We start from the raw sequence: 72,089 nt of genomic DNA on the forward strand, positions 1-72,089 counted from the left end.
TCTCTAGTTTTCTTTTTCTTTTCGTCCTTTCTCCTTCACTGTGCCACCCTTATCAACCTCTGCTATGCCGCCCTTCCCTCCTTTGTGAAGTGCCGATTTTCATCATCTTTCTCTTATTTTTGCTATCGATTTTATGTTTTTATTTTTTGGGGTTTTCATCTTATTTTTTCTGTTCAAATCATCCCTACTCAACCCTTAAACATTTCCTTTAAATCGCCCCAAAGTAGCCCTAGAGCCACTGCCATTGGTGGTGTTTACCGCAGTTAAATCCCCTTAGTTGGATGCCATTTTTGAGCCTTTAATTGCTATTTTGTGCTGTTGTTTCCAACCTTCTTTTCCTTTATTTTTCAAGCCTAAAAATATCCTAACCAGCCATTAAATTCCCCTTTTGGTGCCATACAAAAACAACCCTTTGTTGTGCCAATTATGGTTGTGTGCCGTCCCTTGAGTCACCATTAGGGGGTTGTTGTTTCTCTGCTTTTTGTTGCCTATCTCCAACAAGGTTAAATTCAGTATTCCTCTATTCTAATTAGCCTTTAATCTTATCTATCATAGGTGTAATACCCCACCTAGCGAAATCCTTGAAATCGAGTAGGGTCCAAAGAAGAAAGAGTTAGAGAATATTCTCTAAGTAAAGTGTTGTCATTGACTACGAAATTAGTATGTGAGTATTTCCTTTTGGCGAACCCTTCGTTGCATGAACAAGTCGGGAGAAAAATGAAGTGATGTGGTTCTACTCTCCCAATAGTGCCTATGGCAAAATCGTAAGGAAAACAGACGCGGGAGTAATAAAAGATAATGCTTTAAAAAGCCAGGAACCTTGAAGGGCAATATATGCCAAGTTTGTCTGAATAACGATTATAGTTGCATTATAATAAAGTAGTCAGGAACAAACCATTTGTTAAGTGCACATGTACAAAGACAAGTGTGTGAATAGATTGTCATACTTGTCTCCTTACAGCTGTAAACCACCCATACGACTGAATGGTTAGGATTTTAACAAGTGTCAAGTTATCATAGGGACAAGGGTTATATAAATCTAAAAGTATCAAATACAAATATGAGAGTCTTCCTCTTCCTTCTTTGAGGAGCATTTCAGCTTAGGCTAAAGAAAACTAGAAGAGACACTTAAGTTGAGGCTAGGAAATAGATCTGAGCTCTGAGATGCCCCTTGTCAAGGTAAGATTCATGATCTTACATGCTATGCTGCGTAAGAGCAAATCTATATGGCTTGGTGAAGCAAGTATGTCAAAGTTTTACTTAGAAATTCTGGTGCTTAAAATGTAAGAAAATAAGCTAGATGAATAGATCTTGATGAGTTCTTATGATTTACCATTTAGGGGCTGCTAATCTACTCGATGGAAGCCCATACCTGATGTCTGAAGCTACTGGTAAAAGTAGTATGAGCTTAAAGGTGAGAGTCTCACAAAAAGCTACAAAGACTCTTGCATGTATCACGCGTATGTTTGCATATTTGTATGTTGATTTCTTTTATGAGTGACTATTCTGTACTACGAGGAAGACGAATGATTGGTGATAGTGCATGCGATGTTACATAGTGTTATGCCTCTATTTTAAAAGGAATGTATGTGATGAAAGCATGAAGAAAGATATCCAAGTGTGAGATGCTTTTGATATGAAAAGCATATGTATGCATGAATGTGCTTGAAGCACAATTGTCTCTGCATAAGTAGTCGAAATCACATGTTTGAAAATATAAATGCATAAGTGTGTGAGTCTTTAAACTAACTATTACTTGCATGTTTGCTTAATGAGTCTTGTCTGTTTTGGAAGGCTAATCTATGAAGTGAAAATGTAAGCTATGCAAGTATGATATACTAATTCTGTGAAAGATGTATGATTGAATGAGGATATGCCTTTGTTATGAAAAGAAGTATGTATATGTATAAACAGATTTGAAAGCATGATGGAGTCCCTGCATGAGGAGTCTGCATGGATAAGTTGCACTAGTTGCATATGTCTTCATAAAGAGCCTGCTTGCATATGAGTCTATTGGGACAGTAAACACGAATTCTGATATAGAAAGACCATGAACATGGCAATAACACCATATAGTGTAAGACCTAGTCTTGGACTATGGCATCATAAGGGAAAGTGAGGACCATATTCATGGTGACTATGGAATCATATGGGGACAGAAGAATACATAGTGTAAGAGCTAGTCTGGGACTATGGCGTCATGTGGGGAAAAAGATACGGTTGGGCTAGTGCCAGGAGATGAGGGGAAAACCTTAAGACGTTGAGTTTAAACTTATTGAAATTGCCATTTACCTAAATATGGAAGCCTTTACGGCTGTTCTATGTTAAAAAGGAGCCCTCCGGGTTGATTCTGATAAAGTAAAGCCTTAGTGGCTAATTTTGTTGTATAAGATCCTTTGAGGATGATCTGTTCTATGAGAGCACGTATTGCTGAATCCGCTAAATATGGAGTCGTGGCTATTTTTGTTAAAGGACACCTTCGCAGCGAATGTTAGGGAAGATGCCTTTGTGGAAAATCTGTAAAGGACACCTCTATGGCTATCTTTATTTGTGTAAGCCCTTGTGGCTATCTAATGATGTATGGATGCCTCTGTGGCTGTCTAAGTTAAGTGGATGCCTTCATAGCTATCTGTTGATCAAACGAGTGTTTGAAGTTTTCAGAGACAAGAGAAGATTCTGTAGTTGTCGAGGAAGTATGCCTTCACGATACAAAGTGAAGAATGACCTTCGTGGCAGTAATTAAGGACAACGTTGATTGGGTGGATTCTAAGAAAGAAAAGTTGAGATTTGAATACAAGTAAAAAATGGGTAGTCTCATTAAGTTCTGTCAAACTTACCCCTGTGTATTTTATGTTTCATGTATGAAGGAGGCCGTGAGGGATGATGCCAGGGCTGCCCAAGGAAAGGGCAAAGTAGGACACTTATGAATACAAAGTTCAACGACACAAGTGTAGTCAAGCTTTAAGAGTATGAAATTAAAGTATAGAGGTTGATGTACGAACCCCATTGTACGTATAGAATGGGTTAACTATGTAATAGTAGTTAATGGCATAGCCTAATTAAATTTGAAGAAAGAGTTAGGTCAAATTTATATATAGATACATATGTATGTAATTCTTTGTAAGAGTCTGCCAACTGTAAGGGCGTGATAAGTATTTGTACGTATTGGTTTACTTAGACTTAAGTCAAGTTTTATTGAATAAAAGAGGAGGTATTATTTAGCATAAAAGTGTTAGTAAATGCCAAATGGTACGAGTCTAAAATTTTAGTAGTAACACCTAAGATCTAGATTTGGTCCATTGGGTCGAGTCGAGGGCATTACAATAGGTGTGATTGATGCCATTCATTTAGCATCTCGAATCTAGTAAAATGGAAAGCATAAGTATGGTTTGTTACGAGTAACTACATAGTATTTTTTCGTTAAGAGGAGAGGTAATGGTTGATTGTTCTAGTGTTTCGTTAAGAGCATAAGTGTTTTTTTTTGTGAGTAACTCAGATCTAGAAGCCTGCTTAACTAAGCTATTAAGGAAGAACACTCCTTTTAAGTGGGCAGATGAACAACATGCCAGTTTTAAAAGGATAAATCCATGTTGATTGAGGCTTCCGTTTTGATTAAGCCATAATTTGGTAAAGACTATGTAGTATACATTGATGCTTTGCATGGGCTTGGGTGTGTTTTGATGTAGGTAAAGTGGTAGCTTATGTCTCAAGACAACTTAGGCCACATGAGTGAAATTATCTGACTCATGATTTGGAGTTGGCATCTGTCGTTTTTGCTCTTAAAATTTGGAGACATTACTTGTACGATGAGAAGTGTTACACGAATCATAAGAGTCTCAAATACCTCATTACCTAGAAAAAGCTTAATTTGAGGTAGCGCATATGGATTGAGTTGCTAAAGGATTATGATTGCACGATTGAGTATCATCCTAGCAAGGCTAACATAATGGCCGATACCTTGAGTAGAAGAGTGATGTTTGAGTTGAGGGGTATGTTTGCCCATTTGAGTCTATTTGATGGTGAGGTATTCTTGTTGAGTTGAAAATAAAGCTTGTTTGGGTTCAGGAAATCAAAGATAAGCAGCGTTTGGATGATTCTTTAGAGCCTCAATTTAAGAAAGTTGAGGACGGTTGGACTAAAGACTTTCGGATTAATTCTGATGGTATCTTGTGTTTCAGAGGCAAATATTGTGTTACTGAATTATCAGAGTTTGGAACAGTCTATACTATAAGAAGTGCATGGTATCCCTTATACTATTCATCCTTATGGTAATAAGATTTACCATGACTTGAGGGAATTGTATTAGTGGCCGGGTCTTAAGCATGAAGTAACAGAATTTGTGTCAAAGTATTTTGACTTGCCAGCAAGTTAATGTAGATAAATTTATGTTGGGGTTATTTCAACCGATTTGAATTCTGCAATGGGAATGAGAGAGAGTGACCATGGATTTTTTTAACGGGTTACCCTTAACACCACTAAGAAAAATTTAGTTTGGGTTATTTTGGATAGATTGACAAAATATACCCGTTTCATAGCTGTCCATACTAGTTATTCTTTTCAGAAGTTGGCTAAGCTTTACATTTCTAAGATAGTGAGACTGCATGTGGTGCTAGTGTTAATTATTTTAGACTTGGATCCCCGTTTTACGTCTCAGTTCTGGAAAAAGTTGCATGAGGATTTGGGAACAAGTTTAGAATTCAGTACAACATTCCATCCACAATCAGATGGTCAGTCTAAGAAGGTCATTCAGATTTTAGAGGATATGCTGAGGAGCTATGTGATTGATTTTCAAGGTAGTTGGGAAGAGCTTGTCCAGATTTTAGATCGTGACATTAGGGTTCTGAGGAGGAAGCAGATTCCTTTGGTTAAGGTGCTTTGGAGGAATCATGACACTAAAGAGGCTATTTAGGAGCTAAAGGACTTGATTCGACTCTAATATCCTCATCTCTTTGAATTAGGTAAATTTGAGGGCCGAAATTTCTTTAAAGGGGAGAATTGTAACATCTCGAATTTCCTTTAATTATTAATTTGTAGCATTGTTTCAAGAATGAGCTATTGGCTTAATGGTTAAGAGAAAACAAGAATAGTGTAATTGGCTTAGAGACTCGAGTTCGATTCACTTCCCTCGCAAATTGTTAATTTTTGATGGATTTGTTTCCCTTCTCCTATTTTTGTGCTACCTAGCCTAGTTAACCTAGGTATAAATACAACATTTTCACGTATTTTTCAGCCTTATTTCATATTTTCTTTGTTGTAGTCGTTTTTTTCTCCTCTCAAACTCTCATTTTTTTTTCTTTTCTTCCTTTCTCCTTCACTGTGCCACTTCCATCATCCTCTGCTGTTCCGCCCTTCCCTTCTTTGTGTATGTACCGATTTCCCTCATTTTTCTAATCCCTCACTCCATATTCTAAGAAGCTACTTTGGAAGGAATTGTCAACAACAAAACAAAGAGGGAAGCGCATATAAAACAAACAAAAGTTGAGGTTCAAGTATTCTCAATCTTTTACTGTTTTATTAATTACTGTTCATATCTCTGTTTGAAATAGTATGTCTCCTAGAAAGAGCAAGAGAAATCTTGTTCTGGAAACTCCACATGTTTTTGATTCTATTAGATTCCATAATGCCAATATGGAAAAATACTTTTTGGAGTCGCAGGGAAAACCTCTAATTCAGGAGCGAGGGTTTGAACCCTTGATGGTCCATTGCAAAGAAATTTGGACTTTGGTTCGTTATCATCAATGAGAGCAATTTTGCATTACTCCCATGAATAATGCAAATATACCTGTGGTTCAGGAATTTTATGCATCCCTTAAGAACCAAATAATTAAGAGAAGCTATAATGCAGTAATCACTGACGTTGAAGTATAAGGAGAAGATGTTTCAATTTCTCCTAATAATATCTATAAAATTTATAACATCCCATTTTATGAAAAATATTTTATTGATAGTATAAATCTAGAGAGATTTTAAAACATTGACATGGAAGATGTTATAAAATATCTTACACAAGGTCGGGGTAGTTGGAATTACAGGCTAAATAATTAGCTTCCCAAGAACTTTAATCAGGCCATTATGTTTCCTGTTGCTAAGATGTGGATGCAATTCATTGACACTAGAATTGCACTCGCACTGAATGTATCTAATGTTAATGTATTTCAATCAGTTTTGTTATATGGTATTTTGTAGCAAAAATAAATTTGTGTAGGGGACTGGATCTTTTGAGATATGAAACGGTGCGTGCAAAGCTAAAAACCTAGAATTTTCTTCCCTTACCTCGTAACGGCTCTATGCCGCTAGACAGAAGTGCTAATGAACGACAATGAGTAATTCATGAAACCTACGAGGAGTATCATTGGAGATACATTATATACAAAGTACATTGAGCTTTAGAGGTAGCAAATTACTGAATGGAATCAAAAGAGGAAAAAGAAATGGACGTACCAGCATCAATTAAACAAAAAGATTCAACAAAGGTTAAAAAGGGAGCTAGTGGAACCGTTGAAGCAAAACATGACGAGATGATCAGATGGATGCAGGAAGTAGGCCCGATACTTTAAGAATTTGCAAGGATGAATGGGTTACGCGCTCCAAGTTAACCCCAAGATATGTTCAGGCCGACTCCAACTCATTAGAATAATGGGGCTAATCTTGAGGAGGAAGGTACTGCTTAAGAGTACCCTGAAACGGAGGACGAGTACGAAGCGACATATTAGTTGCAATTTTCTACACCAAAAGGGCTTGTCAACGAAGCCTAACTCATCAGGTGCCTTCTATGGGTGGGAGCTCCCACCAAATGGATGTCAAGGGAAAGGGAAGAGTTCCTATGGACAAGTTTCACTATCATCCCCTCGATGATTCGGAAGAGGATTGAACAATTTTTTTTGTTTCTTTTCGAAGACTTGCATTACGTTTTTGATGATTTAATTTAGACTTCGTAGGAGTAGGATTAATAAGTAGATTTTTTTGTTGTACTTTGTTAAATTTTCTATGTAGGAACCCAACACGAAGGAGACACAAACAATTCAAGCTAATATGATCAAAGGAGGAAGCACCCACCATTAGCAATTGGATCGACAATGATCAATTGGGTAACTTCCTTTCTTATCTATTATTGGGCTACACATTGAGGATAATGTGTCAACTAAAGTGTGGGGGAGGGGGTAAGATAGAAAATTTGCTTAAAATTTTTACATTTTCTTTGATTTTTCTTCTCCTTTGGTGTGCTTGAGCTTGTAGAAATACAAGTGATTGGTTAGAAGTATGTATATAGGTTGCTTATGTTTAAGAATAAATTTGGCATGATGATAGGAGATTTTAAATTTTTGATCATTAGACCACTAAATTTCTATATGTTCCATTGTAAATAAGTATTAAGCTATCATTTGTACCAAGTGATATAGGAAATACAAGGAAACGAGCATGCTAGTACGAATGATAAATAGTTGAATTTGTATTTGTTTGGTTGATTAAATTTGTGTATGATTGAGATATTTAGGGATGACCTAAGGCATTTTTTGGAACACTTCCAAAGCCAAAAACCTGTCGCAATTACATTTCACCCTTAATACCAATTTTTAAGCCTGTTGACACTTCTTGATGAACCACATTACAAGCCCTAAGCCAGAAAACATCAATTTGTATTTGCCCTTTTTCTTTGGTTCTGCACTACACAGTTATGGACGTCTGGCCATACGTATTGAGGGTTAAGTAGATACATCATGGCGGAGGTTGTAAAAATAGAGTGAAATAGTAAAGATTAGTGTGATGTGGGAACTATAGGTTAGCCCTAACGTGCAAAACAAAAGAGAAATCCACAAAACAGAAGTAATACGAGTAGAAAAAGTACCCTAAAAGCCAAAAAGCATTATTGAGTGAGAAAAAAATTGAAAAAAAAAGAACAGTGACAAAGTCACAACAATAGAAAAAAGTCATTCATTAGTGCACTGAAACTCATAGGCTAGCCATAGTTACTATGTCATGCTATGATTTCCTATCCCAACCAGCTGTTCCGCTATGAATCCCTACATAAAAATTAATTACCCCACGTCCACTCACTAATCCCCCATAAGAGGAATAGTTCCTCATGGATCTCATAAACAATATAAACTTGATAAAGAAAACAGACATGAAGAATAAATCAAGAGTAAAAGTTTAAGAGAAATCTTGAATTGTATTGATATTGAAGTGCAGAAATCCACAAAGAGTTTGCTGAATCCACAAATCAAATTCTCCAAAGAACACAGATGAAAATAAACTGAAAAGAAATCCTAAGTACAAAAGAAACTAAAAACTAAAACCTAAACTGAAAGAAAAGTTCTAAGATACAGAAAAGATGATTCTGAAGTGTTTGACGAGGCCTATTTATAGCTTTAGGGTTGGCCATCATCCTTAGCCGTAACTTGGTTGACGTTTTTATATTAAATTTCATTGTGCAGACAAAAATGTCCTCAGCTTGTTAATTCGTCACGTATAAGGCCAGTGTCGCGACATCCTCTACCCTATGTCACGACACTAATGGTAGTTTGATTGGCTCAAGCTCATATTTAGGGTTGTATCGCGACATCTTCTGGCTATGTCATGACACCCAAGGTAGTCTTGCTATTTTGGTACTTTCTCACTATGTTGTGATGTCGAACCTCCGTGTTGCAACATTGCGACCAGTCTCGTGTTCTCATGCCTTCGAATGGTGTCCTGTATACTCACTAAACAAGTTAGCATTCCTTTAGGCCTATTTTGGCCCTCTAAGGTCTTATAAACGACTCAAATCACACTTTTTACTATTCGAGGCTAAAAGTATTTTGGTTAGGATCCATCGAAGATGTTTTATTACTAAAAAATAGTCACTAAAAATCTCACCATACACTTATCCCATGTTTTGCACACTCGAATCGATGATTTTATATCCAAAGTTAAGGATTTCTTCAATTGTTATCGATTGGACCTTCAAAGAGCATAAGGATAATATTAACACGTAAATAAATAAAAAAAATAACTTCCATGGCCAATATACCATTCGGCCAAGAGAGGAAAACACTAAGAGGAGAAGTTGATGATCAGATAACCCACACTTACACAACTAAATCAATTCGGGATGGTGATGGATCGATATAGATACGAGATCGAAGAGTTGGGTGATCTAAAAAAATTATTAAAGCAAAGAGGGTATAAGATCAACCATAATAAAAAGAATGGGAAAGAAATGAGGAGAGAAAAAGAGGAAAAACCCAACCACCGGCGTGACGGCGGTCTGACGACAAGAGAAGCGACAGTTTGACAAAGGGTAAAGTAAAAAGAAATAATAAGGTTAGACACAAACAAGGGTGAATTATTGAGACAAAATGAGGAGAGATGGAAGAGAAGAGAAATTCACAATGGCAAGTGGTGGTGGTCACAGTGGTGATGGGGAAAAGAAAGAGGGGGAAGAGCTACGGTAGTTAAGAGGCACGGTGGTTGGTGGTGATAGGTTTTGTCACGGTGGAGGGATGAAGCAATATGAAGGAAGAAGAAAAGGTGGTGGCCAGCAAAAGGGGACAAAAATGGATGAGAAAATGAGAAGAAAAGTGAAAAAATGGTAGAGAGGGAGGAGGGGAGGACAATGAGAGGTAGAGAGTGTGGGGAAAGGGTTGTCAACCTAGTCTAGGTTCAATGAACCACTTCTATGGAAATAGTGGGAAGAAATGGCAAGAGAGAGAGACATGGAGTAAAATGTGGGACCAGGTTACCTTAACATATGGTAAGTTTGACTCTTTAAAAAGGAAAGCAATCCTCCAAGCATGGTAATAAGAGGGGTGGACGGCAAGCATATAATACACATAGGAAAATGTGTAAAAATGAAATAAAAAGATAAGAACAAGGGGACTTGAACTTAGGACCCCTATGATAGCTTAGGAGCACTTAACCACTTGCCTACTTCACTTGTTTTTTTTTATTTTTTTTAATTTTTGCGCCACTTATAATAAAAATGTGGGATGTATCATACTATTTGTATTTTATTAGGAAAATCAAACTACTTGTATGATTTATTGATGGATTCTTATAGGCGAGACTCTTAATACTTGTCTACTTTTTAACGCATGAAACTTAGATGTTTGAGGTCAAGATTGGTAAATTAATTATTCTGTAACACCCCTAACCCATATCTTTCGCCGAAATAGGGTTACAGAGTATTACCATAAAAACGTAATATAAAAACATACATTTCCAAACATTAATATAAACATAGCATAATCCATTCATATACATGCATATCATCCCTTAAATGAGCCCTCGAGGCCTTAGAAGCACATTAGAAATGATTCGAGACTAAATTGAAAACATTTGGAACATTAAGGAAAAAGTTAGAAATTTTAAACTGCAGGGGTCACACGGCTGAGACACATGCCCGTGCAGGCCGTGTAACAATCGAAATAGGGACACACGGCCGTGTCCCATCCCATGTAACTCTCTAATTTGGGTCACATGTCCAAACCATGCACCCGTGTGGTAGGCCGTGTAACACTCGAAATGGCCTCACACGCCTGTGTGCTAGGCCGTGTAACTGCCTGACTTGAAACATTTGAAACCTACAGGGGACACACGGTCATAGGCCGTGTGGACAAGAAATTGGCCAAAATCAAGACATTTCCTTCACCCACTTCAAGCATGTACCTACAAGCCATTAGCACCCTTAACTAAGGCACCAAAATATACCAAAATATGCATAATATGACCAATTCAAGTGACCAAATCCCATTCAACCAATATGCCATATAGGCACCTGAATCACAATCAAACTAACATACCTAAACTTATATATAATTGGTCATATTTCATACAAACACATCTAGTTCATATCCATCTCAAATATACCATACTTGAAAACGTTACAACTACTTCATCACATACCAAATTGACTATTGAAAACATGCATTAACTTAACTATATTATCAAACATCAACAAGATGAATAAGTACCAAAAGTATACCAACCATAATAACACATATACATGCCAAAATCAATCATTAGCATTCAACCTAAACTCTAAACATAAATCCACCTATACATGCCATTATAACCTTGGCCAAAACATAAAAAACTACCGATATATTCACTGGATAGTGTGATAGGTCTTCGACGAGCTTCTAAACTGATCGAGCTTCCGATAATCTATAAGACATAGGAAAGAAAACTACGTAAGCATATAATGCTTAGTAAGTTTGTAAAACATGAACATAACTTACCATTTCATTGTATAACATTAAAATTAAGCATGATAAAATCCAACAACAAGCTTGGCACAAGCTTAAGCATCAACAACAACATATGTTAGTGCTTTAACACATAACTCAATTAAACTATCACATGGTAAGATAGATTTACATGAACATAGTACCATTGAATTCATACTTTCCATAAGCATAAATATACATTCCTTGAACATTATTATTTAACACCTTTCCATACGTTCATAACATAGTCGATTGGAACACTTACCGTTCCTTCCCTTTACGTGCCCGTTGAATTACTTAGAATAATATCGGATACACGGGAAAGCTCACACAAAGTGTGCACAACATATGGTCGAAACCATTCCTTTTCCTTTTCCTTTAAATCGTTACTCACTCGAGCCATAAAATGGGTCTGCTCACACAAGCTGACGGTCGAAATGTAAGCTACACGATGCCGTTCACACAAGATGACGAGCATCCGTAACAAATACATGACCTCAGTCATTGGTAGGACATTCAATACCAACACTCGACACATTGTAACCCTAATGACATGTCATTTGTATCCTATATATTCCTAAGGTTCAAACAGGGCTCGATAATCATTGAAACGTCGTTGGATTCTCATAATTTCATTACATGATATATAGCACAATTCATAAATATCAAAATAACATTACAAAGTTATTTAAACATATGAACTTACCTCGATTATAAAGACGTCGAAATAGTATTAACTAATCCGAGGATTTAGCTTTTCCTCAATTTAGATCTATACGAGGTTTATCTTAATCTAAATAATCAAATTCAATCCATTTAATACTCATACTATTTAATTTAGTCCAAAATTCATACTTTTGCAAAATTACATTTTTTGCCCCTAATATTTTAAGTTCTTTACAATTTAGTCCCTAAGCTTGTAAATTGAAATTTATGCAATTTCATCCACATTTCATGCTAGCCGAATCACCTAGGGACTTATATCAACACATACAAATCATCATTTCATAATTTTACCACAATATTTTACTACTTTAACAAATAAGTCCCTAAATGATAATTTCATCAAAAATTACTTTACAAAACTTGTTTATTTAACAACAAAGACTCATATTCTTATTTGCTCAAGGGTCATGTTTTCTATTTCTTGTTTGTGTTGCTTGAGGACAAGCAATGACTTAAGTATGCGGGAGTTCGACATACCGTTATTTGGTGTAGCAGACTAAACTAATTTTTTCACTTCAGGAGCTTGAAAACAAGAATTATCATTACGTTTTAATTATGTGTTAGTAAGTTTAACTAAATTCAATAAAATGTGCAAATTGAGTCTTTTTTTGACCTTAGGGGCCAAATGAAGCCCAAGGGTGAGCTAATGAACTTTGCAACTGTGCAGGAGACCATTAGAAGGCGTGTTAAACTGATACTGGTCACTATGTCACATAGGGAGTAGAACAAAGAAATCCTGAGACTGCCTTTGATGTCACGACACAGCTTAAGGGTGTCGCGACATAGCCCTGAAGACATCTTGAAGAGGAGTATATTGATTTCTATATCACGACACAGGTCTTGATGTGTTACGACATCAACTTTGGATGGAAATAATACGAATTAGGGGGCGTTTTGGTCCACACAATCAAACTTAAAACTCGGGAATGTCAGCTAAACTAGAGTTAGGGACGATTACCACTTTAAATCTATAAATAGGCTCATTTGTCACATCTTATGGACACAAATTACAATTAGTTTAGAATTTCTCTTTTAAGCTTTTCTCTTTTCTTAGGTTTTAGATTTACTTTCAGTTTGTTCTTTGTTTTATTTTGGGAGATCTGATTTGGGGATACAATCAACTCTTGTGGATTTGATTTTATTGATAATGCAAATCAAGATTTTTCTTAAACCTTATACTTTTGATTCAATTATCATGTTTATGCTTTATATCGATTTTATAGTGTTTACGAAAACCATAAGGAACTAATCCTTCTATGGGGGATTAGCGAGTGGAGGTATGATTTATTAACTATTTTGTAGGGTTACTGATAACTCTTGAAAAGAGTTATATTGCGGGCCTCTAAACTTGATTAATTGTTTGTACTTAAGTGGATAAATTTGCAACTTTAGTATATTTTTATAACATTGCATCATGAAGCTTGGACTGTGCATTCAATGTTACTTTTGTTGGTGGAAAGGAAAGGAAATGAATTGTTTGTGTTTGTAGCAGGTGTAGGAAGGAAGAAGAGAAATGGAGGAGTGAAGTATTCTCATGGCAAAAGGTTGGGAAGATTGCCAGCATAAATGCCATGGCAATTCTAGGAAGATGCTAATGCAACACTCAGTTCTCATCACTCTTAGCCAGTTGGACGTGTGCTAGATTAATCCACCTGAAAAGAGGGAGAAAAAGTGTGTGTTGAGAGAGGGGACCTGCCTTATAAAAGAAGAAAGAGAGGAGAATTCATAGGGGGATTTTTACACAAGAATTGATGAGTGGTTCTTCTCTAACAAACTTTCGTGAAAAATCTAAAGAAAAGAATAGAGGGTAGCATCAAAAGTACAGAGCAGAGATGGAACGAAGGGGACGAAGCATTCCACCTTGGGTTTTGCACATTATTGCAGGACTGGAGTTGGGAGTTGATTTGGCTAAAGGTTTCTGAAGTTCTTCCTTCATTATCTTGATTAATTTCTGTAGATTTTTAAGTGTTAAATGATGTTGTTGAATGATACCTTTATTTTGGATATTAATTTCCAACCCATGAGCTAATCTCATCGGGTTGGAATTACTTGATGAATCTTTATTTCCATTAATGACCATGCATTATTTTGATTAGATCTACTGTTTCATTCAATTTGTGTTATTTTGAATGCATGCATGAAATCTCTAGACATAGATGGATGTATGGTATGTTCACAAACTTGATTTAATTTGGAAAAGGTTAGATGAGTTGGATTGTGATCGAATGATACAAGTGAGTACTCAAAAGAATATTCGTAGCACTCTATACATAGAGTTGCACTCTATACAGAGTAAGAAAAAAAATATTATGTATCATCCTTGAAGCTTGTAGACATACAAAGCCTTAGGAATGGTAGCTTCAAGTCTGACTCTCGAATGAAGCAGACTACTATAGCTAGAATCTGAACAGTAGACTGGTTAAAAATTTTCCATGGCATTGTTGTGTTTTAAGGATGTAATCTGAGTAATTCCAACCTTCCCATTCAACAGTATTTTTCTTCTCAACTTTGTCTCGTTACATTGCCACAACACTTTAAGTTAGTTATCGGATTTTAATATTGCATATGTAATTATCCTTTACAATTTTATTATTTTGTTTTTGCCATAGTCTGGTTCATATAGTTCATACTGATAACCAAATCAATCCTAACCGATCCCTATTGAGATGATCTTACTTACTACTTTATTACTTGATTTGACGTGTACACTTACACATTCGCATATCATTTTATATGTGACAGTTACTCAATGGATCAACTGTTTAGGAAAGGAAGAGCCTAAACCCTAGGCTTGACAACCTTAGGAAGTCATCTAGGTGAGAATTAACCCAAAATTGGTATGGTCGACCCATGAACACCTTCACCTCAAATTGGTCTAGACTATGAGGTTGGAAGGTAAGTAGTCCTTGCTGACTCGTTATTCTAGTGGATGTATCGGAAGATCCTACTAGGATATTGACTAGTTGATTGACAAAAAATGTGAAACGACAGTTGATGAAGATTACCAAAGCGATCTAATCACCCATAACCAGATTTGATTAATTTTATTGTTCAATCTCTTGATATTTATTTATTTATTTATTATATTTGACTATTATAAAAATTCAAAAAACCCCTTTTATTTATGTTTGCATAATATAACCTAATTTGTGTACTAATTAGATCTTTTGGTGTTTAGGTTAAAATTGATCTAGCACTAGCCTCCCTTAGGTTCAATCCTTGGAGTATTCACCTACTCCATTGTAACTATATTACAACTGGACTAGTATACTTGCAGATATCATCTCATTTATATATCTTTTACTGCAGTATTCACAGTCTGGAAGTTAGTACGTCCGGAGGTGGTCACTTCTAAACCAAGGTTAAGGGTTCCTAACTTTACTGTTCCTTTGTATTACTCTTTGATTACTTTGAAATATATTGTTTGATTTAAATTATTCATCTAGTTAAAAGATTATTGAAATTACCTTCTAGAAAATCTAGAAGAACTAGTGAACAAGAACAATTTGGTGGCTACAAATCCCTTGAAATTTCCAAACGCGAATGTCAAAAAATACTTTTTAGAACTACAAGGAAAGAAATTCATTCAAGAATGGGGTCTTGAACCATCGATGATTCTTTGTAAAGAAATTTGGGTGTTAGTTCGGTATCATAAATAGGAGAGATTTTATATAACTTCCAAAGAAAATGTTGTTGTCCTCGTGGTTTAAGAATTTTATGCATCCTTTAGGGATCAATAATCTAGACAACCATTTGATGATGAAATTTGTGAAAACAATAGTGAGGGGAAAGAAAGTACATGTCACCCCTCGTGAAATTTGTGAATTTTACAATGCTCCATACTATGAAAATGATTTTCAGGAAAACACTGATTTAACAAAATTTAATGACATAGATATGGATAACATTGTAAAGTACTTGATCGAGGAGAGAGGTGAGTGGAACCACCTACCGGATACCAGACTTTCGACCAATTTTAATCAAGAAATTATGTTTCCAGTAGCTAAAATATGGACACAATTTCTCTGTACTAGAATTACACCTACTATGAATGTATTTAATGTCAATACTTTTCAAGCTATTTTGTTACATGGTGTTTTGCAAAAAAGCAGATATGCATCAGGGAATGGATCTATCACAGCATGAAACGTTGTATCAATGGCCAAAAGGTTAGGGTTTTCTTCCCTCACCTAGAGACGAAATTATGCAAAAAAGTGGGAGTTCCAATGGAAGCAAATGAACAGTTCATGAAGCTGACGAAAAGATTAATAAGTGATTCCATGTATACACAATACGTCAAGCTGAACCCGAAACAAATCAATGATTGGAACCAGTGAAGAAAACAGAAGATGGATGTCCCAGCATCTCAAAAAACGAAAGAGGTAACAAAAGCTCGGCAAGGAAGTGAAATCAAGGATAATGAATGGATGATCAGATGGATGCAGGAGACGAGCTTGGTTTTTTAGGAGTTTGCATAGCAAAATAGTATGATAATACCGAATTTACCGCAAAAAAAATTTGGCCCAATGACTTCGCATTAAGGAGCAAGAAAGCGAAGAAGGGGAAAGAAGTTATGACGAGGAAGCTAAAGAGAAGGAGGATGAGATGGAACAAGATTCTCAAAAGGAGGAGGATGATGGTTGATAAACTTTTTTATTATTTTTGGAATTGTAAAACAATTAATTAGGATGATTTTTATTTTATTGTTTTAAGAGTAGGACTAACAATAGCTTTTTATATTTATATTTGTTGTTTTTGTTTTTGAATTTTCTATGTAGGAACCTCAAATGAAGGAAGCATTACATTTACAAGCTTTTAATGAACAAGGAAGGAAGCACCCACCATAAGAATATGACAACGTCACAATCAATCGGGTAACTTCGTTCCTTATACATTTAGGGGTTGTACATTAGGGACAATGTGCTATCTAAAGTGTGGGGGGTAACACAGAAAATTTTGTTTTTATTTTTATGTTTTTTTTCTTTTATTTTTCTTGTCAAAAGTGTGCTTGAGCTTGTAGAAATACAAGTGATTGGTTAGAAGCATGTACATAGGTTGATTGTATTTACTATAAATTTGTCATGATAGTGAATGATTTTAATTTTTTTAGTTATCATACTAATTAGTTCTATATATGACACTGTAAATAAGCATTAAGTAATTGAATATACCAAATGGCATGAATAATATAGGGAAATGAGCATGCTAGTATGTATGATAAATGGTTAAAATTGTGATTGCTTGATTAATTAAATTTTTGAATGTTAAGATACCTAAGGATGAATTAAGGCATTGTTTGGTATAACTAAAAGAAAAAAACTAACCTTATTCATTAATCCTTAGAACCTATTTTTGAGCCAGAAAATGCTTCTTGATGAAACTTCATACAAAACCCAAGCCAAAATGAAAATTTATACTTATCCTTTTTCTTTGGTCCCTGAAATGCATGAATGTAGGCGTCTAGCCATACATATTGAGGGATAAGTAGATACATCGTGGTGGTTTTATAAAAGTCAAAGTGAAATAGGAAGGAGCAGTGTGATATAGTGATTATAGGTTTAGCCAAAATGTGCAAAACAAAAAAAAAATTCAGAGAAAAATCAAAACAATTAGAAAAAGTACTTGAGTAATGAAAAACAAAAGTATTGTGAGTGAGAGATGCTGAAAAGTCAAAAATGACTTTAAAACAAAGTTAAAATATTAGAAATCTCAATCATTAGTGCACAAAAACTCGTGACCTAGTCGTAGTTACTTTATCATGTTGTGACTTCCTACATGGAGAAATAAGGAAGGTGAGAGAAGGAGAAATAAGGCGGTAAGCAGACAAGGGCTATTAAGGGGGAGAATAGTGGCCAAACAACTTTCATTCTTGAAACTGTTTTCATGCTCCTTTTCTTCAATTCCATACCAACCTTAAAGTTCAGAACGTTACAAGCCAAAAAGCCCTATGTGACATTGGTAAATCTATTCATGAATGGACATTGTATCAAGTAATTACAATGATGACTATTTGTATTATGCTAAGATAACCAAATTACCTATATGATTTATTGATGGATCAATATATATTATAATCTTGTTGTTCATATATTTTGTACAATGCTGAACTTAGATGTTTGAAACTGAGAACGGTATGTCATTTATATATCATGCTAGAGTTACATGTATGTATGATTAGCCCTAGTTATGTGTTCCAAAACTCGTCCTTGTATCATATTTTCTCAAAAGTCATCTTTTATTTTATTTTGTTTTTGTTCTCTTGCTTGAGGATAAGCAATGACTTTAGTGTGGGGGAGTTTGATCTGTCGCAATTCATTGTGGCAGATTAAACTAGTTTTCATACTTAAGGAGCTCTAGACATTTGTACCATCTCAAAATCAATTCTAAGACATCTGTTAATATAACTTTCATTTGTTCAGAACTCTGCTAGTATTTATTCAAACCAGCAAAACTGATATTTACAACTATTTCATCAATGATAGAGCTATCATCAAAAATTCTGAACAAAACATTTGTCTTATAACTTTGAACTGACAACCATCTAGTCGAAAATCAATATTTAAAGATACAATAATCCTTTTTCAAAATAATTAACTCATTTCTATAAAATAACAAGTAGTGGTTCATCATGATGCCTTTGATCTAATATCTGAAACCATTATACAATTCTCATAATCACAATATTATCTTATCAAATTACACCTCTAGTCATATAAAACCTCTACCAACTAACTCTTGTCACTGCCTCTTTAACTTCTTTAATTCAATAGAAGCTATTTTATACGGAACAATAGATACTAGAGTAGTTTTGAGCATTATCTCAATAGTAAATTCAATTCTTGTTTTGATAATAATTTGATTAATTCATTAGGAAACATATAAGTGAATTCTTTATCTGTCGATAACTAATCAATCATCAACTCTGATGCTCAAGACTATAGAATGTAAACTAATAATGCTTTACATTCTTTACGAACCATTCTCTGCGTAAAAATCACAGATATAACATTTATAACACAAGCAGTTCTGTCTAACTTAACAGTAATTAATTCGTTAAATCTGATATCTCAAATAGATTCGTTTCTGACTATAATTTACTTCATCATCATGCAGAGTCAACCAGCCCATGCTACATATTACCGATTAATATATTTGGGACAAAAGTCTCTTATTTGGCTTGAATGGCGTAAGTTCTAGTATTACTGCTTTATCTTAGTTGTCTACCTCCTTGAGAGACGAATATCTGTGAAACAACTTGATTTTAAAAAAATGTTTGATTTCTTTGATAAACCCTTCACCAAATGTTTGGTAGATCCACATTGAAAACAGGCTCCAGTCATAACTCAACGCACATCCTTGTAGAACTTTCCACAATGATCACAAACAAAATTTATCGACGTTGCAGACACTGCCAATACTGACTTCCAATGTCTACTAGAATCTTTAATCATTCTGCCTCGACTTATTTCTTCTGGTGAATCCAGACAATACAACACTATAGCCAAGAGTAACTCGGTTTCTTTGAGAGTGGAGCTGAAGACAATTTAGATATATTTATTTTACTAGAGTCACAAAATTTCATTTCAATCTTTTTGTTACTATCACAGATCTCTTCCATTTACTGCGCTCGATCATACAAAATCAAGAATTCACCATATTTCCATTACTTCAACCAACATTTTAGTTTATAAAAATCATTCCATCTTCGTAACAAGTACACATTTCAATAATTAGTCGGTACAATCTCGCGAGTATACTAACTTAAGTTGTAAAAACTCTCATTCATAATCTGATATAGTCTTGTTTTCCTATTTTAGCTCAGGAAACTCTTTCTTTTCTATTCCAAATATCATTTACTGACATATTATTTTCTGAATTCAGTTCATACAAGATTCCGATTAACTTTCTCTTTCGATACAATATCTAATAACGTACTACCACTGATAAACTTTGTCATTAATAATAATATTGTACAAATTAAGTAATCATCAAGTGGCCATACCAAATCATCAGATATTCTCTAAACATTTTCTAACCAAAATTTCACCCTAACTAAATAATCATATATTTTACCTCTAAACTCATCAACCCTACATTTATGAATCTTATCCATGGGACATCTAGATATACATATAGGAGGGGAACTTTGAGGACCACAGGGTGTTGGGTTAAGCATAGTAGGGGAATAAAGGTTGTGGAGCCACAAGATTAATTCATAAAAAATTCATTAATACAATAATCTATTAAGCCAAAATAACATTCTTTACCGTATTTTCGGACATTTGCGGAACTGGCATGCTAAATACTCGCTCCTTGCTCGTGGGCTAGAACATTACTTTTGATTTCAACAATAACGACACGATTTAAAATCTACCAACATCTTTTAAATCAAAAGAAAATAGGGTTAGATCAGATCAAAAGCATCACACTATCACTGGTATTTATGGCATGTATATATACTAGACTCAATACGTGCTACGTTAGTCCTAGAATCAACTAAATCGTAGCTCTGATACAATTAAATGTAACACTCTTATTCTGTCACTGATATCGAATTAATGATATAGAGTATTACAATACAAATCGAAACATTTAACATCATTTAATCATACATTTATTACCTTACAAATAATAAATCTAAAGTTAACATTATTCATAATACACATATATTTACAAGCCTTATATTGAGTTTTTGGGACCTAAAAATAATTTTGTAAACAATCAGGGATTAATCAGAATTAAAATAGAAAACATGAAATTTTTTTGAAAACAGAGGTCACATGGCTTTGTGGCAAGGCTGTGTGATAGAGCTCAAGCCGTGTGGCTCAGGGACATGGCCGTGTGGCCAACCGTGTACAAATCAAAGTATGGACACACAGCCGTGTCACAGATCGTGTGCTAGACCGTGTAACTCATTAACTCAAAACACACATGTGTGCTCCTAAATGACTCCATTTTCAAGCCAAAACAAACACCATTACTTAAACACCAAACCATACTATTTCTAGCCAAAATTACCTTTTCAAAATCACATTTAACACACCTAAATTATACCAAAATTCACATTTATGTGCCTAACCAATGTGTCCTCATTGACACCTCAACTATACAATAAGCAAATCATCTAAGAATTTCACCACCATATACATGCTATTCAATTTAACAAATAAAGATTCCAATTACCAAATATCATATACCAAAGACAAATCAAATATGACCATTATCATTAATTACCTAACAAATTGACCATACCACATTTCAATCACTACAAAAGATACCAAGCCAAAATAATGCCTAACAACAAGTACACAAAACATTGCCATACAAAACTATATCAATATGAGACATACTCTATCAAAACATAAACACATAAGCTTAACTACAAATCGAACTAACAAGATAACCTTGACAACATCAAGTCCTATATACATGCCACAAACTAAAATAGCTAAAGCAAAACTACCAAAAAGGGGTTGGACAGTGTGAGCTCCGAAATTGATCCGTCCGACCAGTTCCGCAAAATGTTAACTACAAAAACAAAAATGAAAATAGGTAAGCTTAAGAAGTTTAGTAAGTCCATAGCTAAAGATTCAAATCAACTTACCTCAATCTATAAATGAATACTAAAAGAGCATTAAATTTCTAAACCTAACAATCGTTTCCAAAATCACATAATGTCAGTACCAAAACTTTCAATTGAGTGATTCATACACCACAATAGTTCAAATCAAAACAAATCATTCTTTGATATTTTAAATACTTAACTCTATCACCAACATCAAATTTACAAAGCGTGCATTTCATACATATAATTATAAACTTTCCATTCGTTTCAATATTGTTACAAACAACTTTTAAACACATAATCATTAATTATTCAATTTTATCACCTAACATCTCCATACTCATCTAAACATATCATCTCCAAATATTCATGAATTCAATATCAACTTACCGTAAACAAAATAGATAATCAAGATGATAAATTTCTAATTCTTGATAACGAAATGCTAGATCTCACCACATTAGTATATAATCATTTATAACATAAATGATATTTTTCAAAAGAACTAACCAAATTCTATCAATTACCATATCTCAATGTACTTATCAATATTTATACAAAAACATTTCTTAATGCTATTTATCACATAGTAGCAATTTGATCATTCAAGAGTATTGAGCAAGTAAAAGTTTTAAGTCAATTAATACATAGCCCGATGAACTATAGTAACTTGACTCGGATACTCAAGTAACTACACCACACTACACTGGAGGCATCAAAGATACGTAACAGAGGCACTGAAGTGCAAATAGATGCATCAAAGTGCAATCCAGTACAATCGTGCGTTCTAACTCTATTGGCATGCCAATCGCATCCTAATCGTTTACTACGTTCAAACGGGCATTTAAACTGAGTTCATCATATTAACAAAGTCAGAGGCACTTCCACAATATTTGTACATATACTGTATATTTATTTCATCCATTTCGAGATAATATTATTCATATTTAACAATCATTTCTCAACTTTCGAATAGTACACATTTACTTTATACTTAATTATATACAATTCATAATTAAATTTTGTTACTAAATATTAAATCACAACTCTATTTAAACAAATAGAAAACAACATAATTTATAAACATATAACCTTATATAATAATTCCATGAACTTACCTAGAATATGCTAACGATAGACTCGTAGGGACTAATTCGCGATTTCTCCTGTTTCCCAATTATTCTCCGTACAATTCGATTCTTGATCTAAATATGATAACTTCATTCAATTAACCAATCCAAATAATTTAAACACTTAATTATACATATTTGACCTTTAATCAACATTTTACACTTTTACCCTTAATTTTTTCATTTTATTCAATTTAATCCCTAAATCCAAAACTCTCAAATTGAACACATTTAATCCCAAACCATGCTAGCCAAATTCTCCTTAATCCCTATATAGTCTATATTTAACATATTTTACAAGAATTTCACGAAATTTTACTATTTTAATAATTTAGTCCTTCAACACTAAAATTACTAAAAATCACTTTATAAAATAGTCATATTTGACAACTAAGATTATAAATCTTTCATCTAACATAAAAAAACAGCTAAGATCCATTAATGGAAAAATCTAAAATCTTTAACAGTTTCGAAAACGAAGATACGAGTTAGTTGGACCTAATTATAACGATCTCAAAAACATAAAATTTATGAAAAACAAATGAAAAACTCACTTACATGCAATGGACATATCAAAGCCGAAGCTTCCCAAGTTCTCCCAGGTGATTTCGGTGCTCAACTTAAACGAAGTAGAAGACACTAATTCTTTGTGTTTTCTTATTTTTAACTTTACTTATTTTATTACTTTATTATTATTTAACTTATAATATAACATATATAATCCATAATTAAATGCCTTAACCGTCAACTAGCCAAGCTATTTAACCATATAATTCCTAAAATAAAACATGGTATAATTACTTCATAAGTCCTCACACATCCACAAGCCAAGCTATTTAACCATTATAATTCAATAGTGATTAAATTTTTTGACTTTAATGATTTAGTCCTTTTTAATTAATTAACTAATTAAACATTAAAATTTCCTAATTGAAACTTCACATACCTATATAATAACTATGACACCCCAAACCTGACCGGGATGGATCGACTCAAATTCGAAGCGTTACATTAACCACCTAAGTGATTGCTCTCCTGCTAACGACCGCCTCCAATCACATCCTCAATTACAACAACAATCATGATCTCTATATTTTTATTTTTCATAATTGTTATGTACTGCTACATTCACTTCAGGGAATGAAGCAAAACTAGTGGGAAGAATTTCATAGTTTTTCATTAGTAACTTATTATTTTGCTTAGCCACTAAAATGTATGAGATCGTTTGAAAATACTGTTAAATTCATTTTCACAATATTGCTACTGCAGGAGCACATTAGATATTTCAATCAAATAGTGTAATGTATTCCTTCGGGGAATATATATAATACAAATACATGAGTATCTCATGTTATTTATATATATGGTTTTAATGTAAAACACATGAAGGTTTTATTCAAGATATATCTTCTTAACTTGAAAAACAATATTATATTTTATAAAATTTTACATCATAAGGAGCTAAAATATAAGCTCTAAAAGAGCTTTTTACAGTTTGATGCAATATTAGCTCTTTAGGAGCGTATAATCATTTAATTGTATAATCTTAATGAATTGTTAATTTATTTTAAATAAAATTTTATTTATTCATATAAAAATAAAATGAATAGGTATAAATAAAACATATATTAAACGTAACAAATAATAAATTCATGTCACTAATAAATCATTATGGTTAGATAATATATATTTTATATATCATACCACAACAAAATATAAAATATTATAATGTCAACTTAAAATAACTTTACAGCTATAAAAGTTTAAATATAAACATTTTCTAACCTCCACCTCTTATGACATAATTTCATCTCAAATTTTACAATGATATGAAATTATCACAGACAAAATGAATATCCTAAAGTTCATGACAAATAAGTATTTTTACTCACATTCCGCAATAATCATATATCTTAACCAAAATCAAAATTAAACCAATAAATTCTATTAGAAATGAAAAAATATTTATCTCCACATAAAAATCCCAATAACTAAATGTGTGAAGGGTTTTATAAATTCATAGAGATACAGATAGTGTATTATATAAATTGAACTTTTTAATAGAAGTCAAATCAAATTTCAAAAGAAATTGATTAAATTGACTTACATTACCATGGATGATAAGTAGTGAATATAAATATCCTTTGTAATGAAGAAAAAGATATTATCCCCAAGCAAATATCAAAAAGCAAACTTTGAGAGTGAATCTGACTTCTCGATTTCATATAGATAACGGTATCAAATCTTTCACCATCCTTAAGAACAAAAAGTAAAATAAGTTAATCAAAACAATGATAACGAATAATGAAAGAAGAATGAAAAACAATAATCAGATATGAAACATTGAATAAAAGAAACTTCCTGTAAAAACTTTGCATCTTGCCATAAAAAATATTAAAAATCATGAAGGATAAATTTGATCGTCAATAAAAGGAACTATCACTTTGAGCAAGATCGTGCTGATATCGTGTTATAAAATAAAGAGAGATGGAGATAATAAAGAACAAATAAAATATGAAAGCAATAAAGGATGTCCTTTATTGATCAAAAGGGATGATTACAATACTTCATCATAGTCTCTATTTATAGGCATAAGAAATATAAAAGAAATAGAGATATAATTCTAATAATTATTAGAATTTAAATTACATTAAAATTTTATCTTGATCATGCTAGACATCCACTTAAGAAGATATTCATAACATCTATAACAATTTTTCACTTATAATGAAATTAATTATGAAGTGCATTCTTTATTAAATTAATTCCCTGTAACAATATAGTCTAAAATTTTAAGTAAAATTATAGTTGTTTCATATAAGCAAGCCTATTAAATATGACTTATTAAATAAAAATGATCTTAATTAAAATAGCAAGCCTATTAAATATGACTTATTAAATAAAAATGATCTTAATTAAAATATTATTTCAATAAAATGTTTAAATTTCTCATGAAAAAATAATCTATTAATCATATTTTATTAAAAGAAAATAATTTCAACAAGTGGAATTAAAGATATCATATTTCATCTTAATAGTTTTTTGAATTGATATCTTTAATTCTATTTATTGAAGATTATTTCTATTTAATAAAATATGATTAATAAATTTTTTATGTGAAAATTTAAACAATTAAACTATGAATTTGGAACATTATTTGAATTTAATAACTATTGATAAATTAATTAATTTAATAACTCTTACTATTTTTTTTAAAGGTAGATAACTCGTATTAAAACAATATCTTTTAATTTTTTTGATTTGATTTTCAGTTTTTTTTTTATGAAAATTCACCAAATAAATCTACAGCAGGTTTAGAACAGCATGTGGTTGATCTTCTCAAGCAAAATCTTTGACAGAAATAAAGCAGTTATAGAAAAGATTGAATATATAAGGTAGATTTATGTTGCTACTAAACCAAACCAACATATCCACGTTCTGAGTAACACTGATGGTCTCCAATTCAAATCAAGCAATTCCAAGTGTTGGGAGCTTAGTGATTGCAGGTAAGTGCAACGGCAATAAAGGAGAAAATGATATGTACCACAAATTGGGAAATCATGTTTGTGCAATATGACTTGGAATTCTTCTGTATTCAGCAATAAACAAGGACTCACTCCAACTGAGATTACGAAGTTTTTTTTTTTACTGCTAAAGATTCCAATCTAAACAAAGCAGAGACCTTTGATCTAGCAATACTTACTTCCACTTTCTCCAGTTTCAACCCGATTCTCATACCCCCCCCCAAAAAAAAAAAAACCACCCTACCCAAATGCTTTCAGAATGTAAACATCTTAGCTTGTTGATCAGTTTTGCCTTATTTCTTGCAGCATTTCCACTACCTTCTTCATCTTTGGTCGTTTGGCAGGTGTGCTGTCGGTGCATAGCAAAGCCACCTTCAAAGCTGCAAGCATTTCTCTCCTCCAACCAAATGAAACAGTGCTTAACTTTGCATCAAGTATCTGCTCAGGGGTTTCCCCTCTCACCGGAGCCCCGTGAACCCATTTCACCAAGTCTACTCCTTCACCGAAATCATCGTCAACTGGTATTCGGGTGGTGAGGATCTCAAGCAACACAACACCGTAGCTATATGCATTTCCTGGTGCAGTGACTTGCATTGTATACGCATATTCTGGACCCAAAAACATAAACCATTATGCAAAATAGTGACGCAGAAGGAAAGAAACAGATTAAATTTTAAACCATATGCTACTGTGAGCTATGATACTTACCAGGGGGGATATAGCCAAAGGAGCCGGCTACAGCACTAATACTTGCAGTGCCCTTGGATGGATCTAAGAGCTTTGATATTTCTATCTCCCCAAGCAATGGCTTAAAGTCTGCATCCAGAAGTACATTACCCGAAGAGATATCAAGGTGGATAATTGCCACATGATGAAGGAAAGCCAATCCTTCTGCTACTCCAATAGCAATCGATAGTCTTCTGGGCCAGTCAGGCTGATACTCCGACTGCTTTGAGGACTCATGAAGAAGTTCAGCTAGTGTGCCATTGGGTAAATATTGATGCAACAGAAGAGCAACATCTTCGTAGATGACAAAACCAATCGGTCGTACAAGATTGTCATGATTGAGCTTGCTTAGTCTTTCAAGCTCCCTTATCATCTTATTTTGATGATGAATTATGGTTCTGTCCATTGATTTCAGTCTCTTCACTGACAAAACCAATCCAGAAGGCATGACTGCCTTGTAAATGGTGCTGAAAGTCCCACTGTTGATCTTATTTGAATCCTTTGAAGTGGCTTTGATTACAGCATCGAGATCTATTGCCTGCCTGAGATTCTCCACAAACACATTCGCTGCTATTATTGTTGGTTGGTTGTCGGTTGCTTCGTCTACAATGTCTACACTTTTTGATGCTTTTTCTTGTCTCTCCCTCATCATAAAGAGCAGAACCACCATTATGACTGATACAAACACCGCAAGACCTGAACCAATAACAGCTAGTATAATCCTGTAGGAAACCCTATGGTGGTAGTTCGCCTGGTCTGAACCAATAGAGTTAGCACATAAGAAATTCAATGGCTCCCCGCAGAGCCCTTTATTTCCTTGAAAGCTGGAGTTTGTACTCTTCTGGAATGGTACAAATGTTGGTATCGGGCCAGCAAGCAGATTATTTGAGAAATTGACTTCTATCAAGCTCAACATACCCTTAAATTCAGGTGGAATATCACCACTAATCTGGTTACTGGAGACATCAAGAGAAACCAACTTGTCTAGTTTCCCTAATTCCGGTGGCAGTTGACCATGAAGATGATTGAAACTCAAATTTAAAGCTATCTGCAAGTTGCGAATACGGCCAATCTCAGGAGGGATACTTCCAGTTATATAGTTGCTGCAAAGTTGCAATTCAAGCAGTTTCACACAGTCTCCAATCTCATGAGGTATTTCCCCTTGGATAGAATTCTGTCCCAAGAGCAAGTACTGCAATCTTGTCATATTGCAAATATCATTGGGTATGGTACCATTAAATCTGTTGTTGCTTAAATCAAGCTTGTTAAGATTCTTGCACCCGAGAATTGATGTTGGAATATTACCTAACAGACTGTTCCCAGAAAGAATGAGCTCTTGAAGATTCGTAAGTTGTCCAATCTCCGGAGGGATTATTCCAGTAAATCCATTGTAGGCCAAATTTAGGAGTGTAAGATTAGTACACTGAGCAAACTCCGAGACGATTTCACCAGAGAGATTGTTATTATCTGCTTCAAAGTATGTGAGGCTGCTAACATTTCCAATTGTACTGGGAATCACACCAACAAGTTTGTTATTCCCGATACGGATGCTTGAGAGGCCAATGCACTTACCAATTGCTTCAGGAAGATCACCGGTGAGTCCATTCTGGGTGAGAACCAAAACTTCCAGCTTCCCCATACCAAAAATGCTCTTTGGTATTGGACCATCAAGCCGGTTAGAATGAAGGTTCAGCAATTTGAGTTCAGAAAGGGAGCCTAGATTATCAGGAATTTCACCACCTAATTGGTTCTCATAAGCTGTAAAAATTCTCAAATTGGTCAAATGGCCCACCCAATGTGGGATAGAACCACTCAACCTATTGCTAGAAATCTGAATTTCCTGCAAATTTTCTAGCACCTTGAATTCTTGAGGTATCTCTCCTACAAGTAAGTTGTTTGACAAGTTCAATGATCTAAGGTTTCTAAGACCAGCCAACTCCAACGGAATAGAACCTTCAAACTTATTCAATGACAAATCCAGATATTGAAGCTGGGATAAATTCCCAAAAGCTGAAGGAATTGGCCCGTTGAAGTTATTATAAGAAAGGTCAAGGTGTTCTAAAGCTTTAAGATTAGATATTAGAGTAACATTACCTCTAAGCATACGCCTAGAAAGATCAAGCCTTTCAACAAATGAATGGCTGAAGCCACAATGAATGCCTTCCCAATTGCAGTAGTCCGTGCTGTTGTCACCCCAACCCGGTACACCACCCAGCTCCTTTTTAATGGCTAACAATGTAGCTTCATCATGGAGCTGAGCATCCACAAGAACTGGTCCTGATAGAATCCCAACCACAAAAAATGACAAGTACAAAAATGCCATTATCTGAGCCTCCTCTTCACATAACAAGTTTTTGAGGAAAAAGCAGTGAGGTTGGAGCCCAAAAGACAGCAACTTTCTCACTGGTCAAAGCATCGCAGTCAGTGTACAAAAGGTGAAGACTTCCCAGAGATTGAAAACCCAAAAAAGGACAAACATATCCCATTAGAGATATTGCCAGAAAACTAGTAGTGATGGAGAAGCAAGTAGCCCCATAGTTTTAGGTAAAGATGAAAGGAAACCCGAGGAATGATTACAGTGGGAGAGTGAGAGAGAAGAAAGAAAGGCAAGAGAAGATGGGGTGCAGGAGGAAATGGAGGGGTGCTGTTAGGTAGATCAAAGAAGATGATTCAGTATGCTTCTGAAGAAACAAGTCAAAGCAAAAGAGGGTAAAGGGTAAAGCAGGGAGAGAGTGTAGTATGTTTGGGAACAGCAAAAGGGAGGTTATGCCATGGGGATAGATTCGATGAAGCAATTCCTTTTTCACGAAAAACGGGCAGTGTTGATATAATTGAAGCCGAATTGCATCAAACGCTCTCTCTCTCTCTCTCTCTCTCTCTCTCTCTCTCTCTCTCTCTCTCTCTCTCGGACTGAAAGGTGAAAAGTGTAATGGGACATGATATGATGCATCCGCCAGGGCTAGCTTAGTGTCAGACACACATATCATGTCCCCTTCCCTCCTTGTCTGTGAGCCAGAGATACAACAAACAACTAAATCGTAATACCCATTTTCTATATCAAACAATTCACCTACGCTTCCTTCCTTTCCGCTTATAATTTATTTATTTATTTTCTAGGAGACATTATCTCATCAATAATTCTTCTTTTTCTTATAATTACCTCGTCAAATAATTCACAATCTGACAAACAACATATCACAATATTTGATATCAAACCACTTCTACCTATTATTAATTTCACTCCTTTTGTATTGATTTATTACATCCGGAATTGTTTGATATATCGCCACTGAAAATTTAGAGTCAACTAATTTCTTTTAAAAACAAATTAGACTTCAAAAGCTGAAATATACTCTGTAGGAGAAAGAAATACAATATATTAAAATAATAAAACATGTGGCATCCTTTTTAATTTTTGGAATTAAATTATAGCACAAGTATATTGAATATTAACTGTTATCGTATATATAATACAATAAAATACACACTAAAATTGCGAAAAATGACGCAATTATGTTTTATTTATTTGTTATTTGTTTTTAATTATCCATTAATTTGTTTTAATCAATCATATTATTTTCATCATATTTAAAAAAACATTATTTTTACATGATAAAACCTAATTAATATTTATGGCCTTCGTGTATGTTCATTTAAATCATAATTTAGAACTAAAAATAATAATATAATTAAAAACCTAATAATAATAATAATAATAATAATAATATGTTCATTTTCACACTAAAACTATGAACATTCAATTATATTATGATTTAATGCATTAAAACTAAAAAATATATAATAAAATTAATTATCCATTAATTATTATATTTTTTGGTATTTCATGAACATATTAATTTAAATAGATTATATTATATTTACTTTTAACAATTTGATATAAAAATTGAACTTTCAATTATCATAGGTTTTTTTTTTGTATATAATAAAAATTAAATTATATGATAAATAATTTCATGTGTTTTGTGTATATTAATTTAAATAAACTGTATTAACTTTTATTAAAAAATTCAATTATTTATTTTATTAAATTATAAAACTGAACATTAAATATTCTTTACCATAATTCAAATAAATTATAAATTAGATTCTGTTGCGAAAATCATCATTCAATTACCATAGTTTTTTTTATATTAATTTAAATAAATTATATTATATTTATTTAATATTTATTTAATGATTTATTTAATATTCTTTTAACATTTACATAATCTATACTTGCGTCAAGTGACGCGTTTCAATTTTTTACATTTAATTTCAATTATTTATAATATATTAAAATAATTTTAATTAAAATAATTAAAATTTTTAAAAATAATATTATATTTTTTATTAAACAAATTTAATATTTTATTAAAATATATTATCATGCTTACTAAACTAAAACAATGGGGGTACAATCATATTTAATATATTAAAATAATAATTATTTAATGTGTAGACATTATATTTAACCCGTGCATGACACTACACCATAACAGGTTATTTGCGGCGCTTCTCAAAAATGCCGCTAATGACAGTGTCGCTAACTTTAAGAAATAAACGGACTTTTAGCGGCGCTTTTCCCATAAACGCCACTAAAGATCAAGACCTTTAGCGACGCTTTTCCCACAAGCACCGCTAAAGACCAAAACCTTTAGCGGCGCTTTTCACACAAGCGCCGCTAAAAATATATCTTTAAAAAAATAAATTTTTTTCAAATAATTTTTATTTCTATGATAAATATTATATTATGTTTTAAGTATAAATAAAAAATATTATTTAAATTAATTTTTTTACAAAAATTTTAACTTTAAAACTAAATACAAAATTAATGAATTTAAATTTAGAATTAAAAATAATAAATTAATAACACAATTAAAATAAAAAAGTTAGAACTCTTAAGTAAAAATAAAAATTTAAAATCAAAACTAAAATAAATAATACATATGCAAGGTAATAAAACATAGAATGCATTTTCTTAATCAAGTAAATCTTGGTAATAAAAGATATCATACATTTACTTAATCAAGGAAATCTTGTAATGAACTCAAAGCAATAAGCCTTAGAGAAAAACTTTTGAGCAGGTTCCAACAATAGACGTATCACTTGCTTCTCATAATCCACACACAGCAAGCCAGACTCGGATAGAAGATCATAAAATGTGTGTGATGATATGATAGCATGCAGTTTTGTCCTATTAATAGTATTACCACACACCCCTGCTGTCATAAGGCGTAATAAATATGTGAAGACTTTGATGTAAACTAATAAATAAGGTTCTTCTGAGTGACCATCACCCTGAAAACTATGGAGGGTGGTTAGCAGAAGAGAAAATCCAGTGGCTTCACCAAAGACTCTCTGAGCACCATTATTTACTCCTAGAATGCGCCACAAGGTTCCCATTGTATCACATTTTGCATCACTTTGAAGTTTGTATTGATGTCCTGAATCACTTGTAACCATTCCACTCTTTAAAACTTCAACAAGTGATCCTAATTCTTCAGGATGACCCTGGAAAAAGAACGAGAAAACAATTATGGTGTGATAAATAACAAATGCATAACAATATCAGTTCACTCATTCATGAAAACATTCACAAGGACATTTAAAATTAAACAAACTGGATCTCAAGATCAAAGGATGTTCATTAAAGTAAAATTTAAAAAAAGGTTAAATAAGGGAAGAATAAAATGCTTGAATGTAAGATCTATGACAAACAGATGAGCATGCATCATAACAAACCTGCATAGCATCTTCAGTGATCAAACATGACAATATCCTTGCTTTCTGCCTTATTCATAAGAAAGATAAAAGGTACAAACCACACATGTAGGGAGAGGAAAAGTGAAAGAAAACATAAATTTATGCGTGTAAATACAAAATGCTTCAAACACAACCTAATTGTGATTCATAATAAATATTACCTCCACTTCTGCTGAAGAGTAAGCTGGATCCAAGTTCTAAAACAGAACAAGTTTTCCAAACTCGTGTGCATCTCGCAAACTTTCTTCCCAAGGCTAAAACAATGTAGGAAGCAGTTGAAGATCAGCTTAAAGAATGTAGACTAATTTTCCCACAAATAACAGCAATCAAAGTAGGCTATGAAAATAATTTAAACAACTGGTTTAGGAGTGATAGAGGAGTGTTTACGAGTTCTCTAAACCATTTGCTCCTATCCTGTAAGCATGAATAAACAACAAAATGTAAATACTTCTTCACAAGAAATATCCACATCAAGGAGAACAACAGAGGGATAACAGGATAGTAAATCTGCAATAAGGAGGAAAGCAGAAACTTGCAAGCATGATATTGTACAGGATGATGAGGATTAAACAAATAAATTTAATCATCCAAAAAGAAATACGAGCAGAAGCAAGAACCAGGTAGGAGAAACAAATAATTAAATGTTTTTAACCTAAAAACCTGACATAATTTTTAGGTGTTCTTCATCATGTTCTTTCTAATGGATGTTCCTCATCATGTTCTTTATGCGAAAAAGAGAGAGAAAAAAAAAGGATCTCTTATTTTTTTTCTCAATAATCTAAATAAAAGCAAACCCAATTTTTATTTATTTTTTTACAATTTCCTAGATCTATAAGTAAATCCCGGAATTTCAACACAAAATTTGAGTTTTTTTCACGGTCGAATTGTCTTCAAATTTCAATATATTCTTCCCCTTTTCATATGCTTCTCTACTTTTTGATGACTTTCCTGTTTTCTTAGGGGTGTATAGAAATGATAACTATGATATAAATATAACTATAGTAATGGAGAGGAAAATTTTAGCCATGGTTGACTGTGTTGGGAAGAAAAGAAGTTGGGGAGAGAGGAAGAGAGAAGTGAGAAGCAAATGGATTAAAAAATATATAAATTTTATTAATTAAAATTAATTTTAATAAATATATTTTTAGTAAAAATAATATAACTAATACATTTTATGAAAATATAAAAGCCACAACATTCTTTAATTGTTGATTTTTTTTAACTTCATTTAACTTTTTGGATTAAAATCCATAGCAGAAGGTCATTTTAAATATTAAGACAAAAAAAATTAGATATCAAAATAAAAAAAATAAGTATACTCCGAAACTAAATTATGAATAAAGCAAAAAAAAAAAATCAATCACCTTGATGTAGTCTCACTGAAATACTATTTGATAATAAAACTATATTTAAATTTAATTATTAAAATATATAACATTATTATAAAAGTATTTTTCAAGCTTAGATAGAAACTCCGGCCAGCAGACACTTCGATCTTACATGTAGATCTTATCTTCTCATTCAACCATAGAATTATGAACCATAAAAAACGTTGTTATGGAAGTAAAATAAAGAGACAAATATGAATTTGATATAAATAAAGGAATTATTTATAACCCTAAACCCTATTCCTAGACTAAAATGGTAGTAACAAGAGCATCAGCAGCAAAGGAAGATCAACTATAAAATGACAAAACAAACCTTCTTTGATGATTTTGAAGAAAACCATTGAGATGCAGGTGATGTTTGATTTGAAGAACTACCTGAAAGCCCCAACTTGTAAAAATAATATATGATAGTGAAATCGGAGTAAACTAATCATCAAAGGTTACAACAAGAAAGTCATACCATTGCTTTCAAGGCTACTTGACTTTGAAGATTGTTTCTTTCTCTGAATAAATCAAGCAAAATGATAAGAAATTCCAGACGCTAAGCATATGGAACATAGAGTTTAAGAAGGTAAAAGTAAGAAGCCACATACCATGATTAATGTATCTAAGCCTTCCATTACAGGAGGTCTAATATTCTCAAAGTCTACTGCAATATATCAACATTCCTTAACATTAGAAAATATTAAAAAATTGTAAAACGAAAATTTGAACAAAAAGTAAAGCAATAGTTGTACCTGAATCAGCGAAGTTGAACTTCAACGAAAAGAAGTTGAACTTCCACGACTTTGATCTGCTCCCGAACTAGCACTACCCGTACTCCGCTTCTTCTCTCTGGTCATCCACCTCTTCCACCACCGTAGAAGACTGTAAATGTAACCGCAACAAAACACGACAAATAGCCCAATACCACCAACGACCATAGTAATCAACAAAATCAGCTTCCTCTGTTTCTTTTTTCTCACATTTTTACAGTCATTATTCAATGGCTTACCACATAAATTTTCATTCATTGGAAATATAGAACTATCATTGAATAAAGAACCTAATCCGCTTGGAATCTCACCTTCAAGATTATTTCTAGATAAATTCAAGTACTTCATATTAGAAATGTTTGAAAATGAATCTGGTATGTTACCTGTAAGGCGATTTCCATCTAAAAGGTGATTTCTTCTGCGATTTCACCATTTAACTTGTTAGAACCCAAATCAAGCTCTTTTAAATGAGACAACCGAGAGAAATCCGTCGTTACATTATCGATCAATCGATTCGAACGAAGCTGAATCACTTGAAGCTGAGAACAATTACCGAGCTCCGATGGCTTTGACAAAAGAGAAGCTTGTTTCGAAACAGTGGAGAGAGAAAGAAAATAAGTAAAAAAAATCGAACAAAACTGAAAAAGGAAAAAGAAAATACACTGCTGAAAAAGGAATTCCATAGATCAATCCCTGTGGTCTTTTGGTATAGATCGGAAAACCCTTTTGTCCTGATTCAGAGAGAAACAAAACCCCAAATCAATGGATCATTTGTTATATGCATATATATATATATATAAATTCATGGAGAGAAAAAGAAAAGGTTTAGGGATTTGAACGGTATTACGAGATGTTGGGGCAAAGGAACTCATGGAATTTTGGTGTTTGGTTGAATCTGTGTAAAATATTTTCTACTGTTTGACAGATTTCCTGAAAATATTTTTCGGAAAAGTTGTTTTTACATATATTAATATATATTAATAAATTTTTATATTTTAAATTATTTTTACATATATTGCAATGATTTATTTATAATAATACTCAATTATTAAGCTACAATATTAATGGTTATAAATTGAAAAAAACTAATATCAAATAAATTATTTGTAATTGTGTTAAAAAACAAGTATTGAATAATTATAAATTGCTTCGAAACCACAATGAGTACTAGAAATAATATTATCCAAATACATAATTAGTAGTACACCACATAATAACAACATTGTCCAAGTGCATAATATTACACCACATAAAAGTATCAATATCTTGATACAACATGCGGTGTCTTGATTCTTTCTCTATTTATGAAGTTTATTTATGAAGTTTACTTGTACAAGAGATGTCTGAAAAAGCGTAGAACTAGAAGAAAAAAACAAAAATCAGAAACAACGTTGTTACTTCCTGTCATAATGAATCTTTTATCAGTTGAACTGGCTCTTTGATGAAACATTTTCCTTTGTTTTCTGAATCTTCAAAACCACCATAGGCACGGTTCACGGTCCTCCTGTTCCTAGGTAACCTAGACCTCTTGTATTCCGCAGGTCTCAAGTGAGGAATCTGCACATTGAGTAATACCATGTACATCAGGAAGATAGAATATTATGATCAAATGAGAAAATAAACATGCTAAATATCAGTTAGCAAAGTGAAACATGATAGTAAGCAATGGAATTTAAGCTGATTTGTTTGACTTCTATGGCATAGTCCATGAACATCATAAGTAAGAATTGATGCTATGTCTGCATACGAAAGTTAAATTTTACATTTTATTCACTCCCTCGCATCTGGAAATCATTCGTATACAAATTTGTTCTGTTTCAGGAAATATCCAGAGTTGCAATGTAAATCATCATGCAAGTCTAAGCATACTCAGCAACCAAAGACGACTGTGCTCAATCTGATATGTGAACATTAGTTGCTCAAACAATCTCATAACAAGGGTACTAAAAAACCAGAACATTCATACCTTCAGGGTGAGCCATTTTCTGCATAGCAGTCGGAGCAATCATGATAGGCATTGAAATCTTAAATCCCAGGACAGTGGTGGTCATGTCAATCTTGTTAACATCAATAAGAATGCGGGGTCGAAACCTATCATAAAATAAATGAACCATAATAATTAAATGAAAAGATAAAACTAAAACTACTATATAATGCACAAAGAAAAAAGATTGCCAGAAAACTTGGAAGTATGGTCAAATATGAACAATAAACACCAGAAATTAAGCAACGGGTTAAAGCAATAAAACTCCATAAGTATCAGTATTTGGAAGGAGAAGAAGTAGAATTTATTGAAGTTGTGGAGAACCCCCCAAGCAAATAAAACACAATAGATGATATGTACAAAGTAACAGATTCAAAATCAGCAAAGAACAGCAGAAAAACCAAGTATGCAAATAATTTAAGGGAAGACATACTTCTCTTTCCACTCCCAAACTCGTTTTTCAAATTCATCTCTGCCCAATTCTATCCCTTTTATTCCTTCAGAAGCCAACATTCTTTCCACAACCAACTGGGAAAAGAAAAGTAAAATAGGTTCAATTATATATTCCCATTCAACAGGATACAACATATACACTCATTCTCTACACAGAACATTATGTATAAAGAGGGCAGAATATAAATCAACAACAAAGATGGAAACATTATATTTACAAAAGATTACTAGAGATAATACAACCATAAAGATCAATCCTTTTTCCAGAAAACATTATATCGAACATTATATCGAATACACAAACGGCCACAGAAATATTACTTTGATTACAAAGCCTATTAATTAAAGTTGAAAAAATTACAACATCAGGCTCAACACCTAACTTCAGCATTTTCCCCAAAACAGAAAACCCAAAATCAATTCGACCTAATTGACAAAAGCAATTAATCGAGATGCTCACAGAATAAACATCATGGGAAACGCCTAATAATTCCATCTGGCTACACATAGAAACAACAATGACATAATGTTTCATTCTAACAATGGTTGCAAATAATTTAGTGAATTCCACAATTGAAGGCTTTGGGTACTTTTCAATCATCTTATTGAACAAACTCAAAGCATGATCAACATTATCGAAGCAGTAGTCTGTTTTTCCCTTTCCTCTAACAGGCATGGACATGGGTTTCTTACTTAGGCAGTCGATGTGGGTAGCAATGGTGTTAGAAGAAGAAGAAAAAGAGTGGAAATTAGAAAGATGGCTTCCAGCATTAACAATCGAACGAAGAATAAAAGAAGAATGAAGCTTACCCATCATTTGAAAGCAGAAATGGCAGCGACAGTAGCAGCCAAAAAGAAATGAAAAATAAACGGAGCATAAAAGCAAAAAAGAAATGAAAAATAAACGAAGTAACCGTCGAAAAATAGAATTGCAACGTACCAGCAGCGGTTTCCAGTTCTGAACCAAAATGAAGCTTTCAAGAACGGAAATTTGAAGGAATGAAGGGAGAAGAATGGATGAAGGAAGCTTACTGGATGAAGGGAGAAGAATGCATGAGAGCTTTAGGAAAATGTCTTACGGAGATTGAATCGGTAAGACAATTTCCCAAAATTGTAAGGCATTTTCCCGTGTTTTGGAGTTGATTTTCCAAAAGGAAAATATTTTCCTCCAATCAAACACTGGAAAATGGGGAAAACCAATTCCGAAAAATATTTTCCCCCTATCAAACAGACCCTAAAAGGGAAAAAGAATTAAGTACATGAGAAGAAGAGGGAGTAACGAGCGGGTAACCAAAATTTGTTTTTTTTGGGAGTGACCGGGAATTTGAATATCTTTTGTGGTGTTTTTATAAAAAAATGCCGCTATTGTTCACCTTTAGTATCGTTTTTTTAAAACGCAGCAAAAGATCATTTCATTTTGTACAAAACGACGCCGTTTTGCTCTGCGAAAATTTTTTTATTTTGTCTGCTAAAAATTATTTCAAAGTAAAAATTATTTTTGTGGCGTTTTTTATAAAAACGCCGCTATTGCTTACCTTTTGCGGCATTTTTCACAAAAACGCCGCAAAAAATAATTTCATTTAAATCTATTAAAAATTATTAGTTAAGTGATTTTATAAAACATTTATTATTTTTTTGTAAATTATTAAGAAAAAATGATTAAATGGCTGTAATTAATTATTAAGTTAGAATTATCCATATAATACCAACTTACAGTATTAACATTTCAACAGCCAATTCGACTCCGAGCGCGATTATTGAACTCCATATAATACCTGTCTAGCTTTACAAACCTTAAACCCCAACCCTGAATCATAAAACATAAGCCCTAAACCCATAACCCTTAAACCCTAACCTCTAACCCTTAACCCCTAAACCTTAAACCCCAACCCTTAAACCATAAACCATAATCCATAATCCCTAAACACATAATCCCTAAACCTTAAAATCATTTAATGCAATTACTACAGTACAAATCGATTACATTTTTAAAGTACTAGCAACGCAAAGAAACAATATTATGCTCAACTATCAGTATATTTCATACTGAATCTAGAGGCTCTCCTAATAGTTGTATGTTACCCAATCCACTATCAGTACATACCTTTCAAAATTTAGAAAAATATATGTTATTTACTCTTTAAATGATAATTAGAAATGTTCACTACCCATACAACCCACCTAGTCCAAAATATGGTTAGGCTTAGATTTATATTTTTTAATATTAGGCTAGCTGAACTTAGCCTGTTTTACCATTTAAAATAATAAAAATATAAACAAGTTATATTGACATTATTTTTAATAATTAAATTTAAATATAAAATAATTTTTATTGTTTTTAAACAATGAAATGGGTGATTCGGGTAAAACGAGCTTGAAGTTGGAAAAGTTTTTAAAATTGGGCATTGGCACAGCTTGGTCTGGCTTGGCCCACTAATTAATTCGATATTTTAAAACATTTGCAAAGTTTAATCTATTCAATCAATTCTTACTTGATAACAGAGGGGACAAGGCAAAACACGTAAAAAATTGAACTAGATAAACAATTAATTCAATATTTTAAAATTAATACTATCTTTTTTACGATTATATAAGAAATTATTTAATATATAAATTAAAAATTTAGTAATGTACCCAAAAAAACTTTAAAATTATTTTAAATAATAGTATTTTAATTTTTCCATTTTTAAAAAATATTTTAAATTATTTTAAATCCCTGAGCATTATTAGCGGCGCTTTCTCAAAAACGCCGCTAAAGGTCTGGGCATTAGCGGCGCTTTCCCAAAAACGCCATGGGCATTAGCGACGCTTTCCTGAAAACGCCCCTAAAGCCATGGGCATTAGCGGCGCTTTACCAAAAACGTCGCTAAAGCCATGGGCATTAGTGACGCTTTCCAACAAACGCCGCTAAAGCCCTAGGAATTAGCGGCGCTTTCCCAAAAACGCCTCTAAAGCCCTGGGCATCAGCGGCGCTTTCCCAAAAATACCGCTAAAGCCCTGGGCATTAGCGGCGCTTCCCCAAAAACGCCGCTAAAGCCCTGGGCATTAGTGGCGCTTCCTCAAAAATGCCGCTAAAGCCCTGAGCATTAGTGGCGCTTTCTTAAAAATGCCGCTAAATCCCTGAAAGCTCACAAAATGGTGTCGTTGGGCTTAGGTTTTTTGCGGCGCTTTCTTGAAAACGCGGCTAATGCTTATTTTTAGCGGCGTTTTTCGTAAAGCGCCGCTAAATCTCAATCTTTAGTGGCGTTTTCCAAAAAGCGCCACTAATGCTTGATCTTTAGTGGCGTTTTTTATCCAAACGCAGCTAAAAATGCCGCTAAAAGCCTGTTTTGGTGTAGTGTGAGTACCAATTATTATAATAGTTATTTTTTTAGAGCAAAGTCAGTTACGTTATTTAATAGAAGAAAATAAAAAGATACAGTCGAAGGAGGCCTCTCTCACGGAAAGACCCTAACCAGTGTTAAGTCATCAAGTAAAGCAGCGAATAGATGGTGAACAAAACACTAGAGGGGAGAAGTTGGGGAAATAAAGATATCGATAAATTCCCCAAACCAAAGCTTTCTGTCGATAGTCCACAAATAGCTTTGAAAGCTCCTTTGCCTCCCAAATAAGTGCACTAATTTCTGATAAATCTTTTGAACTTGCAGTTAACTTCTGGATGACTAGCCTGGAATCACTTTCCAGGATGACTGACAGGAAACCCATCTCAAGAGCGAACCTTAACCCATGGACCACTACTAGAGCTTTTGCTACAAAAGCTATAAGAAGGTAAGACAACTACAAGCCCCCATAATTTGTCCATGTTCATCCCTAATGATTACTCTTGAACATCCCTTTCTTTGTGCAAGGGAAAAGCTAGCACCAATATTTGTCTTGACAAGAGATGTCGACGGAAGGGACCAGTGAACAACCTGAGGTGAAGGCGACCGATATATACTTTCAGCCAGCGCTTCAATATTTATTTAATGTGTATAATATATAACTATAGTTATATTTAATTTATTATCATTAATAATATTTAATGTGTTTTATTATATTTAATAATACAATTAAAAACTATTATAATGTGTACCAATTATTATATTAAAATATTATAATAGATAAATGATAAGTGTCAAAAGTAACATATTTTAATCCCATTCTTAATGCGTTTTTGGATGATTAATCAATGCAAAATGGTGAATTTTATGCTCCTAATCCTTTAAATTCATGTTTCTATACTTAGGAGAGCATTTGGGAGCAAAATGAGCAAAAACAGAGTGAAAATCGGACAATTGGAGCATATTTCAATATCCGCACGAGGTGCCACACGGCCATGTGCTAGACCCTGTGGATTTCACGATTCGTATTCCAAATACGCGAAAAAATGCATTTTTTAGGTTTTTCGGGCATTCTAAGACCTATAAATACCAAATACAAGAAGTGGAGAAGGGAGCCGTCAAAGAATATTGAAGAAAACAACTCGAAAAACACCATTGAAGCCGACTTTGTAATAGATTTCTACCAAGATTAAAGATCTCCTTTTGATTTCTTTGAAGTATATTATGAGTTTCTCTATTTCTTGTGGTTATATTGTCTTTGAGATACTTTTATTCACGATTATGAACTGATTTATTCATGATTATGAACTGATTTTCTAAATACCTAGGAGAGATCAACCCTATGATGAATTCTGTATTTTGATTTCTATTTTAAGCAATAAATACTTGAATATTAGTCTCATTTATGTGTGTTTAATTCTTAATTTAATATTTTTGGATTATTAATTCATGTTTAATGTGATTAATTCAGAGGATGAATAGACCTTATTTAAGAGTAGATCTAACATAATTGAGTGGAGTTGCATGCAATCCTAGAAATAGAACGACATAAATCTACCGGATTAGAATCAAATCTAATGGGGAATTCATAGATCAAGTTAATGCGACAATAGGGGTTTTAATTAGAAAGAAATTTCAATTAATCAACCTAGAGTTAGTTGCTCTTAGTCTTAAAGAGAAATATTAGCATAATTTAGGGATTTCTACGGATCAAGATATTAAGTGAATAAGTTGTTTAATTCAAATTGATAATGACAAATGCAGTCTAGGTGGATTCTTTCCTGGGTATTATTTCGCTCCGTGGTTGTTAATCGATTATTTTCCTGATTCGTTCTTTGTTGTGTTCTTAGTTAACTAATTTAGTTAATTTTAGTTTTAATCATTCACTCCAATTTGTCCGTTAAATAATAAAAAGATAGTAATTACTAGTACTTTTTGTCTTTGTAAGAACGATATATGTACTCACCGTAACTATACTATTAATTGATAGGTGCACTTGCCTTTGTCAAATTTTTAGTTGGTTTCGTAGACATCATGTTTTTGGCGCCGTTATCGGGGACTAAAATATTAGGAAAACTTTATTTCTATAATTTAGACCTTTTTTATTTTAATATTTGTTTTTGATTTAATTTTTATATTCTAATTTTTTATTTATTTGTTTACTTCTGGCAGGTTCTTTTGGTTTATGACCAGAGGAAACCCGTCGGGTTTTAACCCACTTAACCTGTAAAAAGCTTACCTATTGAATTAACCCTTAGTAAGCCCTGTTGGTTCTAACACATTTTTTATTAACCCGTTAATTGTCAAGATTTGATTTAGTTAGTTGCCTAACTATGTTCCTTTTTTTTTTGAATAACTGGATTTTATTTTGTTCTAAAAAAATAAATAAAAACTCAAAAAAAAGAAAGAAAGAAAAAGTTTGATTAAGCTTGAATTGTTAGTTTCATTTTGTGTTGAAAAGCTCATTCTTATTCCTTAGTTCTTGTTGATGTAAATTTTGTTAATTCAGCATTTGATTGTTTTTCTAGTTTGGTAATTTATCAACTCAATCTCGATTATAACCAATTTTTATGGCCTTTTCCATACCTTTAACCTAAGGCCCATTACAAACTTTTAAAGACCTCTTGATTGGTGTGTCATCTCATTTTATAGTGGTGGAGATTTGATTTTCAAGCAAGCCTATGGTAATGGCATTTCTTGTTTGACTATTGAGTGCTTAATATTTGAACCTTAAACACTTTGAGTGAATCTTTAGTGAGGATGTCAATTCTTGTTGATTTTGAATTTAAGGTAATTATTTAGATAAGGGAGACAACTATGTTTTTGTGCTTTAAAAATTTTAGCTTAGACTATTTGAATCTTTAGTGTTCTTTTAGTTGAATTACCAATGCATGATTATTCGCGAATTATCTTGATACATTATTGATAAAAAGGAAAAATTGAGAAAAATTAAACTTTATTGTGGGTTGAGGATTTTGCTTGTAGACAAGCAAACGCTTAAGTGTGGGGATATCTGATAAGTGTCAAAAGTAAAATATTTTAATCTCGTTCTTAATGCATTTTTGGATGATTAATCAATGCAAAATTGTGAATTGTATGCTCCTAATCCTTTAAATTCATGTTTCTATACTTAGGAGAGCATTTGGGAGCAAAACGAGCAAAAAAATCGAACAATTGGAGTAAATTTTAGGAGCCACACGGGTTGCCACACAGCTATGTGCCAGACTGTGTGGATGTCGTGATTTACACTTCAAATACATAGAAAAACATAATTTTTAGGTTTTTTTGGGCATTCTAAGACCTATAAATACCAAATATAAGAAGAGGCGAAGGGAGCCATCAGAGAATATTGAAGAAAACATCTCAGAAAACACCATTGAAGCTGACTTTAAAGAAAATTTCCACCAAGATTGAATATCTCCTTTTGATTTCTTTGAAGTTTATTATGGTTTTCTTTATTTCTTGTGGTTATACTGTCTTTGAGATGTTTTTATTCACGATTATGAATTAATTTTCTAAATATCTAGGGAAGATGGACCCTATGATGAATTCTATCTTTTAATTTCTATTTTACGCAATAAATACTTGAATATTATTCTCAATTATGTGTGTTTAATTCTTGATTTAATATTTTTGGATTATTAATTCATGTTTGACGTACTTAATTCAGAGGAGGAATAGACCTTATTTAAGAGTAGATCTAGCATAATTGAGTGGAGTTGTATGCAATCCTAGAAATATGACGACATAAATCTACCAGATTAAAATAAAATCTAATAGGGAATCCATAGATCGAGTTAATGCGATAATAGAGGTTTTAATTTGAAAGAAATTTCAATTAATTAACCTAGAGTTAGTTGCTCTTAGTCTTGAAGAGAGATATTTGCATAATTTAGGGATTTTTACAGATCAAGATATTAAGTGAATAAATTGTTTAAATTAGATTGATAATGATAGATGCAGTCTAGGTGGATTTTTTCCTGGGTATTGTTTCGCTCATTGGTTGTTAATCGATTATTTTCCTGATTTGTTCTTTGTCGTGTTTTTAGTTAATTAATTTTGTTAGTTTTAGTTTTAATCATTCACTCTAATTTGTCAGTTAATAATAGAAAGACGATAATTACTAGTAGTTTTAGTCTTTGTGGGAACTATATCTGTACTCACCGTAGCTATATTATTAATTGATAGGTACACTTGCTTTTGTCAAATTTTTAGTTGGTTTCATGGCCATCAATAAATATTGTAACACCCTAGTTCTTACGAGTACAAGGTTTGGTGTATAGTCCTAAAGTAGTATGATTGGTGGAGTAGTATTCACCCAAGTACATCTTTTGGTGTATAAAGTGAGCATATATAGTTATGTGTTTAAGTTAATGAAGTTTCTATGTCAGATTTCTATGTTAGTTGGAATAATGTAATGGCCAAGTAAAATGGTATGGAGTGTATGAGTTCATGTCAGAAGTATATTACGCCTTTTTACTGTAATACTATACAAGTTAAGTTGCAAGGTAAGTTGGTTAGGAACCAACTAAATATGAACCAGGATAATTAAAAGATAAGGGGATACTCAAGTAGGTTTCTCAAAAGTTGTAGACCTTTGGATAAGATAATTCAGTAAGGATGTGACATTTTTCAAGTCCCAATAAAGACTTAGAATACATTAATGGATAATTAGGTTAAAGAAAGAGAGAGTTTTCTACTTTCTTCTTCAAGAAGCACTGCTATCAAAATCTTAAGAAAAACCTAAAGTATTACCTCCTCTCTAAGTTGGAGTTGCAAATCGGGATCTTTGTTAGTGACTACTCCATGTCAAGGTAAGTATTGTGACTCCGTATGATAAAGTTATGAAAGATTAAGTTGAAATAAGTGCATGAATAGTAAGATGAAGAAGTAAGGTTTTATATAAGGGTTATTTGGGTTTGTGATGATGGTAAATGTTACAAATGAGTTTTAATTGTGTTCTTATGTTTTATAAGTAGTGGTTGCTACAGTTCCTTATTAGATCTTGGGTTCCAGATGCTATCTGTGGTTTCCATGTGAGTCTTTAAGCTGACTCTTACATGAATATTGTTCGTATGAGATATCTCTGTAGAAACTGATTGAACGATGAAACTGAAGCTAGAAAAGTATAGTATGATGATCAATCAACTATATGAATGAATGTTGAGGATAGAATGCATGTTATGGTATGGAATCTGAGATGTTTAGGTCTAATCGTGTATGTGTGACTTAGATGTATGATATGAGGTAAGTTATGTTAAGAGTAAGTTAGTGATCTAAATGGTGAATGAGGATTGTTTCAATACATGATGGTTCTATCAAATGAGTTCTTGCCTATTCACCATAGTGTTGTAAAAAAGGGTCTATCGGGACTTTAAACATGAACTATAAAAGGAAAGCTCATGGCCATGGCACCTTCCAAAAGGAATTAAAGGACAGTGATTACCTAATGAGGTTCTCTGCGTGTTCCAGGACGATGATGGGCAAACCTCACATAACATGAATTTAGGCAAATCCATATCGTAAATACGTCATGAAAGAAAAGCCTTTGTGGCGAACTATAAAAGAGTAGTCTTTGTGGCGAAATATAAAAGAGTAGTCTTTGTGGCAAAATATGAAAGAGTAGCCTTTGTGGCAAAATATGAAAGATAGCCTTTATGGCGAGCCCTACAAGGATAAACCTTTATGGCGCACTCTGAAGGAACGACTTACATGGCAAATTCTAAAAACTATATCCTTGTGTCATTTCATAGTAAGGCTCTCAATGGCGTACCCTAAAGGAATGATTCTTGTGGGGGATTCGATATTAAATTGTTTTGGCGCATTCAATATGGTTCGTAAATGTAATCTGAAAGATCAGTAAGGCACGATGTTTCTATGGGTTACGGTAAAGTAATATACAATACAATGATTCAATTGTGAATAATGAATTGAAGAGATATAGAAAGGTGATGGGTTAACATAAGAAAAGTGTTTTATGAGTAAGAATTTGAAACTTGATATTTGAAGGAAGTATCTACTATCTGTGTACATGATCATTCATGAATTGTGATAAAACGATGGCTTAGAGTTATGTGTGCAAGAGTAACAGTGTAGAAAGGAAATTGATAAAGATTTATGAAAGATCAGATTTAAGAATGTAAGTAATGTATCGAAGATGTTGATGGGTAAGTAATGATTTCAGAGTAAGACATGTTAATCTATGGTGATTGAAGAATGAAATTTGAGAAAAACATTAGCCAGAGACAAGTTGAATGACAAGAACAATAAGATTGTCATAACGAGTTATCAGTAACAATGAGCAATTATTGCGCAGGTAAAAGCTATTTCTCTCTCTAAGTTCTTATGAGCTTACATGAGTTTATACTTTCGTTCCAGGTTGAATATGAGTATATGCTAGGAAGAATGATGCTAGTACTATGACAAAGGAAAGGGTGTATTGGGTTATTATGCATATAGAGCAAGTTTGGTGGCACATTCAAAGTATGAATTGTCACTCAGAATTCTATACTTGGGGTGTTTGTAATAGATTAAGATTTCAAATCAAATATCGTTGTATTTTGATTACCACGTGCTGTAGTTGTATTTACTTCTTGTACATACTTATTTATTCAAGTTAGAAATCTTTTAATTGAGTAAGCTATAATTGATTGTAATTCGTATAAGTAGACTAAGTTTGTGTCTGTATTCGTAAGTAATGCCCAAGATCTGGATCCGACAAATCGGATTAGGTTGGGGGTGTTATAATATTTAAACTATGAACGAAATAAAATATTAATATTTTTATAATGTGTTTAATATTTTAATATTATTATAAATATTTATACGTTTCATTATATTTAATTTAATTTTTTATTTTTTATCGTCAATTAAATAAAATACAAATATAATATTTTTTAAACAGTTTTTTTACTCATAAAGTTATTATTTATGGTGATTATCCATTAAATTAAAAAGGTTTAGATTTAAAATAAAATTTTAATTAGATAAAATCATTTTTCATTTATTTTATTTTAAAATTTATTCCTATAAATTTAAATTGGATTTAGATAAAATAGCTTCATATTATTAATTATTACTAAAAAATGAAAATTATAAAAAAATTTGGATAAAAATTAATATTTTAAATTATCTTCAAAAATTAATGTACAAAAATTTTAGTTTAAATATTTTTAAGAAAAAAAACTATATTTTATATATTTCTAATTGTATGCATTTTTAAAGATAATTTATTCAAAAATTGCAGTTTATAAAATATTTTGAATACTAAGGATAAATAAAATTTTTGAATATTCATTTTTGAAGATAATTTAAGTATATTTTTAAATATATTAATTTTTACCCAAAGTTTTAAAGATAAAAAGTAAGCAATTTTTATGAATGTAATTATCAAATATTTTTTTGGTACAATGCAATTATCAAATATTAGTTGTAAATATTGTTACAATGTAGTTTTTTTTGTTATTATTCAAAAATAAAAATAAATATTTACGATGTAGTTTTTTTAATATTTAAATATAATTTATTCAGTATTCCTATTTTTAAGTAATTAATATTAACTTAACATTAATAAACAAAAAATATTTATTTTTAGAATTTTATATTTAAAGTAAATATATAGTTAATTAGATAAATAATAATTTTAACAAATTTAATTTATCTACTTAATTTAATAATGATTTATTTATATTATCTATAATTATTTTTTGAAATTGATATTTTATTTATAATTAGCTTCAAGTCTACTATAAATAACCTTGCATCTTCAAATATATCTTTGTTATTTATGGACTTCTCCGGTTGATCCTAACACGGGGTGAAGCCCCTTTCCATCCTACGACTTGGATCTGGTAGTTACTTTCATATTATTCGAATTGTTAAACGGATTTTTGTTGTCTTGCAACTCATAATATCCACAAAATTGGATCTTTCTTCTTTTTCTTTTTCTTTTTTATTCCAAATGAATGAAATGGTTTAAATTGCGTTCTAAATCCAAAATTTATTAGAGATTTTCATGCATTTTTCCTCAATTTTAATTTCAATTTAGTCCTTTTATTAATTTTAATATTTCATTTTGAACATTATTCTATTTATTAATATTTTTCATATACATTTTTGAAGATCTTTGGTAAGATTTTCAGAAAATAATTATGTATGCTTAAAAATTAAACTTACTTAATAAAAACATTATTTTTACTTTTAATTAAAATAAATTTATATGTTGCATTTTTTCTTAAGAGTGGGGGAGTTTGATTTGCCACAAGTCGTTGTGGCAAATTGAGGTTTTTCCGACACTTAACGAGCTTGTTTTATAACGTTTTTATATGTTTTTATTTCATTTTTAGTTTTTATTGTTTTGTATTTAATTTATGCAAAATAAGCGTTTTTACACTAATTTGAGTTATGTTATGATCTAATGTGCCATTATGGGCCTAGGGATGATCTAACGACTTTATTTAGTGTGTAAGACATTGTTTTTGGGATTAGAAGGCGAGGGATGACTGCAATGTTGCGACATTGAGAAGTGGTGTCGCAACAGCAAACTTCAAAGCTAAAATACCCAGGAAATGAAGGAAATGTCACGACACTAGTCCTATGGTGTTGCAACATCAAGTGACGAACATGAAAATTTAATTAGCGGTATTTTTAGTCCGCACAATGTATCTTAATAAGAATTTTTGGTTGTTTAGCAACCTTAATTAGGTCTAAGCATAAACTCTATAAATAGGCATGTTAAGTCTCAGTTTGAAGAGGCTTGGCCGAGTGAGCCAAGGCTTTAATATATTAGTTTTCCTTTATTTCGTTGTTGATTCCAATTGCAATCAAGGTGATCTTTACAACTATTAAAGGATATTTCGATTCCGAGATTCAATCAATATCGAAATGAATTTCTTTCTATACTATTTACTTTTACTTAATTTGTTGTTTTCCATGTTAAATATGAGTTTAGGAATTATTGTATTTCAATCCATGAGTAACTAATTTCTTAGGGAGTTTAACAAAAGGATGTGTGAATAATTAATGAATGAACAAGGTTTGAAATCTATGTTAATTGTGAGTGACTCCCTTAGGAAGTAATCTAGAATAAACGAGATCGAGAGATAAGTTTACTGAGTACCTCATAATTTATCCCGATCAAGAAAGTGAGCCTAAAAGGTAAACGTGTATTGGTCTATTAGTTAATTAGTTAGAGACTGAGAGGAAATAATTAGTTAATTAATAGGTAACTTGATAAAATCTGAGTTTTGAAGTTAATTAGGATCACTGAATTGAGTTAAACTCCTACTTGTTTTATTGGATTATTTTCGATTATTAAATTGGATGATTTTTAGTTTAATTAATTTTTGGTTAATTAGATTAATTGATGTTTATTTGATTTTTTGTAATATAATTTTAAATCGGTACTATTTAGACTTATTAGTGTAGAGAATTAATTTTGATTTAATTCAATCTCCTTTGGGTACGATCCTTGGAATACTTCCCGAAGAGTTTTGTTGTAACATTCTTCTATATTACAATTTGATCCGATACTTGCGGAAACTGTTGTTCAATATTTTATCTATTTTTCTGTAGTATTTCCAGTCTAGACGTTCACACGTCTGACGGTAATCATTGATTGGGGAACCGTGGATCTATTACGGAGAGGCTTCGATTGAATGGGGCAGAAATATTTAAAGGTGGTGTTGGAATGACTCCTATTGTGGCAAAGTACTGGATGGAGTGGACGAAGAGGATTTTTGAGGATCTAGATTGGTACTCCGAAACAAAAATTGAAGGGTACTGTGTCATTGCTAAGGGAAGAGGCCTATCGTTGGTGACAGTTTGTTGTAAGGGGTACGCATGCTAAACGTTTGACCTGGGAATATTTCTAGAAAGCCTTTCAAAATAAGTATGTGGGCACTAGGTATGTAGGGGACCCGTAAACTCGAATTCATCGAGTTGAAGAAAGGGAATAAGACTGTGGCTGAATACGAGGTTGAATTCCTAAGGTTCAGCAACTATGCTCAGGGTATAGTTGCCATAGAACAGGATAAGTATGTGAGGTTCGAAAATGGGGTATGTTATGACCTCAAAATTTAGGTTGTTCCACACCAAGAATGGGTGTTTAAGACCCTAGTGGAGAAAACCAAAATTGTGGAACGCAAAAAAATGGAGAAAAGTAAGACCCTTACTAAGAGAGATTTTGGTTCCACTGGTTCAAATTCTTGTCCTATAAAATAATTTAAAGAGAATAAACCATAGCAAGGGGCTGCGGTAGGTAATTCTGGGGGTGAGACTCCCAACTTTAAGTATGATAATTGTAACAACTCGGTTTTAGTGAAATCAGAACAATGGTTTTAAGACCACAAATATGATGAGTAAATTATTATGTTATTAATATTCTAATGTCTATGGGATGTCAGTAAGGTCATCTTAAAATTTCGTTAAGAAATTTTAATGTTTGCATGCTTAATTATGTGAAAATGACTAAATTGTAAAAGGTGCAAAAGTAGAATTTTATTAGTTAAAGGTATCAATTAGCTATGAATTTTAAATGTGAGTGGATTTAGATGGTAATTAGACCATTTATGTGGTTAGTGGACATAAATGGAATGGTTTTATTGAAATTATTAAAGTTTTTAAAGGTTATTTTGGTAATTAGGTAATAAGGTTAAAGTTTAACAAAATAAAATTCTATTTCCATTCATCTTCTTCCACTGATTTTTAAAAAGAGAATATCACCATTTTAGGGATCTTTGATTCGGCTAAGAACATCCCTTCCATGTAAGTGATTTTTGATTCTGTTTTTAATGATTTTTATGTTTTCGGGATCGTTGTAGCTTAATTTAGCTATTCCAGGGGTTAAATTACAAAATTGTTAAAGATTTATGGTTTTTAAATGAATTTTCTAGCATGATTCTTAAAGTTTAATGGAAGAATATGAATCATTGTTGTTAAATAAACAAGTTTTGTAAAGGGATTTTTGATGAAATTGTCATTTAGGGACTTATTTGTAAAAATGATAAAATTTTAAGTTAAATTCATGAAATGGTGAGTTGTATGAGTTGGTAGATGTCACTAGTGAATTCGGCTAGCATAAAATGAGGACGAAAATGCTTAGATTTCAATTTATGAGCTTAAGGACTAAATTGTAAAAAGTTAAAATGTTAGGGGAAAGTTGTAATTTTGCAAAAATATGAAATATGGTCTGACTTGAATAATAGAATTATTAAATAAATTGAATTGATCTATTTAGATCAATATAAACCTCAAACGGATTTAGATTGCAAAAAAGCAAAAGCTTCAGATTGATCGACTACGTTTTTACGCTTTATTTGTCTAGGTAAGTTCGCATGTTTAAATAATGTTTTAATGTTATATTGATCTTTATTTTCATGTATTATTTTCCAAGTATCTAAATGATGTTTATCCAATGATGTCCTGATGATTATCGAGCCCCGTTTGAACCTTAGGAATTCGTAGGATACAAATGACATGTCATTAGTGTTTTCATGTTTTGGGTGTTGGTCTTAAATGTCCTACCGATGGCTGAGATCCTGCATTTGTTGCGGATACTCCACAGTTTGTGTAAGCAGCATCGTATAGCTTACATTCTGACCCACAGCTCGTATGAGCAGGCCCATTTCATAGCTCGTGTGAGCAACGATGTAATGGAAAAGGAAAGGTTATATGTTTAGCACACTTTGTGTGAGCTTCCCCGTGTATCCGATGTTATTCAAAATGGTTCAACGGGCATGAAAAGGAAAAGAATGGTAAGTGTTCAAATGAATTATGTCATGAATCTATGAAAACGTTTGAAATGGAAATGTTCAATGAAAGTTTATCTATGTTCATGAAAAGGATGAATTCAAAAATAGTATATTAATTTACACCTAGCATACCTTATGATAATTCAAGTGAATTATGTGTTAATGCACTAACATGTGTTGTTGATGGTGCTTAGGCTTGTGCCAAGCGCATGGTTGGATTATATCATGCTTAATTTTAATGTTGTGCTTGAAATGGTAAGTTATGTTCATGTTTTATGAACTTACTAAGAATTATATGCTTACGTAGTTTTCTTTTGTATGTTTTATAGATAATCGAAAGCTCGATTGTTTTGGAAGCTCCTCGGAGATCTATCATACTATCCAACGATTATATCAATAGTCTTTTGATGTTTTGGCCAAGGTTATAATGACATGTATAGGTGGACTTATGTTTGAATGTTAGTTGATAAGTTTGACATGTATAAGTTGTTTTGGATTGATGCACTTTTGGTGCCTTGTTTATATGTGTTAATATGGCTAAGTTTTGATGCATGTTTTGATGGCCAATTTGGTATGTGATGGTATAGTTTCAAAATGGTCAAGATAGGTTATGTTTTTGAAAGGTTTTGAAGCTTTGAAGTTATGCGCAAAATGCTTCTAGGTACATGTTTGGGATGGTGATGGAAATGGCTTGAATTTGGCCAATTTCATGTCCATACGGCTTGAGACACGGGCGTGTGACTCATCCATGTGTGACACACGACCAGGCAACACGGCCGTGTGTCCTCTGTAGGTTTTAAGGTTTGCAAGTCAAAAAGTTACATGGCCTAGCACACGGCCTAGCACACGGGCATGTGTGGCCATTTCAAGAGTTACACGGCCTGGCACACGGGCGTGTGGCTTGGCTGTGTGACCTAACTTTGAAAGTTACATGAGTATGAGCACGGGATGGAACTCGGGCTTGTGTCCCTATTTTGAATGTTACACGACCTAAGACACGAGCGTGTGTCTCAACCACGTGAGTCACACGGCTGTGTGACCCTTGCAGTTCAATTTTTCCAACTTTTTCTTAATTATTCAAAATGTTTTCAATTTAGTCTCGAATTGTTTCTAAAGTTTTTTTAAGGCCTCGAAGGATCGATTAAGGGACGATATGCATGCAAATGAATGATTTATGCTATGTTTATGTTAATGTTTGGAAACGTATGTTTTTATGTTACGTTTATCCAATAATTCTTTAAAACCCTATTCTGGTGATGGATACGGGTTAAAGGTGTTACATTTAGTGGTATCAGAGCTACGATTTGGTCAATTCTCGAACTGAATTTAGTATGTACGAGTCTAGAAATAAATGCCATTATATAACCTGTGATAGTGTGATAACTCCTGACTTGATTTGAACTATGTTTCTATATAGATAAAATGTCATCCAAACGAGCTGATTCCGATGAGGTTGAAAGTAATGCGCAAGCCTCCGTTCGCGGAGCAACATCTAGTTGAAATAGGCTTATATCTGAGGGCCGAAGAGGAGAGGCTAAGGAAACCTTCTTCTAGATGATGAATGAATGGTTCACTAAGTTCGTATGAATGAACCCAATGGCTCAATGACCTCCACCCCCACCTATTCTTCAATCAGTTCCTGTAGTTCCTCAAGGTTTGGAACCAGTACGAGTGAGCAAGCCACCAGTTGATAAAATTCGTAAATATAGGGCTGAAGAGTTTAGAGGTACATCTGAAGATGATCCGAAAAGAGCTGAGTTCTAGTTGGAAAATATGATCAGAGTTTTTGATGAATTATCATGTACACCGATAGAATGCATGAATTGTGTTGTATCATTATTGAAAGATTCAACTTATCAGTGGTGGAACACTTTAGCTTTGGTTGTACTGAGAGAACGGGTAGACTGGGAATTCTTTCAGACTGAGTTCCAAAAGAAATATGTAAGCCATAGATTTATTGATAAGAAACGTAAAGAGCTTCTTGAACTGAAACAAGGCTGGATGACTATATCTGAATATGAAAGAGAATTTGTTCGACTTAGCAAGTATGCCCGAGAATGTATACTGAGAGAAGTTGCTATGTGCACATGGTTTGAAGATGGGTTAAATGAAAACATCAAGCTATTAGTCGGGATCCTTGAATTAAAATAATTTGTAGTTCTAGTTGACAGAGCTCACAAAGTCAAAAAATTGAGTAAAGCAAAGAGAAAAGCCGATTATGAGGCTCAGGATTCAGGAAAGAGATTAGCAGGAAAGTCATACCAATCGCCATCGAAGAAGTCAAAAGAATATCTTGTTTGTTCGACAACTTCAGTGGGTTATTCGGGTAAAGATAGAGGAAAACAACATTCAAGCTGGAAACCTTAAGCTACGTTTGTAGCAAGCGTAGGCAATGTTAGAAACAATAAGCCCGAATATCAGCAATGCAATCGACGACACTATGGTGAATGCAGACTGAATGATGGGGCATGTTTTAAATGTGGCTCGTATGAACATTATCTTAGGGATTTCCTGGAAAGGTATGACAAAGAAAAGGCTCAGACTACTCGACCGAGCAATACAGCTGCGAGAGGGAGAGGCCTTAGAAACACTGGAAATGCGGGTAACAACCATAATGGGAAAAAAGACTCTGCTGTGAGATCTAAGGCATGAGTGTCGGCTAGAGCTTATGCGAGCTGTGCTCGAGAGGAAGCTTCGGCACCAGATGTTATCCCTGGTACATTTTCTATCTTTGATACTGATGTTACTGCTTTGATTAACTCGGGGTCAACACATTTATATGTATGCACGATTTTTGTGTCAGATAAGAAATTGCCTTTCGAGTCTACTGAGTTTGTGGTTAAAGTAACGAACCCCTAGGTCAGTATGTATTAGTTAATAAAGTCTGTAAAAAATGTCCTTTGATGATTCAGAGTTGTAACTTTCTGACTGATCTGATTTTACTACCCTTTGATGAGTTTGATGTGATTCTTGGTAGGGATTGGTTAACTTTACATGATGCTATTGTGAATTGTAGAGGAAAGCATATTGTATTGAAATGCCAGAATGATGAAAAACTTCGAATTGAATCAGATAGACTAGATAGTGCATCTAATGTTATTTTGGCCATGTCGGCACATAAATATGTTAGAAAAGGCTGTAAAACATATCTTGCTTATATACTTGATTCTAGAGTTTCCGAGTTGAAGCTAGAATTAGTTCCTGTGGTATGTGAGTATATGGATGTGTTTCTAGAAGAGTTGTCAAGATTAACGCCGATTAGAGAGGTTGAGTTTGTAATGCCGGGAAAATCTCTGATATCGATAGCTCATTATAGAATTACACCTATCAAGTTGAAAGAATTGAAAGCACAGTTGCAAGAGTTGACAAATAAGGGTTTTGCTAGACCCAACTTTTATCTTTGGGGTGCTCCTGTGTTATTTGTTAAGAAAAAGGACGGATTCATGCAGTTATGTATCGATTATCGGTAGCTCAAAAAAGTCACGATAAAGAATATATATCCATTGCCACATATTGACGATCTGTTTGATCAGTTGAAAAGTGCGACAGTATTCTCAAAGATCGATCTTCATTCTGGTTATTATCAGTTACGAGTTAAAGATTCAGATGTGTCAAAAACTGTGTTCAGAACCAGGTATGAACATTATGAGTTTCTTGTGATGCCATTTGGTTTGACTAATGCACTTGCTGTATTTATAGACTTGATGAATAGAATATTCAGACCATATTTAGACAGATTTGTTATTGTGTTTATTGATGATATTCTAATCTATTCACGAGATGAGACAAAGCATGTCCAACATTTGAGAATTGTTTTGCAAACTTTACGCGAAAAATAACTATTTTCTAAGTTTAGCAAATGTGAGTTGTGGCTTTGAGAAGTTAGATTTTTGGGACTTGTTGTATCGGCCGATGGCATCAGAGTTGATTCGAGCAAAATTTTAGCTATGGTAGACTGAAAGCCTCCGAGAAATGTATTTGAGGTCAGAAGTTTTCTGGGTTTAGCCGGATATTACAAAAGATTTGTCAAGGGATTTTTTATGATTGCTACACCGTGGACGTGATTGTTGCAAAAAGATGTTAAATTTGAATGGTCTAAAAAATGTCAGCAAAACTTTAATCAGTTGAAAGCATTGTTCGAGGTACCTGTATTAGTTCAGCCAGAGCCTAGTAAAGAATTTTTGATTTATAGTGATACTTCGTTGAATGGTTTGGGTTGTGTGTTGATGCAAGAGGGAAAAGTGATAGTGTATGCTTCTAGACATTTAAAACCACACAAAAAGAATTATCCGACGTATGATTTAAAGCTTGTGACTATTGTGTTTGCTTTGAAGATTTAGCAATACCATTTATACGAAGAAAAATGTCCTATCTTTACAGATCACAAAAGTCTGAAGTATTTGATGTCGCAGAAAGATTTGAATTTGAGACAACGTAAATGACTCAAGTTATTGAAAGATTACGATTTAATTATTGATTATCATCCAGGAAAGGCTAATGTTGTTGTTGATGCATTAAGTAGAAAATCTTTGTTTATTTTACGAGCTTTGAACATGCGATTAACGTTGATTGATGATTGTTCAATTTTAGCTGAATTAAAAGCTAGACCGATGTTTTTGCAATAGATTTGGGAAGCTCAAAAATGTGATGATGTGTTGATAGCTAAACGAAAACAAATTGTGATGACTCCTGATTCAAATTTTCATGTCGGTTCTAATTATAGTTTGTATTTCAAAGGTAGAATTTGTGTGCCAAGAAATTTTGATCTTGTTCAAAAGATCTTACAGGAAGCTCAAAGTAGTAGTTTGTCTATTCATCCTGGTAGCAATAAAATGTACGGTGATTTGAAATAAATGTACTGGTGGCCAGGTATGAAACGAGAGATTTCTGAGTTCGTATTAAGATGTTTAGTTTGTCAGCAAGTGAAAGCTGAGCATTAGATACCTTCTGGTTTGTTACAACCAGTAATGATTCCAGGGTGGAAATGAGAACGTGTCACGATGGATTTCGTATTGGGATTACCTTTATCACTAAGAAAGAAAGATGATGTGTCAGTCATTGTTGATCGTTTGACGAAGTCCGCACAATTCATTCTAGTGCGTACATATTTTTCACCCGAGAGATTAGCAGAGTTGTATGTGGCTGTGATTGTTAGATTGCATGGTGGCTCATTTTCTATTATTTTTTATAGAGATCCGTGATTTACGTCTCGATTCTGGAGCAAGTTACACGAAGCTTTAGGTACTCGACTGTATTTTAGTACCGCATTTCATCCTCAGACCGATGGTCTGTCTAAGCGAGTAATTCAGTACTTGAGGATATGCTTCAATGTTGTCTTCTAGAGTTTGAAGGTAATTGGGATATTTTTCTACTATTAGTTGAATTTGCATACAACAACAATTATCGATCGAGCATTAAAATGGTACCATATGAAGCTTTGTATGGTCAAAAGTGTTGAACTCTATTATACTAGATTGAGCTTAGTGAGAAAAAGCTTTTCGAGGTTGATTTGATGCGAGAAACTGAAGAAAAGGTTAAAGTGATACGAGATAGTTTGAAAGTAGCTTTGGATCGACAAAAATCCTATGCGAATTTAAAAAGAAAAGACATCGAATTTCAAGTCGGTGACAAAGTGTTTTTGAAAGTATTTCCCTGGAAGAAAGTTTATCGATTTGGTCGTAAACTTAGTTTGCAATTTATCGGGCCATATGAGATCTTTGGGAGAACCGGACCGATAGCTTATAGGCTAGCCTTACCGTAAGAGTTAGAAAAGGTTCACGAGTTAGAAAAGGTTCACAATGTATTCCATGTATCTATGTTACGACGATATCAATTAGATCCTTCACACATGATTTCACTTGTTGATGTTGAGATTCAACCAGATATGACATACGGTGAAGAACAGATCAGAATTCTAGCTCGAGAGGTTAAAGAACTGAGAAATAAAAGCATAGCTTTAGTGAGAGTTCTCTGGCAACGTCACAGAATAGAAGAGGCTGGGGTAGGTAATTCTAGGAGTAAGACTCCCAACTTTAAGTATTATAATTGTAACAACTCGTTTTTAGTGAAATCAGAATAGTGGCTTTGGGACAAAAAATCTGATGAGTAAATTATTGTTTTATTAATATTCTAATGTCTATGGGATGTTAGTAAGGACATATTAAAATTTCGTTAAGAAATTTTGACGTTTGCATGCTTAATTATGTGAAAAGGACTAAATCGTAAAAGGTACAAAAGTAGAGTTCTATTAGTTAAAGGTATCAGTTAGCTATGAATTTTAAATGTGAGTGGACTTAGATGGTAATTAGACCATTTATGTGGTTAGTGGACATACATGGCATGGTTTTATTGAAATTATTAAATTTTTAAAGGTTATTTTGGTAATTAGGTAAATAAGGTTAATATTTAACAAAACAAAATTCTATTTGCATTATCTTTTTCCACTGATTTTCAAGAGGGAATATCACCATTTTAGGTTTCATTGATTCAACTAAGAACATCCCTTCCATGTAAGTCATTTTTGATTCTGTTTTTAATGATTTTTATGTTTTCGGGATCGTTGTAGCTTAATTTATCTAGCCCAGGGATTAAATTGTAAGGCTGTTAAAGATTTAGGGTTTTTCCATGAATGTTCTTGCATGATTCTTAAAGTTTAATGGAAGAATATGAATCCTTTTTGTTAAATAAAACAATTTTGTATATGGATTTTTGATGAAATTTTCATTTAAAGACTTATTTGTAAATATGATAAAGTTTAAGTTAAATTCATGAAATGGTAAGTTGTATGAGTTGGTAGATGTCCCTAGTTAATTCAGATAGCATGAAATGAGGATGAAAATTCTTAGATTTCAATTTATGAGCTTAAGGACTAAATTATAAAAAGTTAAAATGTTAAGGGCAAAATTATAATTTTGCAAAAATATGAAATATGGACTAACTTGAATAATAAAAGTATAAATGAATTGAATTTATCTATTTAGATCAATATAGACCTTGAATGGATTTAGATCTCAAAAAAGCGAAAGTTTCGAATTGATCGACTACGTTTTTATGCTTTGTTTGTCGAGGTAAGTTCGTATGAGTAAATAATGTTTTAATGTTATATTGATCTGTATGTTCATTTATTGTTTGCCATGCATCTAGATGATGTTTATCCAACGATGTCACGATGATTATCGAGCCCCGTTTGAACCTTAGGATTTCGTAGGATACAAATGACATGTCATTAGGGTTTTCATGTTTCGGGTGTTGGTCTTGAATGCCCTACTGATGGTTGATGTCCTGCATTTGTTATGGATACTCTATAGCTCATGTGACCAGCATCGTGTAGCTTACATTCCGACCCACAGCTTGTGTGAGCAGACCCATTTCACAGCTCATGTGAGCAACAATGTAAAGGAAAAGGGAAAGGGAAAGGAAAGGTTATATGTTTAGCACACTATCTAGCGATTATATTGATAGTTTTTTGATGTTTTGGCCAAGGTTATACTGGCATGTATAGGTGGACTTATGTTTGAATGTTAGTTGATAAGTTTTCCATGTATAACCTATTTTGGATTGATGCACTTTTGGTACTTTTGGTGCGTTGTTTATATGTGTTAATATGGCTAAGTTTTGATGCATGTTTTGATGGCCAATTTGGTATGTGATGGTATAGTTTCAAAATGGTCAAGATAGGTTATGTTTTGGTAAGGTATTGGCTAGATGTGTATGAATGAAATATGGTCAAATATGCATATGTTTAGGTATGATGTATGTTTGCTTTTGAGGTGCCTTGTATGGCATATTGGTTGTATCGGTTTGGTCTTTTGAATTGGTCATTTCATGTATGTTTTGGTAAGGTTTTGAAGCTTTGAAGTTATGCGCAAAATGCTTCTAGGTACATGTTTGGGATGGTGATGGAAAGGACTTGAATTTGACCAATTTCATGTCCACATGGCCTGAGACACGGGTGTGTGACTCAATCGTGTGTCCCCTGTAGGTTTTAAGGCTTGCAAGTCAGGCAGTTACACGACCTAGAACACAGCCTGACACACTGGCGTGTGTGGCCATTTTGAGAGTTACACGGCCTAACACACGAACGTGTGGCCTGGCTATGTGACCCAACTTTGAAAGTTACACGGGCAATGACACGGGCTGGGACACAGGCATCTACCCCTTTTTCGAATGTTACACAGCCTGAGACACGAGCGTGTGACCCCTACAGTTCAATTTTTCTAACTTTTTCTGAAATATTTCAAATGTTTTCATTTTAGTCCCGAATTGTTTCTAAAGTGTTTTTAAGGCCTCGAAGGCTCGATTAAGGGACGATTTGCATGTAAATGAATGATTTATACTATGTTTATGTTAATGTTTGGAAATGTATGTTTTTTATGTTACGTTTATCCAATAATACTCTGTAACCCTATTCCGATGACAGATACGGGTTAGGGGTGTTACAATAATAAATGCCACTTGGGTGAGTGTTGGAAGAAATTGGTGTCTACCTAAAATATGGATCGATGAGGCATCAGTATAACATTTTTCAAAACTGAATGTTTAACTGAGCCATTTCAATGGCTAGTGTGACCTTCATAATTCGACTATAACGTCTGAATCGGGTTGATGAGGTTACAGATTATAATGTTGTTCTTAAATGTGCTAAAATCCAAAAAACTATCTCTGAAGGTTGTTACTCTCTTCACTTCTCTTGTTAAAACTTTTTTGGATATAGGATTTTGAAAACCATGAAACTTTTGGTCTTTCTTTATGTTGTTTTCATTTTTTTTGAAAGTTTAGATCTTTAGGTTCACATATATTATGTTATTTATTGTTAAATATATACATATGATATATATAATTAAAATGTGTCATTAATCCTTGTACCTACATAGAATTTTAAATTTGGTCATTGTGTTTTAAAAGTTAAAAAATCAATCTTGTTATCTTTTTAATTTAAAAATCCTAATCAAATAATTACCATTGTTGATGATTTTTGTCCAAATTTGTCAATTTAACATATTTATTTGCATCATATGTCACATCATATGAGGACAGACTAATCAAAATTCTAAGTTAAATTTTTTTTATAAAAAATAACGATTTTAATGATTGGACTAAGATTTTTAAACAAAAAAAAGTAGGAAAACTTGATTTTTAAATTTTTAAGTAAAGAGACTGAGACTTTGTTTACAATTGAGGTTGAAAAGAACTTTTCAACCCAAATAATGATTTCAAACCAAAAAAATTGGCAAATCTTGATTTTAAACTAAGATTTTAACCCCAAGCAAAAAATTCAAAATTTTTAGCTTTTGGATTTGAAAAATTGTTTTTCAATGAAACTACCTTTTTATCCCTTATTAAATCTTCTACATTACAACATCGGGTTTAAAATGGATTTTTTATCTTATCAAAAGCACTTTTTATTTAAATAAATCATAAACACTCAAAATTTTCAAAAGCAATTTTCTAAAACACTTTTTTCACAACACTTTTCAAAAACACTTTTTTAACTTCAATGGTAAATTAGTCCTAATCTCAATTTTTATCAAAATATAGAGAATAACAAAAAATTTTAAACAACCTATATATATTTGCAATTCACTAGAAATCATAAATTTATTCGAGTAATTTACTTCCCTCACTTGTGAGATTTTTCTATGTTTATGTTTTTTGAATTTATTTTAAAGTACAATTTTTAATTAATTATCAAAATAAGTATACCAAAAGTTGGTTTTTAAAGTTATCTCAACATTCACGAGTGTGGAGTTTAATAGTCAAATCTTCACAAAATATGCGCCTTGTTTGTCAAGAGAAAAGCAACTCATGGACCTTGAAACCTATGGATGTTAAGTTTAAGCTAGTGAACTTTAACGTGAGTATTTATTTTCTCATTGGCTCAACCAACTCATTTAATATAAGGAACTCAACACTTAGTGTCAATATCCTTTCCCGTTCCTACTAAAAACTTCTCAAACTTTCCCAATTTGAAAAAAAAAAGGTTTTCTTTTCGTTTTTCTACTTCTTTCTGAGAATAAATAAGTCATGTTAAGGTTAAAAAAATATAGAAAATCATTTGTCAATATGGTAAAATTTTCAACTCCATTTTTATTATTATGTTATTATGAATTTTTTTAAGATTTTACACAACTAAATATCATTTTTTATGAGATTTTAAACAATAAAGAGATGGAGTTGTTCATGCACAACATAAGTTAAACTTCCCAAAGCCGGATGGGTGTATCCAACACCATTTGAAGACTATTAATTTAATTGCAGTATCTATAATAATAACGTTTGAAATGTTATGAAAGTTGCTTTCCACTTTGTTGGAAAGATGAATGCAAAAGACGTATAATTCTATTTTCCATGTCCAAAAATGAATATAAAACTAGATGATGTTGCTTTAATAACTGGCCTTCCAATCTATGGGTAGGCAGTAATAGAAGTTGGTAGCATCGATGAAAAGTTAAAGTGCTATCAATTGTTGGGTGCTACACCATGTGTGAAAGAGAAAGAATTGGATGGGAAACATGTGAAATGCACATAGTTGGAGAGACCTTTTGTTCCTGCCACTCTAGCAAATGCAATTGTGGAGGAGATGGACCAATATGCCAAAGCCTATATGCTTTGGATAGTAGGAAGAATGTTTTATCTAGAAAAGCTTAGCAATAAGGTTTATTACATGTATCTTCCTCTACTAGAGTCATTTCACACGATAGGTAAATTATTATGGTTCATTGACTTTGGCATATCTGTATAGGACTCAACATCTGATCAATGAAATACATGGTTATTTTCTAGTTTTGAAAACTTAAGTATGGATATGGATGCCAAGGTTAGTGCCTATACCTTTGAGGAAGGAGTTCTATTTTAGTTGAAGATAAAAATATAATCGTATTTAATATTTTAAAATGTATTGAATGATCAATATTTATAATTTTTCATTTGATAAGTACTCTTAATTCATATATTTTAGTTCTTATTATTTCACTTTTCATTGATTCTCAAGCAAAATATCATATCTTAGCTTAAATCGCATAATTGGTGTCACATTTGCATACATTAACATTTTTAGTTATTTATGATTTAGCTTTATATGATTTAGTATTTATTAATTAATTAGGTGTTTTGAAACTTTGATCAGTTGCATTCAAGCTTGGGATGTTAGTTCAAGGACTATTGGAAGGAAAGTATATAGTTAAAACCAAGAAAAATATAGAATAAGAGAAAAATACGTGTGGACCACAACTTTGAGAATTGGTGCCAGAGCCAGGTTAGAGGAAGATGATTTTTTGCCATGACATAAGTATTTGTGAGCCCCAAGGCCTGCTTTGGCTTGTGCATCAACATTGACCATCCTAACTCTGAAAAACCAGGATATTTTTGCCATTTTCAAGACTTTAAGCTCATGCAACTTGTAACAACCCGTTTTTAGTGAAATTGGAACAGTGATTTCGGGACCACAAATCTGACGTTGAAAAATTTATTTTTTGATTATTTTATTGCCTACATTATGATAATAGTGCCCTATAAAAAATTCGTTAAGAAATTTTATCGTTTACATGCTCAATTTGATAAAAAAGACTAAATCATGTGAAGTGCAAAAGTTGAGTTCTAGTAGCTAAAAGTATTAAATAGCTATAGAACCTTAAAGTAAGAGTCCTTATATGGTAATTAGACCATAAATATGATAGTGGAATATGATGGCTTGGCATTTGTGTAAATTTGATTAATTTTAAAGGTTAAATAAGTAAATAGGTAATTAAATGATAAAATAATAAAACAAAATAAAGCTTTCATCTTTCATTTCTATCTTCAACGAAAAATAGAAGAAAGGAGTAGCCATTGTTGAAGCTACATTCAGCCATCCTTATTTCCATAATTAGGTATGCATTTTTGTCCTATTTTTAATGATTCTATGTTTCCGGGATCGTTGTAGCTTAATCTAGCAGGCCCGGGGACTAATTTGTGAAATTGTTAAACTATTGGGGTTTTATCATTAGTGCATATACGTGATTTTTTAAGTGCGATGTTAGAAAATGGATGGTTGTTGTTAGATAAACAACTTTTGTAAAGGGATTTTTGATAAAATTGTCAAATAGGGACTAAATTCAAAAATAGAAAATTATACATGGTGAAATTGCGAAATAAATGAAATATAGGGCATGCTAGGGACCTAGTTGATATTCGGCCATAGTGGATTGTGGTGAAATTGCATAAATTTCCATTTTGTGAGCTAGGGACTAAATTACAAAGAATTAAAAGTATGGGGGCAAATGGTAATTTTGCCAAAATATGTTTTTAGGCTAAATTGAGTCAAATTTATCCATATAGATCAAGACAGACCTCGTACAGCTTTAGATTGGGGCAAAGAGAAAGTCTTGGATTAATTGCCTCCGTATTTATGAATATTCGTCGAGGTAAGTTCGTGTGATTAAATTGTGTTTATATGTTTTATATTGAATTATTTATGAATTGTGAATTGTTATAAATATACATAGTTGCATATCCAACGAAGTTAGACAAATACCGAGTCTTGTTTGAACCTTAGGAATCTGTAGGATACAAAATGACATGTCATTAGGGTTACATGATTTGGGTACTGGTCCTAAACGTCCTACCAATGGCTGAGGTCCTACATGTGTTGTGGGTACTCCACAGCTCGTGTGAGAAGTATCGTATAGCTACGTTCTGACTCATAGCTCATGGAGCATACCGATCTATAGCTCTAGTGAGCATACTGATTCACAGCTCGTATGAGCATATATGTACATGAATTGACGGATTACAATTATATGAGCTAGCACACTATGTGTAAGCTATCCCGGGAATCCAACAGTATTCTAAATGGTTCAATAGGTAATGTTCTGATACGAAATAATAAGAGTTCGATACGAACTATTATAGGTATACATGTGTATTACATGGAAATATGGTTATATGATATATGGAAAAATGAAATGGATGATACATGTATACGGAACTTGATCAATGGTTATGTTAATATATGGTTATTAGCTTATATATGCAATTACATGGCTAACATGGTTGGTGTATATGTGCTTAGGCATTTGGCCAAATTGAATTGGGATATGCTTGTTTACTTACTTATTTTAAGACTAAATGGTAAGTTAAATTCTATGTTACATGAACTTACTAAGCTTAAATGCTTCCTCTGTGTTATTTTCCGTGTTTTATAGTGAATTAGAAGCTCGTTCAGGTTGGAAGCTTGACGGAGCTATATCACACTATCCATTGGCTCTTTTGGTACTTTCAGATGTCTAATTTTGGTTATAATGGCATTTATAGGTATTTTGGCTAGTTTGACCTATGTGTTTGAATGTTGTAATGGCCATTTGACTTGGTTGAGTTTTGGTATTTAAATGATATAATGGTATAGTTTGACATGTATGTGAATAGCTTTATTATGGATGATGGTATGGTAGTTGAAATATGCAAATGGTTAGTGTCATTATGGTGTAGGTGAATATGGTGTTTTGGTACCTTTTGGTATGTTTTTGAAAGGTAAAACAAGTGACATAATATGGTATAGACTTGGTCGAGCCTTTGTTGATCAATTGATCAATTTGTGTTCACATTTGTATAAGTTTTAATATTGTCATTTGAGGTACCTAAGGACATATTGGTTGTATGTGATTATACCATATGTATGAAGCTAGTATATGCTTGATTTTGGTGCTTTATTATATCTTGTAAGTATGTGTAATGGTGATTGTAGGTACATGTCTAGTTGGGTGAGAAAAATGGCTTATAAAATAACCTATTTTCATCCATACGGGCAGAGACATGGGTGTGTGTTTCAGCTGTATGTGACACACGGCCGTGTGTCCCCTATAGCTTTCAAAGGGTTACAGGTCAGGCTGTTACACTGCCTAGCACACGACTTGGCACACAGGCGTATGGCTTGGCTGTGTGACCCAAGTCAGTGAGGTATACAGGCATGGACACGAGCTGGGACATGGTCGTGTGTCCCTACTTCGAATTCCCACACGGCCGTGTGACCTTTGCAATATTGAAAATTTTCACTATTTTTTAAAAAATTCTCTGAGTTTCTGATTTAGTCCCGACTTATTTCTAACATGTATTTTGGGCCTAGAAGGCTCGTATAAGGGACCATATGTATGCTTTAAACTGTTTTTATTATGTTTATTGATATGATATGAAAAGTTTGAAATTTCTGTCCGTTTGAATTGAAAACTCTAGTAATGCTTCTAACCCTATTTTGACGACGGATACGGGTTAGGGGTGTTACACAACTGTTGTAAACCTAATCTTGGTCAATTAAACTTTATAAATAGGATCTTTTAGTGGCGGGTTAGTAACTTCAACTTTTGTCAAATTGTTTTAGCTTATTGTAACCTTTATTTATCTCTGTGTTCTTTTTGTTCATGGATTGCTAAACTTTTAGTTAAAGGAACTTCGAAGTTTGATTCCAAAATTTGTGAGAACTAATTACTCTTCATTTATTTTTTTGTTCTTTAGTATTTGCATGTCTTCTATTTTAATTACAAAAATTTAGGTTTGTTGAATATATGGCTCGTATTTGATAACTTAAAATATTTGCATTGCCAATTTGGATAGTTGAATTTGTAATTGTTTAATTGAATCTAATGCTTGTGACAAACAACATTGTCAGTTGCAATTTATGTTGTGTGGACATGTAATCTAATATAAATAAACCTCGCTTGTATATGTTTGTTTGTTAGAATTAGGTCTCTCTTGTTCTTAATGTTATCGGTAAGCTAAATCATAGGCATGAAGTTATAGGGTTTTTTATTGATAAGGAGAATAATTTCAACGAGCTTCTTCTTAGTTATTGAAAGGATAAGGAACGATTGGTTTGTAACACCCTTTATCTGACCCAACCGGCAAGCCCGGGTGAAACAACTCGTTTTTAGTGAAATCAAAATAGTGGTTTCGAGACCACGAATCTGACGTAAAAATATTTATTTTATTATTATTTTAAGGTCTATGGTATGTTAATAGTGTCTTATAAAAATTTTGTTAAGAAATTTTCCCATTTGCATGCTTAATTTCATGAAAAGGACTAAATCATAAAAGGTGCAAAAGTGTAGTTCTAGTAGCTAAAGGTGTTAAATGGCTAAAGAACTTTAATGTAAGTGATTTAAATGGTAATTAAACTATTATTCTTATGAGTGGACAAATACAGACACCTTATTAAGTGATTTAAAGGTTAATTATTAAGGCTAATTATGTAAATTAGTAAATAAGTGAAAGTAAATTAAAAGAAAAATAAAACCCATCATCTTTAATCTATCTTCTTCCATAGAAAAACCAAAGAAAATACCTCCATGGAAGCTTGCTAGGTTCGGCTAGGAGTAATGTGAGTATAATTTCATCCTGTTTCTAATGATTTTTATGTTTTCGAGATCGTTGTAGCTTAATCTAGCTAGCCCAAGGACTAATTTGCAAAATTTTTAAAGGATTATAGTTTTTTCCATAAACATGTTTGTATGATTTATAAATTTTAATGAAAGATTATGAGTTCTTGTTAATAAATAAACAAGTTTTGTAAAGTGATTTTTGATGAAAATGTCAATTAGGGACTTAATTATAAAAATAGTAAAAGTACATGGTGAAATTGTGAAATAATGATTTGTATGAGTTGATATGTGTTCATAATAAATTTGGCTAGCATGGGTTAGGGATGAAATTGCAAAATTTCCATTTACGAGCTTAAGGATTAAATTATAAAGAAGTTAAAATATTAGGGGCAAAACTATAAATTTATGAAAGTATGAATTTTGGATTAAATTGAATAGTGTGTAAATGAAATAGATTAAATTTTCTTATTTAGATTAAGATAGACCTTGTACGAATTTAGACCGAGGTAAAGCTAAAGTTTCGGATTAGTCGACTCTGTTTCTATGCCTTAATCATCGATGATTGTGTATTATTTTAATGCTATATTTTGAGCTTATGTAATGTGTTGATAGTATGTAATTGAATAATGTAAATCCTTGATGTTACGACGACTATCAAGCCCTGTTTGAACCTTAAGAATTCATAGGATACAAATCACATGTCATTAGGGTTTCCATGTTTCGGGTGCTGGTCTTGAATGTCCTAATGATGGACGAGGTCCTGCATTTATTGCTGATACTCCACAGCTCATGTGAACAACATTGTGTAGCTTACATTCTGGCCCACAACTCATGTGAGTAGGCTCATTTCACAGCTCATGTGAGCAATGATGTAAAGGAAAGGAAAGGTTACAGTTATATATGTTTGGCACACTTCGTGTGAGCTATCCCGCGTATTCGATAATATTCTAAATGGTTCAACCGACATAAAAAGGAAATGGTAAGTGTTCAATATGAGCCATGATATGTGTGTATGAAAAGAATTGAAATGGTAAATTACATTGAAAGTATGTTATGTTAAGGAAGATGATGAATTCAAATGAATTATAGTGATTATCTATGTTAAACTCATGTCTATTATGTTGAGTATGCTAACATGTGTTGTTGTTGGTGCTTAGCCTTGTACCAAGCTTATGGTTGGATTGTATTATGCATAAATTTAATGTTATGTAATGAAATGGTAAGTTATGTTTTATGAACTTACTAAGCATTATGTGCTTATGTAGTTTTCTTTCCTATGTTTTATAGATAATCGGAAGCTCGTTCGGTTTGAAAGCTTGTCAGAGACTTATCACACTATCCCACGAATATATTGGTAGATTTCCATGCTTTGGCCATGGTTACAATGACATGTATAGAAAAATTATGTTTAAAGTTTGAGTTGAATGCTAAGTGTTTAATTTGGTATGTATATATGGTAGTTGTTTTCTACCATTTGAAAATGGTTAGTTTTGTGTCACTTAGGTAGTTTAGATGCATGAGAATAATAGTCCATATGGTAAAGTTATTTTGATATGGTATGGATCTAGTATGGTATGTTTGAAATGTGGTCAATTGTGGTATGTTTGGTATATAAATAAGCTAGGTGTGTGTGGTTAAGGTATGGAAAAATATGCACATGTTTAGATATGTTTGGTGTTTGATGATTGAGGTGCCTTATTGGTATATTTGTTGGATGTATTTTGGATCTTCGAATGGGTCTTTTTATGCTGGTTTTGAGCATGTTTTAAAGCCTTGATAATGTGTGCAAATGTACTTAGGTTTATGCTAAAGATCGGTGAATGAAATGGCTTGTTTTTGGCCTAATTCTTATCCATGCGGCCTCAGACATGGGCATGTGTGTTAGCCGTGTGTGACACACGACCATGTGTCCCCTATAGGTTTTAAGGGTTGCATTTTGAAAGTTACATGGCCTAGCACACGGCTTGAAACATGAGCATATGAGGTCATTTCAAAGGTTATATGGCCTAGCACACGGGCGTGTGGCTTGGCCGTGTGACCTAAGTCAGAGAGTTACACGGGCATGGACATGGGTTGTGACACGACCATGTGTCCCTATTTCGAATGTTACACTGCTTGAGACACGAGCGTCTGTCTCAGCTGTGTAACCTTTGCAGTATGAATTTTTCTAACTTTTTCCCCAATGTTTTAAATGTTCCCTGTTTAGTCCCGAATCGTTTCTAAAGTGTTTTTAAGGGACGATATGCATTTGTTTGAATGAATTATGTTATGATTTATGAAATAGTTGGAAATGAAGCGACAGATATGGGTTAGGGGTGTTACATCGGGTAATGGATGCCGCGAAAATTCGATTGACTTAACATATTTCTATTCTGATTTGAAAATATACTTAGACATCTTAAGCCTACATATTACTCTCTGAAATTTATACAGACATCATATTAGTTCCAATTCCTCAAAACCTAACACTTTTAGTGGTCCAACAGTTAATTACAATCTACAATTCAACCCTGCATGGACTCAGTCAACTTCAATCCTGAGGCATGGGCTCTGTGGGAGCTCCTCTATATACATGAATAGTTACCACACACCACTTGACTTCGGCGAAATCTGTCTTGGTCCCTCTTGATTACTGAGTACTTAACTAACCTACATTCAAGCAGTAATTTTATAAGTTTAGAAGAACTTAGTGAGATGTGTACATAAAACTCATGTTAGACTGCATAAATCTTAAGAAATTGACATTTTTGGCTCAAAATTAAACTCCTTAAATTTCGTTTTAGATTTTTCAAACTTAGTTGGCAAGGCCAATGCCTTATACACTCTATTTCGTTTATTGGCAAACATAGACCCGGTTCAGGTCATAACAATGTTTTCTCATTGGGTTTCACCCTATTTATCGTTGTTCCACATGCCTAATACTCGTATTCACTACTCCTGGTTGGCGACACTCAGCGTTTACCCAATAATTACCATAACTACGGGTCCTTACCAGAATACGATCTCTTCCTAACATTCTCTTTTCCTTGGGGAACTAGTGCCCATAATACAACCCTATAGTACCCACTCTTTCATCTCGTTTCTTTAAGATGCTCCGTTAGATCGGTGGATCCTGGCATACTATTTCCTACTCAGGTATTTTTTGAAGGTTTTTACCTTCGGTAGGTTTTTACCTCCTAAAAGCATCGGATTGTGGAATCTAATAGAAATTCCATTTTGTCACTTTTAATCTTGATGCTCGAGCATTGCAGTGTCCTCTCCACAAAGCCCGGAGCTTCGGACATCACAATTTTCTTCCAACAAACCCGAATTGCAGTAGAGGAAAACTCCATTTCCCAAATCCTAACTTCATCTAACCCGTAAACAATTTCCCTTTCGTACTTCATAGATAAAACATGCAATTCGTACATTACACATACTATGACACTATATACTAACACATGGTACGCCAAATATTCAAACATTGAGACGTATCCACAGACAAACAACAATAGTTCTTACAACATTCACATGCAACTACTAGTATTGCATTCATAGCATAGCCATTGAACACTTTTCATTCATAATCAAGTTTCTAGACACAATACGTAACAAACAAGGAGGTATTTCGGTCTAGAAGCACAACACCATAGATCACCCAAAAAGTAGAGTACAGAAACTCACCTTAATTTCTTATCCTTGACAACTTAGCTTATCTAAACGCCAGAGCCTCCTTTGTCCTGACAGCTAAGCATGAAAACCATTTATTGGTTAAACTAGAGGTCTTTAACCCTTAAAAACCAGAATCTATAATTTTACAGAAGCTTTTAAGAGTTCTTACTCTAATTTTTTCTTCAATCCACAGTTATAGAGAGGTAAGGAAGCTTACTAGTTCCTCAATTTCTATACTACCAGAATTCAATTCACACAAATTGTACGACATACAAAGTTTCCTCCAGCTACATCCTCTTCTTCTTCAAAGTGACTGAAGAAGATGATGCTATAGAGAGAAAATTTGTAAAATGAATTTTGTCTCCACACACACACCTATAAATATACTCCTTTGGCAAGACCTTCACGAACCATCTCAACCATTCATCCTTAATCATTTTGCCTCCCACTATGGAATCAGGTGGTTCCAATCTAACTAAAACAAAGTTGAAATCTAATTATTTACTCGTCAATCACAAATTTTCCTAGAATTACATGTAAAGTCCTCCAACTTACCATGATATAAATTAAGTCCTCAAAATTCCTCTAAATTAGAGTTTATTTAGAGATCCGTGTGTGACATGGTTGCTAGGCGCAATGTCAACAACTATAAGTAAATTATTAAAGAACATTAAAAGTATCTTTACATCGATGACCAAACCTAGGAATTAAAATTGAGATTTTACCATGGACTTGATTCTCATCATATTGATTTTTTATATTTTATTATGTGACCTCATTTACATAGTTTTTGCTAGCTT

At 32.9% G+C, this 72,089-nt stretch overlaps 3 protein-coding genes across 12 annotated transcripts; all 3 read right to left on the reverse strand.

The window, feature by feature from the left end:
• Positions 1-26,169: 26,169 nt before the first annotated feature.
• On the reverse strand, positions 26,170-29,991 carry LOC107945372 (leucine-rich repeat receptor-like tyrosine-protein kinase PXC3). Its single transcript, XM_016879347.2, has 2 exons — positions 26,861-29,991; positions 26,170-26,760 (listed from the first exon to the last, which is right to left on the reverse strand). The coding sequence occupies exons 1-2, from the start codon at positions 29,199-29,201 to the stop codon at positions 26,435-26,437; spliced, it is 2,667 nt and encodes an 888-aa protein (XP_016734836.2). The 5' UTR covers positions 29,202-29,991; the 3' UTR covers positions 26,170-26,434.
• Positions 29,992-31,832: 1,841 nt separating this feature from the next.
• Positions 31,833-35,712, reverse strand: LOC107945373 (protein SPIRRIG). Of its 10 annotated transcripts, none has more exons than XM_041089480.1 (10): positions 35,282-35,597; positions 35,168-35,202; positions 34,767-34,896; positions 34,623-34,678; positions 34,490-34,532; positions 34,343-34,404; positions 33,029-33,055; positions 32,803-32,895; positions 32,621-32,669; positions 31,833-32,389 (listed from the first exon to the last, which is right to left on the reverse strand). In XM_041089480.1, the coding sequence occupies exons 5-10, from the start codon at positions 34,490-34,492 to the stop codon at positions 31,904-31,906; spliced, it is 720 nt and encodes a 239-aa protein (XP_040945414.1). In that variant the 5' UTR covers positions 34,493-34,532; positions 34,623-34,678; positions 34,767-34,896; positions 35,168-35,202; positions 35,282-35,597; the 3' UTR covers positions 31,833-31,903. The 10 variants fall into 10 exon arrangements, 7 of the variants coding, with proteins under 7 accessions (XP_040945414.1, XP_040945417.1, XP_040945415.1 ...); XM_041089483.1 differs by having other exon boundaries at positions 34,767-34,982; XM_041089481.1 differs by adding an exon at positions 35,632-35,712 and having other exon boundaries at positions 34,767-35,515.
• A 303-nt stretch (positions 35,713-36,015) lies between these two features.
• LOC107945374 (uncharacterized) lies at positions 36,016-38,017 on the reverse strand. Its single transcript, XM_041089935.1, has 4 exons — positions 37,682-38,017; positions 37,202-37,296; positions 36,751-36,875; positions 36,016-36,341 (listed from the first exon to the last, which is right to left on the reverse strand). The coding sequence occupies exons 1-4, from the start codon at positions 37,901-37,903 to the stop codon at positions 36,304-36,306; spliced, it is 480 nt and encodes a 159-aa protein (XP_040945869.1). The 5' UTR covers positions 37,904-38,017; the 3' UTR covers positions 36,016-36,303.
• Between the last annotated feature and the right edge of the window lie 34,072 nt (positions 38,018-72,089).

The sequence above is a fragment of the Gossypium hirsutum genome, chromosome D03 (genome assembly GCF_007990345.1).
Source record: "Gossypium hirsutum isolate 1008001.06 chromosome D03, Gossypium_hirsutum_v2.1, whole genome shotgun sequence".
Classification (NCBI taxonomy): Eukaryota; Viridiplantae; Streptophyta; class Magnoliopsida; order Malvales; family Malvaceae; genus Gossypium; species Gossypium hirsutum.

What these genes read in the sequence shown, in the direction of transcription:
- LOC107945372 (XM_016879347.2), bottom strand. Translation starts at nt 29,201, where the DNA reads ATGGCATTTTTGTACTTGTCATTTTTTGTGGTTGGGATTCTATCAGGA. An exon ending in CTTTGGCTATATCCCCCCTG is followed by an intron (nt 26,761 to 26,860) that starts GTAAGTATCATA and finishes TTTTGGGTCCAG; the next exon opens with AATATGCGTATACAATGCAA.
- LOC107945373 (XM_041089481.1), bottom strand. An exon ending in CTTCAAAATCATCAAAGAAG is followed by an intron (nt 33,056 to 34,342) that starts GTTTGTTTTGTC and finishes TCATGCTTACAG; the next exon opens with GATAGGAGCAAATGGTTTAG. An exon ending in TCACTGAAGATGCTATGCAG is followed by an intron (nt 32,390 to 32,620) that starts GTTTGTTATGAT and finishes TTCTTTTTCCAG; the next exon opens with GGTCATCCTGAAGAATTAGG.
- LOC107945374 (XM_041089935.1), bottom strand. Translation starts at nt 37,903, where the DNA reads ATGTCCATGCCTGTTAGAGGAAAGGGAAAAACAGACTACTGCTTCGAT. An exon ending in GTTTGGGAGTGGAAAGAGAA is followed by an intron (nt 36,876 to 37,201) that starts GTATGTCTTCCC and finishes ATTTTATGATAG; the next exon opens with GTTTCGACCCCGCATTCTTA. An exon ending in GAAAATGGCTCACCCTGAAG is followed by an intron (nt 36,342 to 36,750) that starts GTATGAATGTTC and finishes CTCAATGTGCAG; the next exon opens with ATTCCTCACTTGAGACCTGC.